Source organism: Rhodamnia argentea, chromosome 5 (assembly GCF_020921035.1).
Source record: "Rhodamnia argentea isolate NSW1041297 chromosome 5, ASM2092103v1, whole genome shotgun sequence".
Taxonomy (NCBI): domain Eukaryota; kingdom Viridiplantae; phylum Streptophyta; class Magnoliopsida; order Myrtales; family Myrtaceae; genus Rhodamnia; species Rhodamnia argentea.
Window position 1 is genome coordinate 18566648 of NC_063154.1, and position 70603 is coordinate 18637250.

Sequence of the window (70603 nt, forward strand, 5' to 3'; positions counted from 1 at the left end):
CGAATCGGTTTGCGATACAAAGGCGAGGAGGTGTTCGTGGAATCAAATGCATGAACACTCGTTTATAAAACTAGTTGACGTGTCCAAGTGAGTTCAAAAATGTTACATTTTCTTAATTCATGGAATTTGAATGGGCAATCAAAACTTATGTATGATGCTCATTTAAATACCAAAGCTTTTCGCTGGCTTACATAAGCGACAAATCGGACAAATTTCGGGTAAATTGATTTCGTGGCATTTATAATGTAATTTTAATATGGCGTGATATCTTTTTAAAAAATAGCCAATCCTTGTGGATTTTAAAATTTTAAATACTTCTAAAAAAGCTAAAACTAAATTTTTTAAAATACTAACTTAACACAATTTTTTAAATTAAATTTTAAAATAAGCTAAAAATAGAGAGAGAGAGAGAGAGAGAGAGAGAGAGAGAGAGAGAGAGAGAGAGAGAGAGAGTGCCCTCACTGGCGTGGTGGAGCGGCGGCGGTGGCGGCAAGTCCTATTCGCCTAGTTCTCCACCCTTCTCTTTTTTAAAAGAAGTTTTTTAGCTTATTTGTATATTTAATTCAAAAATTTTTTGAATTTTTTTCTTTTTAATCTAATTAAATTTGTATTTTAATATTTTTTTTGAACTTTTAGCTTTTTTTATTGCTAACCGTAGATTTGAGCATAACAAATCGACCGAACTAAGAAACGCTAGAACTAACAGATTTGGTGCGGTTCCCAGCGGCTTCGGTCCAGTTCACGATCCCATAAAATTAGAACCGATTATAGTCGGTTTGGTTCTCGGTTCTAGGGAGAACTATATCGACAAGACCGTCCGGACCGAACCAAATAATATTTTTTGTAAAAAAATAATTTCCTAAATATAAACTTAAACCTAAATCTAAGGTGCTTGGTATAACTTTTATTTTAAGGACAACATGATGCAATTAATGAGAAGTAATACGGTGAATATGTCCTTAACAAAAAAAAATTTAACGACAAATCATAAAATAAAATAAAAATGCGATTGATCCAATGACTGGATCGCCTCGAAAACAGACCGGACCGGTCAATGCGGTCCAATCCAGCCCCAAGACTATCTGATTCGATTCCTAATCTTTGAAACAGGGAATCGATCGGACGGGAGTAGGAACCGATTAACCCTTGGTATTTGGATGTCTGACGACCCACGTCGGTTTTAGATATTAATAATAACAAAAAAAATCCACATCGAATTTCCTACCAAGGAGATCGGAGTTGCACTTAAGTGTTGTTGTTTAAAAATGTTGACACTTAAGTGATCTGAAAAAAGTTTGAAACTAAAGTAAGCGTCGTATACAAGTTTTTGCATTTCTTATGGCCTTTTGCCAATTTGAATGATATCTTAGATTTTAGTGAGAAGCTCCATTGTTTTTTTTTTTTTCCTTTTGTTGTTTATAAGTCTAATAAAACATGGGGAGAAAGCTATCGCTAATCCGGTATTATTATATGAAATGCATCAAGAGTTATAAAACATAGTCGAAAGTGCATTCGAATCCTAATCATCTTGATGTTCGCGCCATTTCGACCTTCATCTTATTGAGAGCAGTGGTGATCATTGAATCGGAGAAAGCGGATGCTACCCCAAATTAAGTACTGTTTAAATCATAATTACATCAAGAAACATATGGAAATCTTGTTGTTAAATGATTGTATGCATGATTTGAATTAGGAGGATCCATTCAAAAACAAAAGCACTATTTATAGAGTCACTTTAAAATCGCAGAGTCAATTCTAGATTTTTTCTTAAACTCATTTTAACTTTCAATTTGAGTTTTTATTTTCAAGTTATGCTCTTAATCAAGCCGCTGTCTCGGTAAATCCACAAAACTCAAATTAGATCATATGGATACAAATGGTGCCCAATTTTGTAGAAATCCAAACTATATAAACTTATCCGCGCCACCCGCTGCACTGCTAGGAAATGATTGCATAAATTCGAAAAGCTTTACGATTTAATCCCACTTCTGAAAATATTTAGGCCTTGATCACGTTTATGTCGTTCGGCACATTCAATGCTAATCTTTTTCTGCGCGATTTTTTTTCGTTTTGGGGAAATGAACTTAAAAAAATAAAAATCAGTAAGAAGTTAAAAGTGTCATAATACTTCTCAATCTCTTTTTAACCCTCAATCCATGGAACGTGTGAGTCGTGACAATGAGGTGGAGGCAGCTTCTAATGAAATTTCATAAAATTTTTCAAATATAAAAACCTGCAAAATAGGTACGTATAGACCGGTTAACTTACAGATTCTCCTTAAAAATGTGTTTCAAGTCTCCATTTACATTGTTCTTAACAAGTTCATAAGACATACTTTAACTAATTAATAACAGCTAGACAAGGAACTAGATATCTAAATTAAAAAAAAAAAAATTGGGTCTTATTTATCTAATTTAATCGAACAAAGAATATGTAAAACCAATCTCAAGAGGTATTGAGACGTATCATCCCTACATGAATTCTCTTGTCGAACTCAATTTAGCTTCAAACAGGACATATAAACTGATTAGTCAGGACCGTATTATCACAGTGTGAATTCTCTTGGGGAGCTCAAACTAGTCCCCAACCGAAAAACATATCATCTGTTTGATTCCAAAACTTGTCGGTAGTGATGAAGATTGACCCGGTCGACGGTGAACGGCGACAACATGACCAGTGGTTGCCTGGCCAGGTTCAGAATTACATTCTGGAACTCTTGATCTCGTTCCTCATTTTCATGGCAAAAGATTGAACTTGTAACTTGCAAGACGTCACACGCGTAATTTCTCGATAAATTCCTTAATACTTAAGTGGAAGGATAGAGAAACTATAATAGGGTCACCATGAATTAGACCGTAGATTTATGTCAGGATTGAAATCTTCAAAGAGTCAAAGATTCTATGATGGTCACATTTTTTGTATAATGTCCCCAACCTGCCGGAACAGGTTAATGAGGGACTTAATTATTATTAATTTTATTCCGTAGTACATAAATTAAACTAGGCAAAGAAAATTATTATTTTTTCTCTCTAACAACCTTACGTGTTGGACTTAATCGATGCTGGATTCGATGTCCGAAGAATAATTCCGAGAATAAATGGAGCGACAACGACTTCTCTACCTATTCAATCCAATTGAAAGCAGACTGCCCACACTGGGACTGAGGAATTCTCGAGAATTTATTACCTTATGTTCAGGAGATTACATGGGATTGATAAAACATTTAAGCAGATAGTACAAACGTATCGCAAGTCAAAAGAGAAAAATCCATTGCTTTGAACACATCATAGGATCATGAAAAATGGACTAAGCCCAGCCAATCTAGTTATGTGTAAGAATTCATTGAAGAAAAATGGCGCTTTTCAACATTTAATATTCTTTGACTAATGTCAGCAAATAAATCAGCCGAAAAACCAAAGGAAGAGAATAATCGATGATAAATGGACTGAATATTTCTATGCGTGTAAAGAAATTCATATATTGGACATACAAAATAGGTTTATAAGTTTAAATGAGAATTCAAATACGAAGATGAATACACAAATATTTTGCTAAGCTTGGAGTCATCCTCCATAATTTCAAGGGAAGTTACAATTGGCAGTATTACAAAATTACTTCTGCAAAAATTGCACTTTACTCGAGATCGAGACACTCACGTTTTAAGGGGGGAAATTATACAGAAGTCCCAAACACATTGTAAGGAAGTCAATTAAGTCCTAAACCTATTAATGATTTACAAATTTAATCCTAAATTTTTCAATTGTGTCAATTTAGTCCTAAATCTTTTGATAATTTTGCAATTTAGTCATAAATTATATTTTATGATTTACCAATATAATCTTTTCGGCTAAATATCCAAATACTAGGTTTAGGATTATAATGGCAAATCTTCAAAAGGTTTAGAACTAAATTGACAAATCGTCAAAAGGTTTAGGGCTAAATTTATTAGCGCAATTGAAAGGTTTGACTGAATTGATTATCGTATAATCAGTTTATGACTTTTTGGATAATTATCATCACTCTTAGGTTGTGCTCAATTGCTTAGAACAATATCAATATAGTATACATACACGGTGTGTTGTAAAAATGCTATCTCTTCCTCGAAGACTGCCAATACATGAAAGACAATGTCGGTCGGGAAATGGCATCGGGTTTGTTCCCGTGTCGGTCCATGTTATGTGAGTGTCGGGTATGTTGTACATAATATCGTAAGATATATCAGGAAAGCCGACTCTGCTTGGAATAAAACATTAGGGCACTCTCCAAGAGTATCACCATGTCAGGATCGATCTTGAATAGAAAGAAGTGCATGAATGGAGAAATACATTTCTCTCCACGTCAAGAAACTCGATTCAGTTGTGTCTTTCTTTTCCTCATGAAAAAAGAAAGGCCTAATCAAATTCAGAAAGGCCCGTGCTTTATGCTTTTTGCTCAACTTCAAAAACTCAATTCACTCTTTACTTTATTAAAATCTTTCTTTGCACGCAATTTAATTTTATTAATAAAAAAGACTTGAAACTTTTAGAATTGTGCAAATATTAACACGTACATTCGCATATTATTTCTTCACACATTTTTAGGTTTTGAAAGAAAAGAAAAAATTTACCTTTTATTTTTGCTTTATCCCAAGCAAACGAGTCCTTGATGTATTGATATAAGTTATCTCATCCCCATTCCAGCTGATGCTCGGAAAGCCAAAACAAAGACGGTAAGTATACCTTCTAGGGTGAGTTTGGGAAAACCTTAGGGTTTTAAAAGCTCATTTAGAGAAAACGTTTTGAGTCAAAGCGTAGTTGGTAAAAGCAATTGAGTGTTTAGTAAATTATAATAGAAAAGCAAATTTGATATAATTACCGCTTTGAAAAGACAGTATTTCAAAAGTCTTTTGGTGTTTTTATGTGAACAGTTTAAACTTTTAACTTTTTTAATTGTTAAAAAATTGGAAAAAGCAATGACGCAATTTCTACAACATGTAAATGAAATGTTAACAATTTTATGAGCATAAATTCATATTTCTTCTATGGTTAAAAGATCAAATTCAATAGATATAACAATGTACTATAACACTTAAAAATGCTTAAAAAAGTCACATGTGCACTCTTTCTCAATTGAAAAAGAGTAATTTCAGCACAATAAACATGGTCACATACGGCCATGGAAGGAAAGATGACATCCTTCAAAAAAATTACAACTATTCTTAATTATTCGCTGAACATATAGCTATTCGATCACATAAATGTACTGTCAAAAGATGCATTATCATTTGAATTATCATCCCCTTATTTACATCATCAGTCAACTATTTATCCATAATTGGGAACCAAATCTGCTCTTGGGCAACAGCATCATTCAAGGCATTTCTTCGTATACAATCATGTCAAGTCATTGTCGCTAATACAATTTTCACTTGCTTTTTATAGTGATAACTTGGCATATCCTTTATAATCTTCCACTTCTTCTTCAATACGCTAAAGGCTTCCTCAATATCTAACCATGATGAAGAATGGTCATGGTTGAACACTTCTTGATAACATGTAGGTCTAGGGTCTCATTGAAGCTCAAGCAAATGATATCTAATTTCCTTGTATGGCCCCAAATAACCTATTGGATTTGGATATCACCATCTACTAAATAATATTTACTAACACTGGTGTAAGTTTAATTCACACACATATTGTATCTCATGTCTCCAAAGAGCTTTATAGAAGATACGAGTATCATGAGCAATGCCCCCAACAAACCCCATTATAATTATATTCCGAGTCAATGTTCATTTCGACTAACAAAATGAATTTAATCAAGTGTAGCTGTCACCGCCGAGAAAAGTGTATCATCCATCACTCTAATGCAATCCTGAAACAAAAAGGCAAATATTAGTTTCTTTATTTTAATCGTACATTACCATAAAATATGGATTATCTTTGATATTCTTGGTCTATCTGGAACTTCCCAAATTTGTGTTGGATCAATCCCTTTTCCAATGTCATATACTTTCGTCGAAACTAAATCAAAGTATTTGTTTTGATTACACAGAATGTTGAAAGTGCTCTTGTACTATCCCGTTGCCTTTACCAAATCATTGAAGGTGAAGAAACATTCCAAGCAATTCTGTAACACCAACACTCCTAGATCGTTGGACCATAATGTGCTACTAAGTAAAAAATTTTACATATAATCCTATCCATTATAAACATTTAATAGCACCAGTAAGATACCAATAAGTTAGGTGCTATCAAATGTTTGGAATTAGGAGCTCATTATGTTCTCGAAGGATTTAGAAGTATTGGTGTTGCAGAAATGTTTGGATTGTTTCTTCACATTTTAGGATATGGTATAAGCAACAAGTTAGTACATGAATGCTTTTAACATCGAAAAGGAAACCACGAGCAAGTACTTTGGTTTAGTTTTGAAGAAAATATGTGACATGGAAAAAGATTTGACCTAATCATTAGATTGACAATTTAAGGAGAAGATAAAAAGGAATAGTTTATCCATATTTTAAGAATTCACATGATTATACAATAGAAAGTACAAAATTTATATAAAGCAACTAATAACTGCCTTTTTTATTTTCATATTGCTTTGAAGCAATGAATGTCATGCAGATCCTAGCGATGGTACTTATACACGATCAAATCCATTTTAGTCGAAAGAAACACAAAAATCAACATATGTCAATTGTATCTAATTTTAACACGAAATTTATTTATGTTTGGTTCGGTTGGAAGGGTACGACTTATGATAATCGTATTTTCTAGGAGGTCCTCGGTATACATTATGTACAATTTACTCATTATCCTCCGATTTCTTTAATTAGAGGTGTATATACATACATGAATTCATACCAAACTCAAAATGTATTGGCTGCATGTAATTTATTTAAATTTTGGGCTAGTCGAGAGGGAGCAGTTCATGATAAACATCTCATAGCGGATTCCATGTCCTTGTGCATAAGTCCATAGTACTTCTTCCTAGAATGCACTAGGGGAAATCTTCTTGAGAACAATCTGATTTTTATACCCTTCGAATTTTTCCATATTCAGAGTCAATACTGTAACACTGCATCCATATGACCTAAACACCTTTACAAATGAGAAAGAGATATTAACATGCTCAAGTTTAAAAGTGTGAGGTGCATGGAATCTACCAAATGGTGAAAAACATCCCCATGATATGTAGAAGAGCAAAATTGATTTTTGCCCTTTGGAAAGGGGTATTGTCATTCAAGAACTTTAGGGCACACATCATAATTATTATGTTTCTCTATTTTTCTATTTCCAAGAATATATTTGAAACAAAAATCCGTTTAACAACGCAATTTCATTTTTCTATTACCAAAACAAATTTTTAGTCCACAAATAAGTTTAGAACAGAAATGAGAAGTGAAAATCTCTGGACCAAAATTAGAAATAAGAGTTCTTCTCATCGCTTACTCCATCTCTCTCGCGTGCGGTCTCTCTCTCACGTCTATGTCGCTAGTCGGCGGTCGCCGTATGAGGCCTGGTGGCCATAGACGAAAACAAATAATTTGTGTCATTGTCAAACACTTTTCTTTGCTCATAAACTTGTCCAAAAAATAAAAATAGAAAATGTCATTTCTCCATAAATAACTTTCGGGAACATAATGATTATCATTTGCGCCCTTCGTTCCATTTCAAAGAGTATCCTCTAGTAACATGTCAAGTGAAACCATTTGAGAACTATTGCAAATTGTTTTGAGATAATGACCCTCATAACCATCATATGCACATTCACAATACATTCAAAACACATTTTGGCCAAAGCGAGCATGCTTATTTTCAATATCACCATAATTCACTCGAAAAAAATCATTATTAGATGAGGAGACATCGTGAGGATTGGGTTTGAAACATTTACATCGCTTTAGCTCTAAAAGAGCTCTAGCTTTTCTAGTTCCGGAAATGTTCCCTCATTGCTTCTACTTCTATTGGCATTGGATTCTCAGCAAGGAATTCATGATCATTTGCCTCAAGGGTGCAAATGATAACCATTTTGTTCCTAGCAACAATTTCTAAACAAATAAATTTTTTTTATTTTTATTCCTAGAGGAGTTTCTGAATAGAAAAACGCGTTTAATAACGACACAATTTCTATTTTCGAAACAAATTTTTTTTTGAGAATGGCGTAAATTTTCTATTTATATACTTGGACGAGTTTCATGCGGCGACCAACGGGCGACGGGCGGTGGCTACCTACGGGGATGCAAGAGAGAGGAAGTGATAGCAATAAAAAATTTATACTTCTCATTTTTGTTCCAAACCTATTTCTGAACTAAAAATTTGTTCTAGAATAAAAAAAAAAAATTGCTTTGCCAAAAGGATATGTGATCCTAATCTGTTCTAGAAATAGGTTTGGAAGAAAAAAAGAGAAACAGAATGATTATCGTGATCACCTAAAACTTGAGTATCATAATACTTATTTCTCATTTGTAAAGGTAGACGGGTCATAAGTATGCAATATGGTAAATACTGGCTATGAATTATGAATACATAGAAATCTAGAGGATACTGTGCAAGAAAAAATCATCTTGTTCCCAAGGAGATTAGTCCTAGCGCATTCTAGCAAAAAAGTCCCATATGATTACAAACAAGCAAATGAACCCAACTGAAACGCTATCCAACAAACTTGAGTAGCATTTCAAGTTAATAATCTTCATCAACCTCTCGGTAATCTCAAAATCATCCACAGTCATATCAAAACCCTTAGGTTGAACACTTTCTCACGATCCCTAGGATTATGGCCCCCATCCTTCTCATCAAAATTTAGACAGCTAGCCACAACCATCAATTGCTCGCAGAGAATCTCATGCCGGTACCAGCAATAAGAGAGCATCTCATGCCAATACCAGCTATAGAAGAGCTGGAGCTCTCTTGACCACGTCCCCAACTAACAATGACCTTTAACAGTGAATTATTGTACAATTGAAAATAAGCATGACGGCTTTGGTCAAAGTGTGCATTTAGTGTGCTTTTGTAAAAGCATCTTATAAAAGTGCATATGAATTCTTGTACTATCTTGATCTATTATTGTCCTATGATTGTATTGTTAAAAGTTAGTAATGCCTTTGGCATTGCCTATATAAGGGTGCTAGTCTTTAGTAGTCAAATAAGACTAAGTTTCGGTAATCTTTATAGCATAGGCTTCTCTATGTCTATCTAACATTTCCCTTCTCTACCTCAAGGTCCGAAGTCGTTAGATGTATGCAGTTGCGTTGTTAGCTTGATAAGATGAATTGATTGTGACTATGCTCTTCACTTGCCACTCTACGGATAAAAAACAATTATGATATCTAAGAGTTTAATGGTATAGATTCATGGTCTAGAAACTAAAACGTAGTTCCTTAGGATAGCATATCGCATAAACATATATATAAGAGTATACTCACAACCATTACATCGTTTCACGCTAAGAATGCAATTCTAATCTTATTATATCAATCATTCGAGGGAGAAGAAGTAAGAAACTTAGAAAGACATAGAGTAAATTTATTTATTGTGGAAGGTTAGTCTATCCATAATGAAGAATACTGAATGCTTTATATAGGCATTTGGAAAGAAAAAGACAACTAAAATAAAACAACATTTGCCGACAATTGTATGTGGCTGCTATAGTGCCGCTTTAGTGAATCGTGTACACCGACAAACAGTGAATAGTGACAGAACAATAACTAGTCTACCATTTGTGAAAAAGATCTTCACCACTAGTACTAATGTAATTGTTGGGTTTATTACTTTATAGTATTAGCAAGTCGAGATTATATCTATAATTGTACTAAGCTTAACCCTAAGCCTATAAATACTCCTTTTTTTTGTCTCAGAAATAAAGTAATCTTTTCTTTTATCAATAACATGGTATCGAAGCTGAATTAAAAAAAAAAAACTATACCCTAGATTTAACACCGGCGACCACCAACCTCCACGAAACTCCTACTCCGACGTCAACCGGACCCCCGGGCCGATTCGCCCGGACCAAGCGACCAAGGGAAGGTGTCACCTAGATCAAGCGACCCGGGCTAGGCGACTCTAGGGCCGAGTCGCCCGCACCAGGCGGCCCAAGAAAGGCGTCACCTAGACCGGGAAACCCTAGAGCAAACATCACCCGGGTCAGCAACCCCAAGGTAGACGTCGCCTAAACCAGCAACCTCGTTCGAGGTGGAATTCTCTTACGACCTCCTCATTCTAGTGTCGTCGTAAGTCAAATACTCTTGTGAATGGGTTAATGTGTTGATTGTGCTACTGGGATGATCCGTGAATTGGTATGCTAATTGTGCTGCTATGATGGGTTTATCGATACACGATGTGGCTACTGTGAATGGGTTCTTCGTTGATAGGTGGTTTATTGTTGATTTTTTTCTTATTTCATTGATCCAAGGTCAAAATTTGGTCTTGTTTCTTTGACCGGTTTGGTGTTGGAAGTGGTGAATTTGGTGCTGGTTGAGGTGTCGGAAGTGGCATCGAATTTGGTGATGCTATTTTTTGGCTAAATTTGATGTTCTGAAGTGTCAATTTTTTGAATGTTTTGTTTAGAAGTTGGAGTGACGTGTGGATACTGAGATTTGTGGATATTCGAAGAAGTCATATAGTAAGTGGTGTGTCATTTGATTACATACGGGTCAAGTTCCCAATTATTAGTGGTTTGTGAAGATGTGTCTTGGTTCATGAAGTTCTCCATCTATTGTTTCGAGGTTAGATCACTCTAGTGCTTCTTCGAGCTTAGTATCTTTTGGTCCATATCATAATATGATAGGTTTATACAATATCTTGGACAAGTTGGATGGTACCAATTATTTTTCTTGGTCAATGACCCTTTCGACCTTTCTTTATTTCAATCGCTAGTCCAAATGGCTTGAAGAAGAACCACATTAAGATTCAACTTGTTTAGAAGACTAGAAGTTTGTTGATGCTGCTTTGCGTACACTTTCATGAGGAAGTATGGCTGAATCTATTCGCTATCTTTTCATGGATTGTGTGACAGCCCGTGAGGTATGGACAAACTATTCTTTCTCGTATTCTAGACATAATGATATAAGTCAAGTTTCTGATATGTGGAAGGCTTTATTTGAAGCCAAAATTGGTGATGCGTTGGTTGGCCGAATATTATGCTCGGTTTACGTCTTTGTATTAGCATCTCAAATCTTATTTTCCACCGGCTACCACGCTTACTCAAATGCAACAACGAGAAGCGAACATAATGACCGTGCTTTTTCTCTGCGGTCTTGGTTCAAATCACAATGCTCTTCGACAACAGATTACCTCTCAGAGCACTCTCCCGTCCATTGAAGAAGTGTATTTCGATTTGCCAGTTACACTTCCAATCCCAAAACTTCAAGAATGTCATACAGTAGTGCTCGTGGAGGTCAAGGGATTCGTGGTCATATTAGTGGTCGTGGACATTGGAGTTCTAACGGTTCTTACCGTGGTCGCGGTTTTCAAGGCCAAGTTGTCATTCGTGATGGTGGCAATAATGCTTCTAAAGGAGCTTGTCATGGTGGTCGAGCGAACCGTTTTTGTACTCATTGCCAACTTTATGGGCATACTATTTATTATTATTATGATCTCCATCCCGAGTTTCGAGGTCTACATGCCTCTATTGATACTCAACCTTAGACTCCTCCACCTGGATCCTCTACTAGACAAGGTATGGTAAACTTGACTCGTGTAGAATATGATGAGTTGGTCAGAGCACAACAGAGTACGAGTCATGTTATCTTTGGTCCTCTCGCTACTTTAGCACAGCAGAATGATCCTACCTATCCATTGTCCAAGACACCTGTTCCTCATTCTTGGGTTATTGATTCGGGTGCCACTCATCATATGACCGGCAACTTTCGTCTTCTTACATCCACATCGCCTGTTCCTTCTACATCGGTCACCTTAGCAGATGGTTCTCGGTCTAAAGTAATTGATATAGGTTATCATTGAGTTCTTCTATCTCCTTACCTCTTGTTTACCATATTCCACGCTTCCCTTACAATCTTTTGTCCGTCGGTTCTATTACTCGTGATCTTGACTACAATATTATCTTTTCTTCATCTTCTTGTGTTATTCAAGATCGGAAGGCGGGACGCCGAATAGGTGGTGGGCGTGAGGCTAGTAGATTGTATATCCTAGACCCCGACATTATTGCTACCGCCACAACAATTCAGAATAAAGCTGTGGATGATCCTTATCAATTACATTGTCACCTTAGTCACCTATCAACAAACGTACTCCGACGTTTTCCTTTTGTGTCTAGTTTAGATCTTTCGGTTTAATTGTGAAACGTGAGTTGGGCAAATACCATTGTGTCTTTTTCCCCTCGTGTTTCGAGTCGTGCTTCCCAACCATTCCAGTTAGTCCACTCCGATGTGTGGGGTCCTAGTTGAGTCTTCATTCGGTCTTAGATATTTTGTCACATTTATTGATGATTATACTCGTACAACTTGGTTGTGTTTAATCAAAGATCGTACTAAAGTTTTTCATTCTTTTCGCCAATTTTATAATGAAGTTCGTACTAAGTATGATTATTCTATTAAATGTCTGCGTATAGACAATGCTCGTAAATATTTTTCTTTTTCTACCTTCATTCCATTTCTTGAACTCATGATATTTTACATTAGATTTCTTGTGCTCACACTCCGCAACAAAATGGAGTTGCTGAACGTAAGAACTGTCATTTGTTGGATGTTGCGTGATGTCTACTTCTTCACACTCATACCTAAATCCTTCTGGAGCTATGCTCTTCTTACAACATGTCATCTTATTAATCATATTCCGTGTTGAAAGGAGCTATTAGTTGTGCTCTTCTTCATCCCGATCGTCCTTTATGATCTATTCGTCCTCGCATTTTTGGATGTGTTTGCTTTATTCATTCTTTGTCTCCTGGGTTGGACAAATTTTCACCTCATGCTGAAAAATGTATATTCGTGGGTCACTTCCATACCCAAAAAAGGTATGTCTACTCTAGTCCCACTTGTTGGGAATATATTTTCGCCGACGTGACTTTCTCTGAGGATCAAGCATGTTTTGACAATGTTCATCCTCGGGCACCTTTAACCATGGATCTTACGCCACCCTCGGTACATATGTCTCAACCGGAGCCACCGTCTATTAATTCTAATGATGCTCCACCGATCCAAGATCATCGGCATGGACTCCTCTTCGATTCTCTACATGTGGTCCTCGCTCTACTTGGGGCCGTACATCTCCATCGCCGAGCGTTCCACCACCACCACCTCCGGTCCAGGCTTTCGATCCTCTTCCACCGTCTCTTGACTATTCTCCCAGTGCTCACCGTGCTCTGTCTCGATATCCTCTTTCTAATTTTGTGTCCGATCATAACCTAAGCCCTCGGATGTCAGCTTTTGTGTCATCTCTTGCATCCGTTTTCGTGCCGAGTAGTGTGTAGGAGGCTTGAGCCCATCCAGGTTGGGCTCGTGCCATAGAGGAGGAGATGGCCGCTTTGCATCATAATGAGACTTGGGAGCCGATTCCATTGCCGGCTAATAAACAATTGGTGGGTTGTCACTAAGTCTTTGTTGTCAAACACCATCCGGATGATTCGGTTGAACGCTTAAAAGCACGTCTTGTGACAAAGGGCAATACTCAAACTTATGGTATCGACTATGATGAAACTTTTCTCGTGGTAATCAAAATTCCTTCCGCTCGTATCGTTATTTACTTGACTGCTCGGTCTCAATGGACGTTTCATCGCCTTGATGTCAAAAATGCATTCCTTCATGGTGATCTTCACGATGAAGTATATACGGAGCAACCATCCGGGTTAGTTGCTAGGAGAAGGTGTACCGGTTGCAAAAGGATCTTTATAGACTCAAGCAATCTCCTCATGTTTGGTTTGGCTACTTCAATGATGTGGATATCACTTTTGGCATGCATTGGTGCAGTGTGGATTACTAAGTATTTAGGATGTCATATTCAAAAGGGTGTGTTATTTTTGTTGTCTATGTTGATGATATCATTGTCACCGGAAGTGATGTTGAAAGTATACAAAGACTTAAGCAATTTCTACAAAAGGAGTTTAATACTAAAGACCTAGGTCACCTTCGATATTTTCTCGGCATCGAAGTTGCCAATGCTAAGGGCAATATTGCTCTCTCCCAACGAAAATATACTCTTGACATTCTTAAGGAGGTTGGCCTACATTAGACATGGCCAAAATAAACCGGGGCCAAGAACCAACCCGTTGACCGACCCGGAATCGGCCCATTGACCGGGTCCACGGTTCCAACCTGGAACCGAAACCGGCTCTCAAGGGCCGGTTCTAGTTCCATAAGTGTCGGAACCGCCGTTTCCGAGCTAGTTTCGACCCGATTTTTTTTTTTTTTAAAAAAAAAGGGAGGCCCGGGGAAAAATAGCCGTTGGGCCTAGGAACCGGCGGTTCCGAATTAGAACCGGAACCGGAACCGAAACCGGCCCGGAACCGGCGGTTCCACCTTTTTTAGGAACCGGAACCGGCCACGTCTAGCTTACATGATGCTAAGCCTGGTGACACACCTATGGACCCTGGAGTAAGGCTTCGTAATGAACACGGAGAACTTCTTCATGATCCAAAGAAGTATCACCGGTTAGTAGGCAAGTTAAATTATCTTACCGTTACTTGTTTGAATATTTTGTTTCTTGCTAGTGTAGTGAGTCAATTTACGAACTCTCCTCGTACTACTTTTTGGCAAGCCGCTCTACAAATTGTTCGGTATTTGAAGGGAGCTCCAGGTCAAGAACTTGTGTTCCATAATCAAGGTCATCTTTGTATAGCAAGTTATTCTAACTCTGGAGTCTTTGGAGGTGACATGATATTTTGATGCAGATTGGGTTGGTTGTCCTATGGATCGCCGGTCTATTTCGAGATACTGTGTCTTTCTTGGTGGTAATCCTATGTCGTGAAAAAGTAAGAAACAATCTATTATTTCCCGATCTAGTGTAGAGGTTGAGTATCGTGCTATGGCTAATGTTACAAGTGAACTTCAATGGATTTGTATGTTGAGATTAGATTGTCCATGACCGGATCATCTACTCTCTATTGTGATAATCAGTCTACTATTCATATTGCTAACAATCCAGTGTTTCACGAAACAAGCAAAGCATATAGAGGTGGATTGTCATTTTGTTCGAGAAAAGGTGAATTGTGGAGACATATGGTTGGTGCACACACGTTCGAAGAACTAACGAGATATTTTCACAAAGCCCCTTCAACGTGGATGAGACATATATTTGTCGAAAGTTAGGATTTTTCGATATGTACGCTCCAGCTTAAGGGGGAGTGTTGGGTTTATTATTTTAGAGTATTAGCAAGTTGGGATTATATATGTAATTGTACCGAGCTTAACCCCAAACCTATAGGTACTCCTTTTTTTGGTCTCGGAAATAATCTCTCTTTTATCAATAACAGTACTAATAATCACAACACTCTTAGCTTGAATGGGAAACATTCGGACTTTCTCCAGAAATGTCCAAACCCATTGCGGAAAAATGAGGAATTCTTCATCCGACTACCTTTCAAGAAAAATGAAGACATTAATCCAACAAAAGCAAGTCACTGCGGGATGAATCCAGAGGACCTCTAGCTTGCCCAAAAGGAGTGCTAAATTATTCCAGTAAGGATTGTAGCAATACTATAGCAAAGAGTGAAAATACTGTAGTAAATAATGGCATACAAGTTATTGTTGTCATTATTCACTATTTGTCAATGTACACTGTTCACTAAAGTGCAACATACAATTGTCGACAAGTGTTCTTTGCTTGTGTAGTCTTTTTCTTTCCAAGTGCCTATATTAGGCATTTAGTGCAGCTCGTTATGGGCAGACTAGCCTTCCACAATAGAATTGTGTGTTGTGTTTTTACTCTATATCTTTCTATGTTTCCTTCTTCTCCCTAGAATGATGATGTTATACGACATAGGATGTTATTGTTAGCTTGACACAATGCAATGGTAGTATGTTCTCCACTTGCCATAATGGATCCTATGGATCAGAAAACTTCTGGCCTTTGAAAGTTTCATGGAGTAATATCATGGCGCTTGGAAGGTAACAAGCTGCCCCTATTTTGAGGCTAAGGAGCCACATTTGTGTGGGCTATCATACTTGCTCCAGGCATTCATGATTTTGCTCCATAGCCCCTTCATAGTATCCATAACATTCACACACACATACACAATATATAAAATGCAGAACTTATAGGCTTAGGGTTAAGCCTAGTACAATTAAATATATAATCTCAACTTGCTAATATTCTAAAGTCATACATATATGTACACACACACACACACACATATATATATATATATATATATTGTGTGTTGATCAAATTTGCATTATATTTGTGTAAGTAAATATTATTTAGTAAATGCTGGCTATTTGAACCTCACAAGATATATGGGTAGTTTGCTAACACAAGCTTCAGGTGTATCCATCCTCTCAGTTGAGCAATATATAATTGAAGCCTAAATTACACTATTTACCTAGTCCGTCTTGTACCTGACTTCAGGTTCTCCAAATAACCGTGCAAATGGGAAGTTGAGACAAGCATTAGAGCAGGCTATATGAACTTTGTAAAGACAGGAGTGTAAGTACCTTATTGTCCGAGGGGAATAGCTGCTTAGGAAATCTGATTGTTCACCATCGACCATGCTGTTGCTTGAATGAATGGTGACGATCAACGTTTCAACGACAAAGTTACACTAGAGAAGTTTTGAGACCAGGAGTTTCCGAAAGTGAGTTGTCACGAGATGAAGGCCAAAGAGTTTGCTTGCAAGGAGCAGGGGCTTGTCCTTCGATTTGCTTCCTCTGCTTCTTTCTAAGACTGTAAAAAGATTAGAATGCAAATAAATCATCCATGCTACAAGATTCTATTATTTCTGTTGAACAGAAAGAGGATAAAACATCTGCTCAAGTAGTTTATGTTCTATAGAGGCAGCGTGCGACAGGAAAACCCCCCTCCCTCGCTCTCTGTCCTTCCACCCACCCACCACCCCCCACCCCCCAAACCCCAAAAAAAAAAAAAAAAAAAAACCCCTCCCCCACCTCTCTCTCTCTCTCCCCTTTTCTTGCCACCAGGGGTAGGCGTGGGAGTATTTTGATTGCATTACAGGGAAACTTTTCATACAGAAAATGTACTTAAGCTTACTAAGCAGCTTCGGAGTCATCTCAGCAAGTCTGAAGAGTAGAAGACATCAATGTTCGAGCAGTGTAATACCTCTCTTGCAATGAACCAATCAAAGAGGTTGCCTGAATTACCACCTTTTTTTTTTTTTTGTTCAGAGCCTGAATTCCTACTCAAAGGTTGTAATTTTGTTATAAAACTGCAGGTGGCAACAAAAGCGGATAGTTTCATGAGGATAGCAACAAATAAAAATGGTCAAGAAAAGCTTTAATTGGAGGATACACAGAGAATCTACAAAAAAATGACAGTAAGTTTTGTTCTGCTGGAAAAAAAAAATACTTATTTAATGACCAAAAGGAATTTCTGGACATCCAAATTCAAGAATCTGGTAGCTGGAAATCTGTTAATTATTTTCACAAGGAACTTCCATGTAACATTCGATGTGCTCCCAGACAAAAAGCCATCTAATCCATTAGTATTGATGACAGCATTAAGATGTATCCTTTCTTTATATTGGATAAGCAACAGATACATAAGGTGCATCATCGAACAAGGAAAAGAGGAGAAAACTAGGCAAAAGCCCCACGTGAAAAATCTCACCTCTACGTTGCAAGCTTTCCAAACAAAATTCCTCCAAATACAAGGGCCCCAAACCACTTGTTGGACACAAATCTGCACCACATAAATGCATGAGAGATTCCTAAAGTATGAATTTTGAATAGCTATGACTTGTTTGATACATTTTAACTGGACATCAGCAACCTAAAACATCACAAAATCAAAGAGGACAGGAGATATTTGGCAAATTCTGAAAGAGATTTTACATGTTAAATGAATGGAACAATATACAAAGAGGTTCCTGTCAACATGTAATGAAATGTCCACCACACGTAATTAACTATGTTCTGGTAGCCTAGAGTTACTGTCATCTAAGAACCACATGCAATCAACAAGCAATCCCATATTCAGTGATGAAGCCAATAAGCCAAGGTTTCCACTCTTGATCACCATAAACATCACCAACTAGAGACAATATCCCGTTACCATCAACAAAAGATAGTTAAATATGTGATCCCTGAGAAAAATTATATTGATTTCACACTTAGACTGAGTTATGTCCCTCACTAAAAGGCCATTCCAAACGTCAATCGCCTTAATCACTAGAAAGAAACAAACAATTTATTTACAGAGAAAGAAACAAATAATTTATTTACAGAGAAAGAAACAAAACACTTCATTATTATGAAAAATAGTTATGAAAGACCTTTGAAAGGGAAAAAATCATCACAACTGAATGGCCGTCTAGGCATTCATAACACTTGGAAAGCTCTCATACACTTACTTGGCTAGATTATTTGAGTTGCAGATTATGACTGTGTCCTCCTTCTGCACTCTTACTATTAATTCTATCCAACTGGTTGGCTTGACAAAATGAGGTTAACAAACTAAAGATTTTGACGTAAATTTAAGAAAGAAGTATAAGCACAACTTATGCAAAAGAATGGTAAAGCAAAGGGTTTAATTGCTTGGCTCGACCCAAATACATACTTTCGGTTACAATCGGCACGGCAGGATAGATCAACTGTTGATATCTGCCACGCTATATGTCCAGAAGCAGCAATAAGGAATGCATAGTATGGCCATCCTGCTCCACATGCATCATTAGAAAAAGATAATGAGCTTGCCACTAATTTTGGAAGTCAGAATCCTTAGACGGGAGAAAATTAATACCAATATCAGCATTATATCCAGAGAGTGCAAGACTGCTAATGCAAGCGATTCCAAAGCCAGAAATCCATTCCTTCGACAAATCTCCGAATCTCAATGCCGTTGATCTTACACCCACTTTAACATCGTCTTCTTTATCCTGTAACAAGGAGGAAACAAATCTCAAGAGCCTTGATGTGGTGCCCAATTACAACTAAATGAATATTGCTATTAGCTAAAACATTGTATCAGTGGTGCTGGAGTGGGCTTTTCTGGGAGTGGGGATCGAGGAGGGAGGGAGGGGAGAGATTCTAACGGAGGAAGAAGATTAAGGCCTAGGAAAAAAAGGCAATGGCAAAAAAGAGAGCCAAAAAAGGATTGTTCATGCATGAACTGTATAATCTTGCATATTACCAGTCTATTGGAAGTACCAAAGAATACAATGCAAGCTAATTCCTACATTCACGGACACATAACACGGCATATAAATCTTTATGCTCACATAACCACAATTTGAAACTTCGATAGTTATTCCAGTAATTGCATATTCATTTGAGACATGGAATAATAAGCAGCCATGCATTTCATGTTCATTTGAGGAATAGCAGTAAGACCGATATATTGTCCCCACTTCGCAGTTTTCATCCAACAAATTCGAGATGAACATAAAAACATGCACGTCTTCCAAAAATCTCTCAGAATTAAGATAACACTGGGCAACACCTCCATTTGTCGAAAATGAATATGTTCTCCATTTTTATTCTACCATGTTGCTTTTGATAGTCCAACTCGTGAGCTTCCACTGTAAGATTTCATCTGATAATCCCCTTTTCTGATGCTCTACCTAGAACCATCAGTGATTATTGTCCTTTTGCCTTACACTTTATTGCCTTTTTCTCCTACGATTGAGTGATAATATCAAGGTGGCATGAAACAGATCTCACTTCACAGAAGTTATCAAACTCCGCCACACTCCCTAACCATATATAACAGTCCAAAAAAGTCCAACCACAGAGAAAAGGTACCAAACTAAGTATAATTTGCATAAAACTCGAACAGTAAAGGGCACGATATAAACTAATCAATAAGTTTCACAAGATACGGTAAGATACCTGGTGTGCATATATAGTGTCATACACAAGAGTCCAAAAAACTCCAGAAAAATATAGAGGAAGCACGATGTAAGGATCCAAACTTCCTTTAACAGCAGCCCATCCGAGTAAAGCTCCCCAATTGAAAGTCAAACCTAGATAGGCCTGCGGCTGCATTGGCATTGAAAATTTCCTAGAAGTCAGTCAACGGATAATGTCAATGAAAAGCACAATAGAAAGATTATGCCTGCTGCGACAAACAGAAATCCAGTGTTATTACCCAAAATGTGAACCTTTTCATCAAGGGATAGGAAAAGACAAGCAACAAAGAAGAAGCTCCCAGAATACGGCTGTCAAAAGATAATGAAGCTTTAATCATTGTGAAAAGAAGAAAACAAACCATGCATATTTTATGACCACTTCTGCATGCTTTTAAATTAACTGTTTCTGAATATCGAAGAATCAGATATCAGAAAATTACATAGATTAAAAAGGCCAAGATCTTTTATCACGTTGATCATCCTTTTAGAAAAGGATGGAACAGCATAAGTTTCTCAATGTTGAACCTAACTCTGGTATATTACTCAGTTGAAAGTCAACAACAGGGAGCTGATTACAATACTATGGAAGAAACAAAAGGTGAATATTTTTACACTGCAAATAAAGTAGCCACTAAAGCTTATGCATCCAACAGTAGTAGAACATAGTGAAAGCAGTGCTCACAATCACCGACTTCATACTAAAATCATTTAGGCTTTCAAGGCTCAATCACCTTTCTACTGTTTATCGCTTTGCATCCTGTCTTTTGAGGTAAATCGTAGTTGCTATGAAAATAACAGGCAGAACATTTCAACCAGTAACAAAACATTACTATGATGTATTAGACTTTCCTACTCAGAAAATTGTGGGACCAATGAAAAGGTTGGCACTTTGGTAGTAAGAAACCAATGGAAACCCACCTAAATGAAATTCACCAAGTAACACAGTTTCGTGCTTACATGTGCATTTGACAATTTAACAATGATTGCTTAAGAAGCTAAAAGAGTGAGCTTATTTGTTTATAAAGGAAACTATTAGCCAAGGACATACAACCCAGGCCTTCCAATTTTCCATAAACTATCAACTTGAATATCCGAAGAGCTTGCAAAACTAGCAAAAGCTTATCATGCAATGCCTGAATAGGACATAAATGTGAGAGTACCTGTAATTATTCAACTGGAGAAGAATTCCAAGACCTAAAAGCAATTGAAACCCAAGGAAACAAAGCCCTTGAAATGGCGTCAAAAGACCACTTGCGATTGGTCGGGATTTTGTTCGTTCCACCTAACAGAAAAAGAGTGAATCATAAAGTAAATGCCAAAGAAACTTAACAAATTGATCTAATCAAGAGAAATCCCAAGAAATTTGGCTCTTGCAATCCATTATCTATTTCTGGGGAAATATAAAAAAAAACATTCGGCAGCAAAACATAAAAGAACCTTAAAGCAACCGGAAAAGTTAGGGAAAATAAGGAAAGGTGATCAGAAAAATACAAATCGACTGTGTCATTCATTAGACTTTTAAGATGAAAAGGGCTTTCTAAGCACATTAAAAAGCGATACCTTTAAATTGATAGGTGAATGGTGAAATGATTTACTTTATGTATCAATGTCATAAAAAGGTTAATTTTAGCCCTAGACTTTAGCAGCAGCTACTAGGAAACTATCACGGTCAAACCAGAGAACTCTAAGAAGAATGATTCAGGCATGCAGAAATAGCAGGGCCACATTTAAACAGACTACAACTTAAGGGAATCCAACTAAAATTGAGAACAAAACTGTTATTGAGTTCCCAATCAACCCAATAGTGCCAAGCTGACAACCGAAAATAGATATAAGAGGTTAACTTCAAAATAGATTTACCTAGATAGGGAAAGAGCAGAACGACCATTTGAAAATAGATGGTAAAGACAAAATAGAGGAAAAGAATATTCATAGAATAAACACACTAGATGTATAACAGTTTCAACACTTAGAGGGCTACAACTTTTCATCAAAATGCAAATAATTGCCATGAAGCAACAAGTGTGCCAAGGAAACAATTCGTCTAAAAGACCTTGATTTGATAGGAGAAGATAAAAATGCTATTCATTTCAACATTAGGGTTCAACAAAATTATTCAACCATTCCATGTGCACGTTCAAGTTATTCAACCAAACTAAAAGACAAAGAAAAACACATACACAGGAATATGCTTACCATCACATCAATGTCCCTATCGAGGAGGTCATTGATAGTGCATCCAGCACCTCTCAACAGCAAAGCTCCAGAACCAAAAAGCATCAACATCTTAAGATCAGGAAGGCTTCCTGGGTTTGTTGCCAGCGTGATTGACCTAGAATTGGTTAAGCAACAATAAAACTCCATAAGCATATCCATATAATGTTAAAACAGCATGATGAAAATCTTTCTTCTTTGGTTTACAGCCCAATTCCACAGGAAAAAGAAATATGAGAGGCATAGTTCATACTAGGTACATGAAATCACATTATACTGACATGAGGAGGAAGCAAGTACAATTGAATATTAAAGATTGGGTTCAAAACAGTGATATATGAGGCGGCCTGCAGCAATAGCTGTTAAACATACTATGCATGCTTACACTGGTTCTAGGTGGATAGCTCCAAAGAGTACATTCGAAGCTTTTTGGCAGAATTCATTAGACCACTCATTGGCATGCACACACGCCAAACACCATAAGTTTTTGGCATCATCCTGCAACTACTATGGACCAACGCTCTCTTTGTTCATCCACCTTAATGTCTTGTGTAGCATGGTAATTAGCCTTACGGACCATTTAAAATCACAGCAATATTGCAACTGAAAGGAGCTTATCATTAACATTTGAGACATTTTCTCCCTTAGTTTCACATGGCAGTGTGAAAAGATCACCCTAAGTGTTCTACACTAAGATATATTTTATTTTTATTGAGTAGTAAAGAACTTCATTAAATAAGAAAATCTGGTACATCAGAAATGTACAAGCACAGAAGGAAAGTTTATAAACAAATGAAAGTAGAACATCACTAGACAAGACAAAATCATACAGAGTGCAAAATAAAAGCAATGGAAGCTTGAGATTCCTCAAACACTCTATTGTTAGGTCCTTCCCAAGTGCATAACACAAGACAAAACAATGTAGTGCAGTGCTTCGAGATTTCTCATAGAACGAGTATCCTACGTAGGCATTCCAACAGCTAAATAACTGGAGGAATTTCTCGGCATGACCTAGACCACCTTAGACGAACTGAAGATATGATTCCATAGGTTGCAGTCGAAGTTACAATGAAGAAAAAGATGAATCAGAAGAAGATGATCAACATAATCATCCGAATTTTTGCACATTTAATGCCAGTTCATGAGAGTAAAATTTTGTTTTCTAAGATATTCAATAGAAATTCTCCAAGCTACAGTCTTACAAAAATAAGAAATCCTACAGGGAACATGAAGTAGCCAAATTGCTGTTGAGAGAGAGTGAGGAGAGCAATTCCTCAAAATAAAGTAAAAATAATTAACACAAGAGGTCATATTTTCTATATAGTGCACCATCTTGTCCTCCAGAAAGTAGAAACCACAAACCTTGGCACAATAGAGAAGAGCTAGGACAGAATCAATCTGAGATAGCTCCCAATCTGAAATTCCTTTTTTTTTTTAAATAAAACTGGGTTCCACGGACAGTAATTACCCTCCAAAAACACATATAGTCTGAAAACATCGAGGAATTGTTTCGTACAGAGGATTATCCTTTAGCCCCACAAAACGGTGTGTTTGCCTTGGAAAAGAATGCCATTGCCAGAACCCACATTAATTTCCAGATTTGTCTGTTGGCTAAACCCCAGTCCTCAGAGTGTTGTCAAAGATAAGTCAGTTCACATATAAGCAGCATCACATAATATATTCCTTTAAAAACAAAGAGACAGCTGGGGAATTTATCTTCCTTTTGAAACAAAGAGAGACAGCTGCGGAATTTTAAATTACCATGGTCTCCCCACTTGCAGTACAAGTCATTGATGTATAAGATCCACAGCTAATCCTACCACTGATAATCCTTGTGTAAGCGACCTACCGATGCCTATGTCAACCCCCAAACAACAAAACCCTGTATATAAATAATGCACCAGACACAGGCAGTACAAGTCGGGAGAGAATAGAAACGAATTTAGTTGCTCCTCTTTGAGTCATTCTATCAAACACATCACAATATATATCACACATACAAGCATATTGAAATGAACTGTCCCAGAAGAGAATTGTAAATCCGTAAAAGAACAGGAATACAACGCATTTCTACATCAGCGATCCATTTCCCCGAAACTGCTCAGGCGGTGTCGCAAAAAGAGAAACCAAAACGGCCACCTCAAAACCGTAAAGCCTCTTACCACATACAAGGCCAAGCAAGCAGCCAAGTCCCAATAGGCTTATCCAAGCGAGCAAGGTGAGCATAAGGCCTCGCCTTTCTAGGCAAATACAAGTCGATCCAAGACGCCCTGAGATTGGACACTTTCTCGTGACCTCCACATGAACCCTTATCTTTGCCATTCTCATCATTCTTGGCACTCTTCGCCACGCTCGAAAAGCCCACGCCAGACGCACCATTCGGACATCTAAAAGACCTAAAATTTCGCCGGGAGAAATCCAAATTGGCACTGTGGGACGACAAATAAAGCTGCTCGGAACTACTTGAGCTGAACGGGCATTTCCCAACCAGAGCAGAGAGCGAAGGAGCGAATTCACTCTCCGAAGCTTCCGGGGTCAATACATAGCTGCGGAAAAGATCATCTTGGCGTCGAACACCAACCTCATTATTGCAGCGATGATAGAAAACCAACCCCCATCTCTGAAGTCTAGTCTTTAACCTCCTCGCGTACATTGCAGCAATATCATCAATACGCCCACAAGAATCCTCTCAGCAGGAAAGGCGAATGCCCAATACGCTTCCAAGAATCTCGCGCTGTTTCTTGGAGGATTTCCGTGAGTAAGGAGACCCGCAGATCATAGATCGCCGCCAACGAAATGAGTTGCGATGCAGTAGAGAGAGAGAAAGAGAGACAGCTAAATGAGTTATAAGGCCAAAGCACACAACCCTATTGCTCGTTTTCTAGTAATCATAGCTTACGTTAGAGTTGGTTTATGTCGGCATTCCTGCCTTTTTTGTTCTTGTTTATGAACAAGAAGAGCGGTAAAGTCATGGAGAGTCTATTATCATTTATTCATTTTTCAATTGTTTGCTTAAGCAAATGTGATGCTCAATGATGTAAATAAATATTTGTAAGTCATCCAAATGGGGTATCCAAATGGTGTAAGTGCACCGAAAATCCTGAAATTATCGTGAAAGTACAATTAAATTTTAAAACTTGCAAATATGCAATTAAGTTCTTAAAACTTTTCAAATTTGTGCATCGAGTCTTCCGTTAATTTCATCCAATTTGACTAACAAAAAATGCTTACATGGCTCTTTTTATTAATTTTTATCCTACAAGGCACAGACGTGGATGAAACATCGCCTTTTTTGTCCAAATCTAATTTTTTTAATACATTATTTATTTAAGTTATATTAAAAAGGGTAAAATATAAAAACAAACTACAGAAAAAAGGAGGAAAATGCGGGATCGCCTACAAGCACTCATTGCTGCCGCCGCCCAACTATCGCCGAGAAGGGCCAGCAACAATGGGAGAATGGTTGGTTGGGGTCGTCATACCCCGATGAGGATTGCAGGCCCTCGCCCAGGTCCGGTAAAGGGCGACCATTGTTGGCCAACACTCGCCACTACAAGCCCTCGCCCGTGGTTAGCAAGGATCCCTAATCCTTCTCGACGACGGTGAGGCGGCGGCAATCAGCCCTCGCCTACATCTTTTTTCTTTTTCTTTTTTTTGTCATTTTTTGTATTTTTAAATTTTGCTTGTTACTAATATAACTTAAATAAATTTTGTATTACAAAGTCAATTTTGGACCAAAAGGACATCATTTTAGCATTATGGTTCATGTTTTATCCACATCATTGCCACATGGGAGAAAGAAAATAATTAGAAAAACGCAACGTCAGTACTTTCCGTTAGCCAAATTGAATGTAATTAATGAAAATGATTTAATTGTACCAATTTGGCAATTTTTATAACTTAATTACACTTTTTGTAAGTTTACTTACATGATAAGTTTTAGTACTTCAAGTGCATTTGTCACTTAATATTTTTGACAAATGTTTATTGCATTTTTTATGCTAAACAAAGTTAGGTAAATAGTGATTGCTAAAGCTATGTTAATTTAATGGAATTTATGTACCAAGACATGGATAAAAAGAAAAAAAAAACGAGCCTAATATCACAAAAAAAACTTTAAACCGATACGTTCGTATCACAATTATGAAAAATTAATTTTTGTATTGTAAAAAATATCAAACTAGCATATTTATGACAATTTATGCATGTGGCGAATAACTCAAATGGTCAACATGTTAAATTAGATTCGACGTGGAAATTTACCATAAAAGGGTCTCCTAAACGACAGCATTTTGGGAAGTCACGTATGAGAAAATATTTAACTACAATTGGGAAATCAAATTTTACCCTAAGAGCTCTTATATTTCAAAAATTTGCTAAAACCCCTAATTTCATAATAAGATTTTGGTAGATTTGTCACATTGCATCAACTTGGAAATTTTTGTGGTACAAAAATTAGTTCGAGGATAAATGGACTGCGGTATCTTGCAGGTTTGAGATTTTCAGCTACGAGTGTATTGATTTGGGAGTTTTTTTTTTTTTTTGTAGTAGTAAAACAAAAAACAAAGAGAAGACCATGACTGACTCATTACACTGTACATAAGGTCGTGGAAGAACTATTTAATTTGGAGATTAAAATGCGTCTAGATAATTTGGGCCTTTAATTTAGCACAAAAGGAGCGACTTGCCGTATTTGCTAATGCCGAAACGACGCAGCGTTTTACAAACAGGGATGATACGACGACGCACGCACCTTCTCTCTCTCTCGCTCTCTCATCTAAAACCCTGAAGAAGAAAAACGCTCTCTCTGCGATTTCTCGGTGCAAGCTCGAGCTCTCCTCCCTCGACAATGGAAGGCGCGTCGTACCAGCGGTCCCCGAAGGTGAAGATCCGGGAAGTGAAGGACGATTACCTCAAGTTCGAGCTCCGCGACACCGACGCCAGCGTCGCCAACGCCCTCCGCCGCGTCATGATCGCCGAGGTCCCCACCATCGCCATCGACCTCGTCGAGATCGAGGTCAACTCCTCCGTCCTCAACGACGAGTTCATAGCCCACCGCCTCGGCCTCATCCCCCTCACCTCCGAGCGCGCCATGTCCATGCGCTTCTCCCGAGACTGCGACGCCTGCGACGGCGACGGCCAGTGCGAGTTCTGCTCCGTCGAGTTCCACCTCCGCGCCAAGTGCATGACGGACCAGACCCTCGACGTCACCAGCAAGGACCTCATCAGCTCCGACCACACCGTCGTCCCCGTCGACTTCTCCGACGCCCTCGGCGACGATTCCTCCGAGCATAAGTATGTTATAGGCTCGTTTATGCTTTGCTTGGTGCTACTACTATGTCATTTTTCTCTCGCCTAGGTAAATGCTTCAGGGGTTTTTTTATTTCTTTTCGTTTTAGTTTTTGCGCTTCTGCTCGGAAATGTCATCTTTCTGTAGTTTTTGGGAGAATATGATATTCACACGCTTTCATGGTTTAACATTTTACCCTGATTTTGGCTAAATATTACATGGCATTCTCACGGATGTAATTTGGAAGCTCTATAGAAATGGGTTGCACATTTGGAAATTGCATAAGATTGATTTGCAGAGCTTAACCTGCCGCTTCTTTAGAGGTTTTGTGCAAAAAAAAAAAAAAAAAAAGAGGGCTTTTGGTTCCTTGAGTTTTGTTGAACTGCTGACACAGTGTCCTCAGTTTTGTGGAGATGTGCCAGTAAGTACGTGTTATTGCACGAGCGCGCGTGTTTATTTTTATTTTTTTGTGGTTAGTGGTAAGATTAATGGTGAGAGAAGTTTAGATGAAGGGCTTATTGTTGGTTTCTAGACACTTATATGCAGCAATACTTGTCTCTACACGGGAGTATACATTAAAACCACCTCGAGATTTCTTCTTGGATTAAAGGGGATACTAGAGAATGTGACCGACATTTATCGATATCATTGTGATGGTGGATTCCTGGATATGGATAGGAATGAACAGTCAGCATAATTGTCATTACTGTTTGGGATGCATTGAGATAATGGTGCAATAGTTGCTTTTCTCACTGTATTTTCCTATGTGTTCTTTCATTTGCACAGGGGAATTACTATTGTGAAGCTTCGCCGAGGGCAAGAGCTAAGGCTGCGAGCAATAGCAAGAAAAGGAATTGGCAAAGATCATGCAAAGTGGTCACCCGCAGCCACAGTGACATTCATGTATGAACCTGAAATTCACATCAATGAAGATTTAGTGGAGACCTTGTCCCTCGAGGAAAAACAAAGTTGGGTGGACAGCAGTCCTACCAAAGTGTTTGACATCGATCCAAATACTGAGCAGGTTGGTTTTCCTTTAATCATTGAATATGTGTGTGGCCTGCGTGATGCGTGAATTTCCAATGTATGTGGTAAGTCGATTTATCATATACATAGAATCCAATTAAGTAAAGGTAAAATAGAAAATTTGTCTGACTAAAAGAAATGATGCAACATATTTGCCAGAATGGTAGAATCTGATATTCCAATGGATTGCTCTGAAATGAGATGAAGGGGGAGAAACTTGATGTGATGGCTTGTATTCTTTCTTTGCAAATAAGTTTTACTTCAACTCCATTATAGAAATATTGTACTTGAATCTCAGTGATAACATTCTGATTGGATTTTATCAGTTTGATTCTGTGTTAGAAGGAAAAAAAAATTGCAAATTCTGACGCCTTAACAGCTACTCGAAATGTCTGTCAACATGTAACTCTTGGATTAAAACTATAACACTTGACTATAATCTTCACAGTTGAGTCAATACATGTGAAACTGTGAAAGAGGTAGGGTTTCAATGTGAATTTTAAGATCATCTTGTCTATTTTATTTTCTCAATATGCGAAAATAAGAATATTCAGCTACCCTTTTGATTTCAAGAATCCACGGACACTTATGTGGAAAGCAAAATCTGAGCAATATCTGTGTTCTTCTTGTAATAAGATTACTTAGCAACAAGATTACTTAGCAAGGACATATAAGGCATATACATGTGAAGCTGTGTGTACCTGAATTGGCCATAATAGTGTGTGCAGGCGAGGAGCAACAATATGATGCTAGTGCAAATGTTGTAGTAGTGAACAACAGACGAAGGTACCCTGAAAGAAGAGTGACTGCAATCTTACAGACTTATATAAGGAAAACTGAATGCAATTACAAATGTTGTAACCGTTAAAAGGGTAACTTATAATGGGAATGATAGGGAAAGAAAATGAATGAGTCGAACTTCTTAGTGAGTTCAATTTAATTAGTAGGCGTCTGGAGGTGAGTCCCTGCCTTTGCCGACTTCCATTTAGCTTCCTGTAGCGTAGCTGAGACAGTGACTGGTATTCTGTCACTGAAGGATAATGAAACACTCAAAATGCAAGATATGCTTGCAGCAGCGAGCCTGCTTGTGCAAACATTCTTTTGGTAGGAGTGGTTGGCGCTGTGAAAACTGATAGCCATGTTATACATTAGCCATTCATTTTGCTTTTGATAAGAGTAAACCCATTAGAAAAGTGATGATTTAGTCTCATTATTCGGCGCTGGCAAAACTGTTTGATAATATATATCCGGATAAATGTAAAGAATGAGATCATTAGATGCAAGATATAGATGTAGATGACAACATATTGAGAAGAGTCTAATTTAGCAAAAGTTATAAAAATAAGATCATTGTGAAATCGTTGCTTCCATATAACGACATAAACATTCTCTCTCTCTCTCTCATGTAGCAGTCAAAGTTGGTAAGGATTCTATGAGTCTCATCTTAGCACGTTGGTTTTTAATGGAGATAAATGGGTGAAACAATGGGAATGGAGAATTGAAGCGATGTCGCTGGTAGTTTACCCTGAAGATATTAAAATGAGAAAAAATTGGGAAGGAAGTGTGTGGGTAAGAAAGGATGTGGGCTCTTTATCTTATTCGCTCAGGATAATTATTGGTGAGTAAAGTCACTTAGCCATGCTTTGTGATTGGAAAATGAGTGCGTAATTTGGAGATGGTAACTTTTTAGAGGAACTGTGTCTCATATATGTTGGAATTACCATTTCTAAGTACAGCACATGGGTACATTGATCATGTCTTAACTAGTTAAGCGGGTGAAAGTAAAATTCTCCACTTGAGTAAGTGGTGCTCAATCCCAAGGCGTCACTCCCATCTATACTTTATCTGGTGTAGAATGTATTCAATGGATAGAAATTGCATAGGTGGCTCGATATGTGGGAGAGTTGATGGAGATTAATTCTGCACTGAGTTTGAATCCAAAGGCAGTGATATACCTCGAAATTCTTTTGCTCTGCTCTTAATGAAAGTATTAGTATCTTTTTTGTGTTTTCAACCTTCCATGTTATCGTTCCTGATAATTAGTTAGCAAAAGAAACCTTTCAAATAGTTTTGTTCCATCTTTATTTGCTTTCTATCATCTCATATCAAATTGTTTAATGCTTTTCTCATTTTCCTTGTCGGGTCATTGGTTATTTCCAAGAAAATAGTTCTTTAATTGCTGGCATTGTTATTGTTTGCTTTGGTGATTCTTTATGGCAAACTTACATTATATCTCGATGCAATACTAGCTATAGTTTGAATTACCCCTACAAAACAGAAACTTACTTTTTACCGAAATTAAGAGGATGAGAAATAAGAGAAATCATTCAAAAATAAATAGCATGCTTATTGCTATTTTAGAAATAATCACTGGCTTTAACTGGGCATATGCTTTATGGTGTTAGCTCCCATGATATTGTCAAATACTGTGCTATTAGTAGATTTGGTTAAATGCACATCAGAAATGCCTGCAAGAAGGCTTTTGTTTTCATGCGTTGCTAAGAACAGGCTCAATCACTACTAAAACTTTTATTTCTATGTCAATATTTCTTCACACCACACGTTTTCATTGTGGCAATCAAGTAATCGGACTAGTCTTTTGTATTTTCTCTTGGACAAACATACTTAATTGCCAAATTGGGTGGCTTCTAAACCCTTTCATTTTTTGGAGTTCTTTTCTAATCATAGTCCGGTTGGCCATTTATTCAGCTAATAGTCTGAAAGAGTTATCTGACCCATTAATTTAGTCTGATATGGCTCTCATATGCTTAGCTGATAGAACATTATAAAAATGAGAATGATGTTTGACAAAGTTAGAGATTTTCCTTTTCTTTTTTCTTGATCATCCTGTGCCCGTAATATATATTCGTTGGGATAGTTCTGGAGGAGACGCTTGTTTTACAAATATTGTATAATGATGATTAGAATTGTATCACACGAGTGTGCTGAACCTTTCTTCTTAGGAGAGAGAATACTCAACTCACCGTAGGAATTGACACTAACCAGGAACGGTTCCTAGATTTGTTAGATTGCGGGAATAGCAGATTCTCTACATAAAGGAATAAATTTTACTTTGGCCTGAATCAAGGCATGGTTGGTACTGTGTCATTCTTGGCATGTTGAATTGGATGCCATATTTGCTTCTCTTGATGTTGCATCTTGTCTAATTTGTTTGTTTAATATAAAGATGGAGTTTCATTTTATGTCAAAATAATGTTATTCTAAACTAACGATGATTATGGACTTTCTGCTTGACGCTGTGCTTTTAATTTGTTCCTTTGAGCAAATATGCATGGATGGCTGAGCTTAGGCCCTCTATTTATTATTTTCTATTCTCTTTTAGGTGGTAGTGGTTGATCCTGAGGCTTACACTTATGATGACGAAGTAATAAAAAAGGCTGAAGCCATGGGGAAGCCAGGACTTGTCGAGATATATGCAAAGGAGGACAGTTTTGTTTTCACCGTCGAATCCACTGGAGCAATTAAAGCTACACAGTTGGTACTCAATGCCATAGAAGTGTTGAAGCAAAAACTGGATGCAGTTCGCTTATCAGAAGATACAGTAGAAGCTGATGATCAGTTTGGTGAGCTAGGTGCTCATATGCGTGGAGGATGATTGGATTGTACAAATGCGTACTTCTAAACCTGATTTTAAATGTTTCTAGTGGATCTTCATGGGACCCTCTTAATCAGTTTTGGCGGCACCAAAACCTGATTTTAAATGTTGCTAGTGGATCTTCGTGGAACCCTCTTAATCTGTTTTGACGGCACCAAATTATCAGCCAGGGATTTCAATCTTTCTTATGTTCTGTTTGTCTTAGTTTCTGAGAGATGAGTACTTTGGAGATCATATACACTCCCCTTCTGCAGATTCATCCCTAACGAGCTTCTGTGCGCGCTCAGTTATCTGACTCTGAACGAGTATTGACATTTTAATGAGGTTGCCAAAATTCTCTCTATTTGGATACCCTCAATCTGCAGCATTACTCTTGCTCTAACAAACCGGGCCTGTAACGTTGATTAGAAGATTGTACATCCCATCTCGTGAACAGCTTGGCAACCAGCAAGTGGCACGCTTCCTCATGCTCCTCAAACATTCTCTCGGGCAGAGCTTGATTATTTTAATGTAACTGTTCTCTGAGAATCTAAAGGGTAAGATCAGGGGCTGCATGTTCATGACTTGCCCAGAGCTATTTCCTTGAGGAAACATCGTTAATCCTTAGTTTGTGGGTGGGGCATGTCCATTTGATTTTGGCAGTGGCTGTAATTCATTTGCCTCTTGGCATACTGTGTAGCACAAAAGGCTCTTATCTCAATTCCAACTTTGACCACTGATGCAGCAACCATATCCACAGTCCCGAGTCCCTTTGTTATGAAAATTTATTAGCCTGGCAAATATCCATTACTTTGTATGGTTCTCTTTAACCTGGGATAAGGGAATGCCAGGGCCCGTCTCATTTTTGCATATCAGTAGCCAATGGGATCGGACTTGTGCTTCGCACCCTTCACATTTTTCCATGTGTGGTTGTTTTGACGTCTTACCAGGGGGAAACTGGACTTTGCCTGGTGAAGCTGATGAACAAACTCTACATCTTTCCTTCGCTGCTCAATTTATTTTGCAAAGTGCTTATACCCTACCAACTTTTTTTTGGTACCTCAGTTATGTCTTTTGCCAATCTTGTGCTGTGTTTTCACTTCTAGTCTAGGATCTGTCAGACTCATCAGATGTTGCAATGTGTTCCTCATAGTGATTTTGTGATGATGCAGTGAACCCTTAAGTTTGGGTCTGTCTCATGTGTCCTGGGCATTTGCTTCAGGTTGCTCTGTACGTAGACCAGCAGGTAACCATTCATGTTCCTGGGCTTGGTCTCTACAAGCAGCCCCATGGACCAATAGCCAGTGTACAAGAGGTGTCAATGCTGCATTAGTTGTCCGTCCAGTGCACATTTTGTGTTACAGATTCACGTTCATATGGATGCCATTGGTCGGTGAATTATGAAATGGTAAAAGAATTAGTCTTACCAGATTACATGGTAGCATCATCTATCAATCATTGGTTTGCTGGTGCTGCCACTGTTTCTTGATTAACGGCAGAACAGAGATTACAGATTCTTTTTCTTCTTCTTTTTCCCGGGATTTGATTGATAGTCAGATTGAATCAAGCTGCTGGTACGAATCATAATTACTTGTCTGGTGTCTCCTATTGGAAAAATCAAGCCATCACGGGTGTGGTTCCTGTTGCTGTAGAGAGAACAGCCAAATCTGTCCATCAGTGATATGTGTTCCCATTTCCTTTTGAGTGGTGGAAAAATGTCAATTTGTTTAGCTTCTTCGCTAACGTTCTGTAAAGCTTCCTATCAAACAAGGTTCTTAGTCCGGTACTCCCTCGCGTGTACATATTGAGAGATCAGAGGAAGCATATGCGCGAAAAAATGAATTCCAGAACAATATCGCAAATCAGACCAATGTATTTTGCGTTCACAGATATTGATGTGTAGCGGCTTCGGGTTTGGAAATCGAACATATCGACATTGACGTTCAATCATGTTAGTGTGACGTATGTCGTATGGAACTACCTTCACGGTAAACCTTTTCTCGAATATTTGTCTCGCTGTTTATTTAAGCTTTAGACGATTAGTTAAGCAATTAATAAGGAAAAGAAGAGTTAGTTTAATTAAATACATGATACATAACTCGAACTGTTTTTTAATGGCTTCAAACTTCTGATAAAGTCATATTGTTTCTCGACTCATCATATGCACTCCCACTCATTCACAGGTTCTGCTTCTTTATACTATATGGTCTACATGTCTATAGATTAATATTTGCCATTGTAGGTTAATTACTGGACATACCAATCATTTTACTGGCATGATCTAACGGTCAATAATATCACTATAACTGCAATTGCACATTTCCTCTATAATAAACTCTAGCAGTCTACGGCGCACATTTCGACCAAAAAAAAAAAAATCTCTAGCAGCCTGAGGCGTGCATGGCAACACTTCTACTCTAGAAATTAACTTATGATTAGAAGTTGATTTTTCTAATTATATTTCTGAGTAGAAGTTGGTTTTTCTACTTTTAGAGAGAAGTAAATTTTTTTTTTACTTCTTCATGCGACTCCAAAACTACATGTGGAGTAAAAAATACTCTGGAAGTAGAAAAATGAAGTCATGTAACGAGACGAATTTAGATATTGTAAATGTAGTGAATTAGCCAAGATTGTTCTTCAAACATCAGTTGATAGGGTACGGCCGCCCCAATCTGCCTAAAAGACACCTAAATCTCTGTCTTCATAAGCAGACACATTTCCAGAATTGCAGCCATGTTTTTTCACAGAGTCAGGACACGCCTGAGCCAGAAAACATGTAGAGAACACCTATTTGTCCTCATCCTCTTGTTTTATAGAAGGTCTCTAATTTAAGCCTACAAATTAACCAAACCCTATTATTCAGCATAGAAAAGGTTTGTGTCAACTCATTTGGTATTATCAAGGTACATTACCCTCTCCTCACACAACTATCAGATTGAGCACGTCTAATCGCGGCAATCAATTCGTCTAACCGAGGAACACGACATTCTAAGACGAGTGAAAACCTTCATAACTTCCGGCACACGTTGCATTAGCTTAAGTTGAAGATCATCGTCCCGTCGAACTCACGTAAACACGAGGAGCACGAACTGGTAACCCCGTTGTTCATTTAACCCGCCCTAGGACCACCTACCCACAACAACGGACTTACCATGATTTCCAATTGAATGCCTTGTCTATGTCTGAAATCTTCGACATTGTCCTTGCTATTTTGTTGATACAAATGTTATGGTATGGTAGGGAAGGCATATCACATCTGGAGCAATTAATACAAGGACCCACTGAAAAAAGATACTGGAGGATAGGAATTTGGCGGGCTTTATGATTTCTCAAGAGTCAGGACATGGCTATGTCAAGGTTTGAAGAGAGCACATGTAAAATGGCCTGTAACAACTTGAGCTCAGTTCCACTGAAAGTAGTTTTGTTGGGTGAGTTCATTTAGTGTTGCTTGTTGAGCCTGGCTCATTGATCATTTAAGGCATGGCAAAGCCTAAACCCTAGTCTTGGTCTCCTCCAACCAGAACCTTTTAGCAGATTCTGGCATGGGGCATGTAATTGCCATGGGCAGGTTAGGTGCTCAGGACAGCATCTTGTCCCATGGGTTTATACAGAGGGCTTGCGCGGAGGGAAAATTGTGCAAAAAGTTTGAAACTTCTTGCAATTTTATCAATTAAACCATACACTTTTTAATTTTATCAATTGAATCCTCAACATTTTTATGTTTTGCCAATTGAGTTCATCCGGCTAATTTTGACCGGAGATGGCTAACGTGGACATCACCCGTCTTACGTGGCACGGTCAAGACCGACGTGAATAACTTGTACTAATATTTTAATATTTTTTTCGATTTTCTAATTTTTTTCCTATATTCAATTTTTTTTAAAACTCGCCGGCCACAGTTGTAAAAAACAACAAAGATAAGAGAAAAAATAAAAAATTATCCACATCAATGCTAGCAGTGCTACTACCACATCAGCGATTTTCGGCCATAAATGGCCGAATAAACTCAATTGACAAAACATGAAAAAGTTTAGGGCTCAATTGACAAAATTAAAAGGTTTCGGACTTAATTGGAAAAAGTGCAATATGTTTACAACTATTTGGACAGTTTTTCCCTTGCCCAAAGCTTGATCCATTGGGCTTGATTCATCTCAATCATTGATCATACGGTTCCCTCGCATGGGATCCACAGGAAACCCACCTAACTAAAGCCTGTGACGAACCTGTTCCAATGAATTTGGATCGAGGTAAGAAATCCCTTTATATTGTTCTCAATCGATATACGCTAATCACTAAGTCACATGCATTGTAGAGTTTCCTCCGCTTCCTTTCGCGGGGGCAACGTTTTTGCCGGTCCTAAAGAGGTGCAATCTAATCGAAAGATCGATGGTCGATACAATTGTATGGAAATGGTAGAACTACATGCTGGCCTAAGGGAACTCGATTTCAATGAATAACCATTATGTTTGGATTAGTTTCAATTCTGGCTCCAAATTTTTTGGGAATAGTAAGGGACAAGAACTTCATGCAGATACTCTCTCTCTCTCTCTCTCTCTCTCTCTCTCCTGGATGGGTCGGAATGTGATCGATTCAAGGTTTGAAATTTGTTGGCATCACATGTGGATGGTGACAACATAGGATGATTTGAGGTATCTGCATTGGATGCCGATTGGGTTGTGTACAAAGACTGTACGTATAGATCGACCAAAAGGAAGAGGTTAATTGGAGGACGTGGGTCAATCATGCGAGTCGTGCAATGGATGTGCAAGGAAAAAAGAAAAATGCAAAGTGTTGCAGGACGCAATGTAATTTGGCAGAAGCTTTTGGGCCTCCCCTTGGCTGTGTTCTGATCCCTTTTGGGGGCCATTCTGTTCCCCTCTTGGAGTATCTGCCTGAAGGGTCTTGGCAAACAGTCTTGCACTTTTCTCAGGCCAAAAAGAAAAAGAACAAGAAAGGAAAAGAAAATGAAAGAGAAAAAGAAAAACAATCTTGAGAGTTTTTCTCTTTTTTTTTTCTTCCCTTCCATGTTTTGAATTTTCGGACAATAAATAGATTATTCGAGAATATTTGATTACATGCTCAAATATTCTCTTCCGCCGCGACTGTCTTTCTGACCCGTTAGACACTAGGTAATGTTGCATCCCATGTCGATGCTTGGTTGTGCAACCGAGAGCGAGGTGAAGTGCGATTGCCGCTTTTGAAACCAAAATATTGAGCGGGGAAAGACGCATGCCCATCACTTTGAGCAATTCATCGAGGTTCCTTGGCGGATATTTGAAGTTGTAAGTTCGTTTGTACCATGATGTGAATTCTTTTGGAAAAATTACCAAACAAGTCTTAAAACTATTATGCAGATGCTATTTCAGCCCTGAATATTTTAATTTGGCAAGTTTACTCCTAAATATTTTGAAAATTTATCAATTTAGTCATTCCGGATAATTTTAGCTGAAAATTGCTGACGTGTAATCGGTTGTGCCACGTAAAACTACCGATGCCAACGTGGATAAATTTTGAAATTTTTTTATAAAAATTTTGAAATTTTTTTCTTTGTGGCCAGTGAGGCTAGGGCTTGGAAGCCTTCAACGCTCTCCAGTGAGGGTTGCGGCCCTCACCCAGTCCCTCGCTAGATGTGGGTGGGGCACTCGCCGGCCTAGCAAGGGACTTCACGTTATCGCCTGTGGTTGGTGAGACCACGATGGCCTTGCCGAGGGCCACCTCACCCTGGCCCGGCAAGGCCGTGAAGGCCTTGTTTGAGGCCATCGCGGCCTTGTCGACTGGCTCACCAAGTTATGGCGAGGGCCTTTTGTACCCTTGCTCACAGTCCATAAGGGCCTCGGCAAGGGCATTGACCCTCCCTAGAAGTCGGCGAGAGCTTGTAGACCCTCCAGCCACAATGAAAAAAAAACAAGAGAGAAAGGAATAATAAGAACATAAATAATAAATACTCAAAAAAATAATTACTGCACAAATTGTCCATGTCAACATCACCGTGCCACATAGGATGACCGATGTCTACGGCTTCGATTTTAGGTTAAAATTGGCTGGAACGACTAAATTGATAAATTGTTAAAAGGTCTAGATCTAAATCGGTCAAATTAAAAAGTTTAAAACTGAATTAACATCATACTATACATTTAAATCTTTTTTTTTTAATAATAATCCCACCAAACTTTAAACACCCTTTTAGCAAATGGTGATATTGAAATTGTTTTCTATAGTTTTCTTTATCATATGCAAGTGTTGATTTGGACTCACTCATGATCAATAAACTCGAACTCCTTAGGCAATGTACTTAACCTAGGTTTAGACATGAACTCCCCTAGCAAAATCTCTATGCTTGTGATTTTAACCGAACTCAAAACCCATTAGCTTCTTGAGGCATGGAGAGGGAAGCCCATTTTATCCCTAGGACAAGTTGAGGAGTGTGAAATAACACATGTCGAGATTACCAATGACTTGCATTCGCACGAGCATGGTAGCTCATGGAAATTCTCTTTGTTTTCATCGCTTAAGCTTTACAGCTGTGAGGGAGAAGGGGAGCTCACATGGGTTGGTGTTTTGGTCAAAATCTGAGATCAAACAACACCCTTTTGATTCTCAGTGACCAAAACTGAACTAGAAAAGAGGGAATGATATGGAGGGTGAGACCAAGTCAAAAGGACACATTTTCACCTCTCTCTCTCTCTAAGCCATCATATTATTCTACAATTATTGGTGTGGGGACAAACTGAGCTCATGATCTTTTGTCCTTGGGAGCAAGCTGTTTCCCTTGAAAACACAAGACAATCTCTCTCTCTCTCTCTCTCTCTCTCTCTCTCTCTCTCTCTCTCATGAATCACGAGCACTAATGGCACGCATCTACTCGGGCTACCCTCTGTCCATCACAGACACACACACACACTCCCAACCTTAAAGTGGGAAGGAGGGAGAGAGAGCAAAAGAAGGGGACAAGACATCCTTCCACACAATCAAAGATTTTGTCTCCCATTTCCAAAATCTCCCCACCTCTGACTTTTTACCTCCTCCTTTATAATATGTTGAGCAAAAGACCACGATCTCTCTCTCTCCGCGACTGAGGACTTCTTATTCTTATGTGAAACAAGTCCCTCTCATACATGCAAAGCTTTCACCACCGAATGCATTTCTTGATTAATCATGAGTAACCCTACCTTGATATGTAAAGATAATTTGAGGTGAATGCGAAATTTGTTAGGGGTGTGGTTCATACTTCCTATCGACAAGAAGGCGCGGGATATGAAAGAGGCAATGCCCCTGGACGCAAGATAAGTTTTATAGTAGTACAAAGTTTTTGAATTATTTTGATACTTGTTGACATAGATATTGCAATACAAGCAAGTACTACAAGAAGCTATCTCTTTTTATAAAATTGAGATCCTCCAAATGTAGGAGATAAATTTAAATTTGACAATTATTCTTTTCAAGATCAACATGTCAATGTTCTCTTAATACACGAGATATGCCCGATGGAGACCGCAAGGGTCAACAGCCTCAAATCAAGGGAGGAGAGAGATAGAGAGTGACTTCCAAGAGAGTTGCGTAAATGAAGCGCATAGAGGCCGATTTACAGAGATTGTAGAGTAGGAGATGTGGCATGGCAGCGACAAATTGCTGGAAGCGGCTTGGTTGAGCTAGATTGACGGAGGCAGAGGGCGGTGGTGGTCGTGGGCATTGGTTGCGGAGGTTTGTGCAAAGAAGTTATGTTTTTGTCGGTTCTTTCCCCAAAATACTGAGTATCTTTGTCTTTCTTTCCAACATAATCAAACAATGTGATCTCTAAAAACTAGCAAACCATCTTCTTGATATAGCAACTACAAGTTGTAAGAGTTCTTCTGAAATGGGTTGCATTAAGTGAGATTGAAATTTAACATTTTACGAGATTGGTCTAATAAAGTAAGGTATAATTTTTTTTAATTATTCTAATATGGGGTTGGCTGGTTTGGGCAAAGTAGAGCCCGGCTTGTGATAAGAGGGTACGTAGCTTATTTATAAATAGTGCTCAAATCTCCCCTCAAACCCTAATACACAAATAACCTCACAGAATGAACAGATTCTGAACACGATTTGTGAGGGGTAGTCTCATTGAGTCGGTGATACGAGAGGGCAATAAAGCGAAGCACTTGAGCTCTAGATCGTCAATATTTCGCGACAAAAAGGACTGATGCCAAAATCAAGAGCGCAAATCCCATTTTCTGTTTTCGCGGCTTACACAAGTTACCTCCGCATGATTAGTTCATAAATTGGGAAAGTAACTTCTTCAAATGAACCTCACTCGTAAAAGAGAACTTGAAGGAAGCTTGACCATGAGAGAGAGAGAGAGAGAGAGAGAGAGAGAGAGAGAGAGAGAGAGAGAGAGAGAGCTCTAAAGTCACGACACACATTTTGAAGGCACAAGGATGGAAAAAGAACTTGAAATGCGGTTCGGGCACAATGCCTGTGTGGGAATTGTTTAAGTGGGCAACAATGGCTGGCATGCATGAAACACTGCATAGATTCACTGGCTTTATAAAAGATCACATGTTTTGTGTAACACGTGGAACAAAGTAAATCAAAAGAATAAATCAAGCTCATCCTCTATGTACATTCCACGTTGAAAGGAGCAAACAAAGGATCTACTTAAGGGATTTTCATATTTATTAGTTGATACGGTTATCCTAACTTTACTGAACAACATGTCTAAAAATAAACTGATCAAGCTAGTTAATTTAATTGTGTACCGTGACTAAAAATGTCATGGTGAACCTATCTAGAAAGGGTACATGTTATTAATATGTAAGTGATATGACTTATGGGGTTTTTCTATAGTTATGTGTGTATCTGTATACCATATGTAATTAGTCACTCTTATGTATATCGCGCAACCCTGCAAAAAAGAAGACAGCTCTCTAGGTCCCTACCAACACTGGTGTGCGAAAGCATGGGGAGCGAACGATATTAGAGTCCTTCTTGTAGGACTCGTGAAGAATTCGATAGAGCTTTGGTTGGTTGTTGACCAATGAAAAGCCACCACAAACACCTGCTTTCTTCGGCTCTAAAGATCAACATGGTATTGGAATAGGAAAACATATAAAATTCTTCAGCATCTCTATCTCAAATCAACACTTCCTTTACTCCTATTTCTATCTCAACAATGCCTGATGCATCTCTAGTTCTTTCTTCTTCTTCTCCTTCTTCTTCTTCTTATGTTTTTATTTGTACCCGCACTATAATTAATCACTCTTATAAATACATATTACACGAGCTTGATTAGGGTTAAACCCCCAAAACTATTATGTCGTCATTCTTTCTCCGACTCTAAAGATGAACACATATATTGCAAAGCTTAGCCTTTCTTACACATTCAAAGGCACATTATTCTAAGTGACATAAAGCACTTGAAGTTAAAGTCTCCCCACCAATTTCAAAAGTCAATTCGATGGTGTGGTGGGAATGATGGAGTAAATAGGTAAGCATGCAAAATTTTGACGTGGGATGGCAAAGCGCGAGTGCGCGCCATGGAGAGTTAAAAAGCATGGAATTATTACCACCAACATGTAAAGACGAGCAAGTGCGTGCTCATAATGCGTTTCATTGCCCATTATTATCAGTCAATTTTTAAACATTTTTTTTTTGGGTATTTTTCGTGTCATGCTCGATTTAATAATCATGGGATCCAGCTAAAGCAAAGATGAATGATGAGATCTATGAGTGGTTTCTGGCCAAAATTGTAGATATATATATAAACAAGATCTTGGGGTCATTTTCTTTCCTTCTTTCGGCTTATAGTACAATTTTTTTTTAAAAAATTTGATAATATTTTTATAAAATTTAATAATTGAAAAATAGGTAGTGTGTTCTTTTCCAATAATTTTGCATGATTGTGGTCTCAAATCCAATAAGAAAAGACAAAGACAAAAATAAAAGGCAGACAGATGTTTATCTGCAAAATCTGAACCTCCATTGACAAATCGACATCGGTTGGCTAGACATGCATGCACGTATGCTTTGCATCAAATATTGTAGGAACAATATCGTGCGATGAGATACAGAGAAATGACTACAAAATTGCAAAAGCACATAAGTAAAAGAGAGTGACAAAACTAATACAGAAGGTCCTTAAATTTCACATCGCGGTTGATATTCACGTCGCCACTTATATCGTCTCTTAATTAATCATAATTGTTAGAATGTCCAGCCCAAAAATCTAAAATAGTTTTAAAAGCTTAAACTTCTATGTTGGATATATTAAATATGGTATTAGAGCAATAGATTTTGAGTTCAAATATTTTCAGTTTCTTATTTGCCTTCTTTATTATATGTCTGCACGCTTAGCCTAGATCAAAATCCAACCTACACACGAGGACTGAGTGTTGGAATGCCTAAATATTAAATCACATATTTATCCACTAATTTAAACTTTTGAGTAGGATATTTTTGTCATTAATCATAACATGATAAAATCTGCACGAAGTCGTTTCTTAGTCTTTAAATGTCATGCTAATGAGTCACTAGGGTTTCTCAGCATATAGAGTCAGCAGCTTTCTTTTGCTAGTTTTATTTTGTTGTAGTGTATCTCGTAATCCAATCAGAGAGTAACTGGCGTGACTCCTGAGATTATTCTAAATAATGAAAGCTGTTATGTGAATAGCGGATCTGTTGCATCCAAAAACTGACCTTAAATCACTTAGCCAACTCTTTGAGGGTTAAATTTTGTGTTTAAGGAGGCCTTGTTGGGATATGTGGTGGACGAATGGGAAAATGGAAATCAGACTTTGAGGCATGAATTCACTTTCTTTAAAGAATTATTTATCCCACAACGTCGTTAATAATTATTAGAAAAAATCCTCCGGTATACAATTATCGAACGGAATCCTTGAATTCATAGTAGCGAAAACCTTTGTGAATAGGCATGTTATTTCCAAGAGATTAGGATCTAGCCCACTTAATCCATTGCTTTCATTTGAAAGATTAGAAACTTCTTTCCTATATAAAGTGTCTCACGCTCTCCCATTTCTTCTATGTGGGACAAAGGAAAAAAAAAAAAAAACACCGTTTTGTCTTTTTATAAACAAACTCTCAACAAGCCTTATCATAAAGACGTTTATTTTGTCCTTAATAAATCATAAAATGGATTATATGAGTCAATTGGGATCGGACTATTCATAACTTGACATAAATCGGACTCAATCCACCCGTCCGTTTGATACGTCTAGCAAGAACACACAATGAGACAAGAAGAAGAAAAGAAAATGCAAAAAGAAAAAAAAATAAAGAAAGACTTGCTTTAAACGAGGTCAAAGCTCTATCCAATGTCTCACACCCGCAAATCTGAACCCCCATTTCCGCACTGGCCGACAGTGCCTTTCTTTTCTTCACTTCACATGCATAATACATTAACTCTCTCTCTCTCTCTCTCTCTCTCTCCATGGAAATGTTCATGGAGAAGATCACATTTGACTGCAATCTGCCTTTTCAATGGATAACGGTTCTAAGGTTACCACCTTTTTATTCATATCTTCTCAGAGCTTAGAGGAGTCTAGAAAACCTCCTCTTCTTCTTCTTGTTTTTTTTTTTTCCCGGAAAATGTTTGTATTAATCTTCGCCAAATCTTTATCGATGATGTAATAAAAGTACGAGTCTCGAAAAAAATTTCCTGCACATGAAATGATGATTCGAATTTCTCGAGATAACATGAACATCCCGTGTAAAATAGAAGGTTTTCATTCGGCGATTTCAAAATCATCTAGAACGCCACATATGTATTCATATATACTTTCGAGTATAAATCATATTCGAGATCTAATTTTTCCGACATAAACTATCGAACTGGAACAAGCTATATATTGCTCATGATGGGTTTATTGAGAAAGTCAAGAGGCATGAATTCGTTTGTATTGACTCCGCATGGAGAAAAAAGGGGGATTTTCTTAGCTATGTTAAGTTTGAAATTAAATACTTAATAGTCGATATGCAAAAATGTTTGATTATATTTGTAAATTAAATTGGATATATAGCATTGTGCCATTTTGAGCAGTGTATCCTCATCAAAGCCATAAAAAAAAAAAAAGAATTACTGATATAATATCAAGAGGATATGGATATTTCACATAGCTTTTTAAGTCAAGAAAATCCCTGACACACGACTTGAATTGACTTTAGACATCAGTGCATCATACTTTTAAGCTGGACCTAAGTAAGCCTTTAAACTACTTCGTTTGAAACTGCGATCGGATTGTGGGATTCTTCAACATAAAGCAAATAGAGGGTATTCTCCATTATCAGGGAAGAAAAAAGATACCATTGACAATTGGGGAGTGCAAGGCGTGCAGGAACCGACACGTTAAAATAAAAAACGCATCCAAATTTTTGAGATAAGATGTTCCGCATCAAATAAAAGTCAAACCCTAATTTCGAAAAATGCAAAATAAAACGCCGTAAAATACCTCAAACACATGTAGGCAGTTGTCCACACAATCTAATAATGTCATAGTAAATTCAAGACATCCATCCAAAAATCAAATACGATCTAAACAGACAAAAATATTCCAAATAATCGTATTTTTTTTATTTATTGTAATGAGGACATAATATATCCTGTTCCATACATGAAGCTATTGTGAAGTGAAAGGGACACTTCAAGATCATTGAAGAGACTGAGAGCGAGCGCCCCAAAAACGCATGCATAACGTAAGCGCAGAGCCCTCGAACTTTCACTTCACATTTCTTCACTTTGATTCAAATTTAAAAGGAAATGCAAATTCTAGAGAGAGAGAGAGAGAGAGAGAGAGAGAGAGAGAGAGAGAGAAGAGAGAGGGAGAGATTATTAGATAGGACGGCCATTGACGATGCCCACGAAGAGCCTCCTGCTCATGAAGGGCAAGTCCAGCATCTTCTCTTGCACCGCCGACGATGGCGGCGACGGCAGCAGCAGCAACGGCAACGACCGGGTCCTCTTCTGTAGAGGATTGAGATTGCTGCCGCCGCCGTCCTCCAGGTCGAACGGCGGGCCAATGGCCACCCACGAGTCGTTCGAGTCGTCCTCGCAGCTGAACGACGCGTCGACAACTCCGCTCGGGCTCCTCGGGTTTGGTCGATCAAAGCGGCACTGCTTGCGCTTCAAAGAGTTGCCGATGGACGAGTTCACCGCATCGTTCCCGGTCTCCGATATCTCCAGAATGAATCTGCAGCAGTCTCCCACCACCTCCTGTTAAACGAAGCATCACGAGCAGAAAATAATGAGCTTGGCATTAGTTCAAGGATAGATGTTGTCAAGACAGACATCATGTGTCCGTTTATTTTTCACAATCAGAAAATATTCTTTTAAAAATAATCATGTATATTTCGAAGGATTAGTTGATAAAGAACATTTTTTTATTGACACTAATCTATCCAAACACCTTTGTGAATAATGAAGAAATTTTCGTTCATTCATTATAATTATGTTTAGACAAATATTTTCTAAGTTATTCATCTCTTTTGAAATAAATGAAGCCTAATATTAGGGTTCCAAAGTCCATTTATTGACTTGATACTTTCGTCATGAGTGGACTTATTCACACATTTACGTGTCTACACGTGCGAATTATGTTAAAAAGTTTCGCATGCCGCTCTCGTTAAGCAGCCGAATAAGGCCAAAAAAAAAAAAAAATCGCGCTATGTACGCGTAAAATGCAGGCGAATTTCTTCGCATCTGCGGAATAGTTTCGTTACATTTTACATAAAAGAACCCCTTTTTTCGTCGAAATGTATAAAATGAAAAACCAATTTATCTTCAAAAAAATAATTTTTTTTAAGGGTAAAGTAGTGGACAACAAATCAAATCAACCCCAGAATAAATATAAAAAAAAAGACAAAGTTTGTATACACTGTCGAAACATGCGTCCTCCTTCAGTGTAAGGTCAAAGTCAAATCATGAATCCCACTTAGTAAAAGAAGGGAAGAGAGAGAGAGAGAGAGAGAGAGAGAGAGAGGCAGACCTGGCTCGTGCGGAGGGAGCTCAAAAGCCGGGCCTTGTGCTCCGAGGAACGTAACGGGTCGACCTCCTCGATGACGTGCGCCATCGCCGCCGCGGCCAGGACGGACGGAAGGTAGCTCAGCGATCTCGAATCTGCTTCCCGAGGAGGTCAAGGAGAGGAACATGGTCAAAGCTACTTCGTGATGGGTGGGTGCGTCGCATTCTTCGGAAAGAAGGGGTTAAAAAAAAGGATGAAAGGAGGAAGACAGAGAGCGATGTTTTGCTCCGGTTTGTTTGTTCTTACCGGAGACGGCGGCGACGAGGAGCCGCTCGCAGCGGCGGAGGAACTCCCGCCGCCTGGCCCCGAGCCTCGCCGCGGCGACGTGGTGGACGAACGACAGCGGCGTCACCGGGTGCATCCCCCACCCGAGCGTGGACAGGACGAGGAGCTCCATCCGCTGCACCGTCTTCGCCTCGAACAAGAACCTCGCGTCCCCCACCTGAACAGTCACCATCATCATCATCCCCACACACACACTGAATATCAGTTGAAGTATGAGAGAGATTCATATAAAAAATGTCTTTCTCTCGCAAGTCGTTTAAGCGAGTGGCGGCGGAGTGCCTCTTACTTGGAGATCTAAGAGGAGAGGGACGCGGGTCTCCTCCACTTTGGCGGCGAGGGAGAGGCACGCGACGGCCACGAGCTGCGTCATCCACGGCCTGCTGTCCCGCTGCGGGCTGAAGCCGGAGAGGAACCTGTCGAGGTAATCCACGGCCAGCACCGCCGTGAGCGCGGAGAACCCGTAGACGCCCCGCACCCGCAGCATCCACTCCACGGCCTCGCGCCGCGCCGCGAGCGCGCACCCGTCGTCCCCGAGGTCCGGCCTCGTCCTGCGCTCCTTGGACAAGAGCGAGAGCAGCTCGGCCTCCTCCTCCTCGTCCTCCTCCGCCTCCCCCTCTTCCTCGCCGCCGTCGTCGTCTTCTTCCCACGAGGAGTCTGGTTGTCCATCCACTGACTGCGAGGGAAAGACTGAATAGCTTCCAGCGGCGGTCGTCTGAAGTCCGTCGACTTCTTCCTCGTCTTCTTCTTCTTCGAATCTGTCTTCTTCACAGTAGAGAGCATCGTCGAGCAAGATGGAAGAATGACCGTCTTCTGGTTCTCGGGGCGGCGATGATGGGTCGTGACCTTGCCGCTGTGCCATTGCCATCTTCTTCTTCTTGTGGGGGGCAGAAGAAGTGGTCCTTGGAGCCCTCCTCAGCTCCTCATTGTGCACAAAGGAAGAACCTTTAAGCCAATCCCTCTCTCTCTCTCTCTCTCTCTCTCTATAGGGTGTTGCAGAGACGAAAAGGAGGAAGGGGGGTTGATTTTTTAAGAAGGGAGGGAGTGGGTTTTTGCTTTGCTCTTTTTTCTTCACGCTTGTCCTTTTCTTTTCTATGCAATTAATTATTATAAATCTTTTGGGTTTTTTTTAAAAAAAATTATTTATTTATTTTTCAGAAAAAGGGAAATATTTTGTGGGTTCTTGGGAAAATTGCGTGTGCTTTCGGTGTGTGCTGGTGGTGTTTGAACTGCTGTTGTGTTGGGGGAGGGCAAAAGAGTGGGAAAAGGAGGCACACACACCAAGCCGGGACCCATGAAAGTAGCCCCTCTTTTATAGAAGCAAGATAATGGGTCACTCTGTGCAAGATCTCATGTCTTACTTTATAGAGAGAGAATTAGGGTTTTGTCCTTGTCCCAAGAAATGAAAATCTAAAAGAAGAAAAGGAAGGAGGCACTTTTGGTCAACTCTTCTTCTACTTCTTCTTGGTCTTTGGGGCGTTTGTTATCTGATAAGCTGTCTTCAGAAAGAGTAGTCAATTTTATCAGGTTGAAAGAAGGAGAAACGCATTTGATTATGTGGGGGGAAGTTGGCTCTCCCCTTGCCTGAATTTTTCCCCACTGGCCAAATTGGTCATAAGCTGGACCTAAATGCCTGCAGTTAATGCCTATCCATCCAGAAGCCCTTCTAACTACTTTGAGTTTAGGTGTGGGGGAGAAAATGGACACAAGTTGACAGAGAAAAAGTTCATGGAGGGAAAACCCAAAAGTGATTCAGATTCAGAAAATGACTGGCTCATCATCTCATCTATAAGTCAGTCTTGATGATGATCGAGCCTAAGTAAGTTTCAACATTGAATTTGAAACTTATCCTCTCAGGCACATAACGCCGGTAATCCACTTCAGTTGCTCGAGAGATTTGCATCGTGCAAGATGGCCATTGCGTCGGTTGTGCACCAAGAATGATGACCGGTACAAGAAAGCAAAAGGAAAAATGAAATAAAAGTGCCTTACTCATCAACTCATGACTTCTTAAGTTATATATAAGTCTTTTCCATTACCCTAGACATTTCCAAGAATAGACTAGAAGCAAGGATTAAATGAGATTGTGGATTGGTCATGAAGAGCCCCTGCGAAACCAGCTCAACATGCAGTGAAGGGCCGAATCCACTGATGACAGCGCGACGATGAGCAATGCCACAAGAATCAGCGTGAGAGTTGCCGTTCTCAGCTGCAGCACATCCATGGAAAGACTCAGCTCTTAGCCAGCTCAAGAGTAGTTAAATTAAAGCAAGAAAATATGAGTTGCATGATCTGTGACTGCAAAAGTTCAGTTCAATCACGAGGATGCAATCTTTTTTGGATGTGGTGTCGAAGTTTTCACTATGAAAATCAGCTTGTCATGCTAAAGAGCTGTTCTGAATCTATCTAGGCCAAAAGAATGACCAGATTTTGGAATTACCGTGCTCTGAAAGCTCGGCCATTCTATGTATTTCAGCTGGCTAGGTTGCTCGCACAAAAATGTGAATAATGACTTTGAAGACCTACAACGAAAATTATAAAATTAGTAATGAAAAGATCAAGCATTATGTGCCATGCAAACATCTAAAATGACGCAATAACCTAGTACAGAATCGACTTGGAACATCATTGTCCTGGGGAATGGCAACAGAAGAATCTGAATGGGAATATAATTCTGAGAATAAGTCAGTACCACACTACTTCTTTGATCAGACTAGACCAAAATGGTTCAGGACGCAAGTCATCGTCATAGCTTAACGCAATGTTATTTCTTCTGGCAGACACCACATGATTGTTCCTGAAATGCCCAACATCCAAACAACCAGCATTTGTTCTTGAAATCTGCAAAGAGGTCCAATTGTTGCAAAACAAGGAATTACAACTTCACTGATGGGAAATTGAAGACAGAGGATCAAGAAAGCATTATTACTTTACCACAGGCAAGCCCAATAGCTTTGCATTCATTACTTCTCGTCTGCTTACTCTTGCTCCGGAGAGGAAATTTATTACACATGGGATGAACCACAACTACAAATGCACAGGAGAGTATTTAGGCCAGAGAGGAGAATGGAAGGTCATGGACCAGCTCGAGATAGAAAAAGGGACCTAGATGGTTTCCACTTAAGCCACTGATTGTCACCATCTTCAGTTTTTGTAACCCGAAATCCTACAATTGCAATGCTGTCACCATGCCTTCACTGGATGTTTGAAAAAAAGGAAAAATACAAACTTATTAAGTTTTCACACCTACCATAACATAACCTCAAAGTCAAGAAATAAAGCAAACTGAGAAAGAGGAAATTGTATAAGTTTTAAGCAGAGATAGAGAGATGGTAGAAAAGAGGCAAACAAATAACTTAAAGTCAACCGATGCAATAGCATAACTTGGCCAAGAAAAGATACCATAGGGCATCAGGTCAAATGATCAACACTGAAAATTTCAGTCCCTGCCATCCACTTCTAAAAGAACTAACAGAATATGAATGGCAAGATGAGATTTGCCCCAAAATTTGTGCACAAATTGGACAGCTTGGACATTTCTAAGCATTTCTGAACAAGTTAAATGATTGAATAAAATGAAATTATTCAGAGGCCAGGAACTCTTAACATATTTCATCATCCTGATTGGAATATCTTTGCTTCCAAGACACAACCATTTTTTTGCAGCAAGCATTGAGAATGACATCTTTTGCACTTGATTGGTAAACTTGTGTAACATCTAAGAGACTGAATTTCCGACCCTAGTTTCTTCAATTCCGACCCAGTCGCACTTCCTGTAACGACACAAGCAAAAGATAACTAAACCTACAGAACATCTTCCTCTGCCGTAGACATCCAACCCCCTGCATAATAAGGTACTAATGTAACAAAACACTACTACAGCCTTATTGATATTTCATTTTTCTCTCCACTCGGACTAATCCGCCCACTCGGCTTCTTAAACAAATGTAGTGATTAATACTGGCCCTTCTTATTCTGAATGCATATACAAGTGTTTGCAGTTGATCAATCTTGCTGCTGGCGACAAACTCATATATCATGTCGTCTACCAGAATCAAAAGGGTGAGCATGACTGAAGTTTAGATTTCAATAAAAGGGGGACATGAGAAGAAAATTTGCAAGACCAGGGAAAATTAAAGAAATGAACAAACATCAATTTCACAAAAATAAACTGCGAAAGAACATGCTTGCAGTTTCCAAAAGCAATTCAACCTCCGCATGCTTGATCAGTTATTAACAGTGATAAAATACCACAATTCTAAATACATAAAGTACGGATTTTCTTCTGTTTTGAGGTGATTGTACGATCATAGTAGCTTCAAATCGACATAGTACCAGAATGCAAATCTACATGGTTCTCAACTGCTGTTTTATCTATATCACGGAATGGCTTCTGTAATTAATTTCTCCCGAGTCAACCATTTGACACATCCGAACATAGGAGAATTGCAATACATCAAAATTACTTCTAAGACAATAGATTTAAATAGGAGAATCACTGTACTTTCCACCTTCTCCATCTGTTGTTAGCAGATGACATGCGAACCTCATTTCCGCTAGAAATTTGTAGACCGTGTAATGTCCAAAAATACAAGTTTGATGCCATATAAAACTTTTATCTTCTGCGTTGCTCATTTCTCATCCAAAATCGAACATTTTTCATGGAGTGCCCGACTTCAATTTCCACAATACACAACCAATTCAACAACCAGATGGTGCCAGTGATGCTCCCCGGCAGTACAGACGAAGGAAATACGTCAATCACTTGGTGTGTACACAAAGAAAATCTTTAAGAACTCATCAAAGCAGACGGGACAAACACCACACCCAAGCAATGTGAGTACCGGAGTACGAATTCATACAGTCATGCGAGAGAAGAAGAAGAAGAAGAAGAAGAAGAAGAAGAAGAAGAAGGGAATTCGTAAACTTAGCCTCTGGAAAGATTTAAACGACCGGCAAGAGAGGTGAAGAGGATAGCAAAGAAGCGAAGCAGAGAGATGGGCATCTGAGAAATACCTCCTTTCTGAAGAGGTGAAGGGTTTGTGGAGGGAGGAGGCTACGATGTATCAACGTTGGCCGGTGTTCACCGCAAGAACATCCTTCGGGCAAAAGAGAGAATTTTGAGGGGCTCGACAGGATGGAGAAGACAAGAACAAGCGTAGTAGTCAACCAGTCAGTCGGGTCTGAACCCAGTTCGGTCGCAGGCGATCAAGGCGCTTGGGCTACATGGGCTGTCGGCAGAGAGATGGGCATCTGAGAAATACCTCCTTTCTGAAGAGGTGAAGGGTTTGTGGAGGGAGGAGGCTACGATGTATCAACGCTGGCCGGTGTTCACCGCAAGAACATCCTTCGTGCAAAAGAGAGAATTTTGAGGGGCTCGACAGGATGGAGAAGACAAGAACAAGCGTAGTAGTCAACCAGTCAGTCGGGTCTGAACCCAGTTCGGTCGCAGGCGATCAAGGCGCTTGGGCTACATGGGCTGTCGGGGAAGCGAAAGGCCTTTCTTTTGGCGTATCGAGGGCGAGGATTAGTTCCACGACAATACACAAATTTGAAGAGAGAGTAATCCAAGCTAGAAAAGGTGCAGCAAGTTTACTAATCAAAGATTGCCAAAGACCAAATTGAACAAAATTAAAAATCAAAAGCCAAGTCGAAAATTTGCCAAAAGTACATGGATTATGTTTTTGTACAGACCATATTCTCTTCCTGTCTTGATTCGAGCAAACTTTCTCCAACCACGTCTCTGATCGATTCGTCGCGGATATAAACATTGGCCACTTTTGATTGAAGTTAAGTTTGCATATCAGTGATATCAATAAATCATGATGCACCGATCGAGGAAATTTCCTCTAATTAGGGATAAAGAAAAAAAAAACAGCCACATTTCTATTGCCCCCTTTATTTGCTAAAAGTGGAGTTGCTCATTCTTCAAGTGAAAATATTAGTTCATACAAAAAAAAAAAAAAACAAAAATAGCGAAAATATTAGTGTCATTATGATCTTGGAAGAATGCTGCATGCACTAGAAGAGTGCAGTATATTTAATTCACTAAACATGGTGGGAAGTGATTATTGGTCAATGAAATGAATCCAAAACTCAATTTTAAGCAACTCATCCAAAACGGTGTGCAGGTGATGGCACTTCCATTTCGTAAAACCAAGTGGAAATTTAGTGCCCTATTAGGGCTAGTGTAACTATGTGGTCATGTTCACAAACATCTAAATCATGTGACAAAAATTTCCAATTTAAAATGATAGTATGAGCATAAATCATGTAATCTTGTGCAGGTAGTTTGATACTTTTGAAAGTAAGGCAACGTTTTGATTTGCTCTTTCTACAGGTAGATGATCCCTATGACTTAATCGTTCCCCCCTAAAGACTAATGAACTGCATTTAAAACAAATTTTCTATGAATAGAACTTTTTGTATATCTTAAAATAACTAATTACTGAAAAATATTTTCGTTACCAACAACGATTTATGTCTATATACTATAGGTGATGAAAATATTTTTCGTTTTTCATTTTTGAAGGCGACACAAGCGATCTTTCTATGAATTTTTTTGAGATACTAATATAAGTAGTCCATGAACTTTGACGTAACATGCAATGTAGTCCATAAACTTTTAATTTAGTCAATATGGTTTCTAAACAATGTACAATATGGTCCTTGAACTTTTAATTCGACCAATACAATTCATAAACTTTTGAAACATGTTCAACTTAGTCTCTTAACTATAGAAAGTTATTGAATGTAATCTTTCTATTGATTCAAATTTAGAGACTAAATTGAATATGTTCGAAAAGTTCACGAACTATATTAGTCAAATTAAAAATTCAGAAACCACATTACACATTGCGTTGAAGATCGGGGACCATATTGATTAAATTAAAAACTCAAGAACTACGTTACATATTGAATCAAAATTCAGGAACCAAATGTCATTTTGTCAATTTTTTTTTTTCAAATCATTCATTTTTCGCTAAATAAGAGCACAATCATTGTTAATCTCGCCCATTGCCATCAAAGAGTAAACTTCCTGAGAACAACAATTCTCGATTAAGTGGATATAGTCACAATCATTATCCAGGGATTTTGCAGAATCTTATATTGCGTTCAAGATGAGCCGTAACCCTAGGACACAAATTATCACTAGCCACTGGCTTATACCACCTCTTTCCCTCTTTCTAGTACATCGCAAAATGGCCAAAATATGTCAACCTTTTAATCTGCTACAGCAAGATGAATACTTGTTGGCCCAACTGTTCTCATTAGTTCCGTCTCAGTGTTACCCTTTTGCACATGAATCCCATGACATAAGATGGATACATTCAAACTAACAGAAGCAAAATACCTGAAATTGTACAGTTCTTTTTGATTTACAGAAACACAATGACCTGGATGGAAACAGGTCACGATATCAAACGGAAATGAATGTCAACTGCTATATCAAACGGAAATGAATATCAACTGCATAAAACTTGTAAACAGTGAACCTGCAGCTTAAGTTCATCAATCTATGTACATAGCCGCAGAGAGGTCTCATTACCAGGATGACCAAACCCTTGCTCAGTCGCTCTCATAGTCCTCCTCATCCCCGAACGTGAACACAGAAGCATCAGCTGCCATTGCCTTGAACTCACTCTCTGAAGTGGAGAACTCGGCACTGGAGATGGCTTCACTTTTCGGCGGGGTGGGACCCGAGTTTCCAAGAGAGACCTGCTCGGTCGCACGGGTCACATTCGCTACTTGATCCGCATTACTCTTAGTCTCCGTAGTGGGGGTAGTAGATGTGACAGTTTCTCCAGTTGAAGATGCCGGTTGACTTCGCTTGCTCTTAGAAGAACCGCCTTCCTCTGCTTCACTGTCTGAAAACACATCGTCTTTATCATTCCCTCCTGGGTCTTTGCTTTCACGGGGATCAGAAGTGGCTGGAGTGCCGACAACTGATGGAGCGGTCGTGTCCGAGGCGGCACTGGAAGTCTTGGTCCCACTTTGAGCGGAGGGCTGGGTTGAAGGTGCACCATCATAATCCACCAGCACAATCTCTACCTGGAACCCAGGAGAAGGTAATTTCCTCTGCAAACGTTCACACCAAACAACCTTGTGTGAAAACTGAATAGGTAATTCTTCGCTAGTCTAAAGTGATGAGCAAAAAAGCCCAGCAGAATGCACGCAGCATGCCAGATCTCACTCTCCCTTTTTGTTTTTGAAAAAGAAAATGGGAACTCTCAATGTTAACAACAATGAATTGATTACCTTATCGAATCCGTCAAGATCATTGGTGCTGAGAATCTTTCTGTTCTCCATAAATGTTGTGTTTAACCAACTGAACAAAGTAAGTTCGATTAGAGAAATCCAAACACAGAAAAGCACAAAAGTGTATTTCACAGGGAAGATGGAAGGTAACCAGTAGAAATCTCCTTGGCGGTCATGGAAATGAACTTTAAAATCCCCAGCCAACTCTGTCAGACCAGGCTCGCCTGGCAAAGCAAACACCATAATTCCTTTCTTTGGTGCGCTGAACCAATAATCTTCAGGCTGTACAAAACAAGCATTTACGATCAATAACACCTCTATTTTGGTGATAGTAAGATGACCAATAACAGGAGATATTTTAAAACCAGAGATATTATGACCTACCGACAGTTCCTTTGTCCTTGGATGCTTCTTAGTGGTAAAAAGAATGCCTGGAGAGCAGGAGATACAATAGTAAACATTTAAGCAATTCGCTAACGCACTAGATTGCTGAAGAGATTATAATGCCATTCGAGTAACATAATTCCATTCATTTCAACAATAGACATAAATGACACTTCATTCCAAGAAAAGCCTATCTTCCAAAGTCAGCCACATATCAATAGCTAAAAGAAAGTAGTTGATAATGAAATTACTTGATTATGTCCTGACAGAAAGTGACAAAGTTGTGATGTTGTGCCACACATGAGGAACAGACAGAAGTATATGTGTTTTGCTGCAGACAGCTTACTTATGAAACATGAAATCCAGTTATCTTTAACAGAAAAACATCCAAATGTACCAAGACTCTAAAGATCAGGTATTTCCAACTTTATCATCATTTTCCATCTTTTATAACATTAATTGATCGTGTAGGAGTAAAGACAGCACACAAGCCAGCAGAGACCATTATGATCAGAGACTGTTATGGAGGGTCTGATCCAATAAGGACACCTGTGGAGACGAAATCCCCTAAGCATGCACCTGCAGAAAAGCTGATCTTCAGAGTCTGCAGGAAAACCATAAGAGCAGTATCCAGGATCAGCAACATACCTTCGCCCAGGCTGGTTTTCTCCATTGAAGTATGTCAAAACACGTTCAAAGTACTTGACATATCTCTGGAAAGAAAATTCAATGATGTTATCAAACAGAATGAAAAAGGTTGAGGACATTGACCAAAGTGTATCACTAATTGTTATTCAGAAAGGAACTCACAATCTGACTTGGCAAGACAAGCCCTTTTCCATCCACACATCTTTTCTGGTTGTAGTAGTCAATAGACTCCTCGGCAGTTGGGAAGAACTGCAGAGAACGGCCAAGAAATGAACAATGAAAAATATGCACCAGTGCATTCTATGCTAGAGATAACACTGGCTGTATGTCATCATCGTGACTACTTTTGGAGTCATACCTTCAAATATAGGAGAAGGCTAGAAATCATTAGCCCTGTTCTAGCCATCCCTGCCTTACAGTGCACAACCACTACATTCTCGATATCCTCCTTCAACCATCCATAAGCACTTTTACAGAAGTATATTATAAGCTGAATGGGTGGACAATTGTGGTCATCAAATGGGAAACTTGCAACCTGCAAAGTTCACCACAAAATAACTAACTGAGTGCACCAACAGATCTCAGTTCATTCATATGATCCAGCCACATTATTTTACACCATAAACAGAAGAAACCAGCTGTAACACACCTTTCCTTCAAACAATGATGCATCATATAGCCTTTCAGAACAAAGATTGTATACTTTGTACTTGTCCTGGAAAAGAAGAAGACAAAAGTATGTCGGACATGACCTATTAGTCTTAGAAACAGTTATAGCTTTGACTAGCATGGCCAACATATAACAACTGACCAGAGAAAAGGGAAAAATTTACCAGAACTTGAGCTTTAGTCACACTGAAAAGACGAAAATATATATATTTCTCAGTATACGCTACTTCATAGATTTGTGATATTGCTGATTGATTTGACCATGTTACCTTCCCGAAGATCTTGGCAAATCAGTAATGCCCTCTAAATAACCTCTTTATTATGCTGAAGCATACTTTGCATCCTTTCTTAATGACAAGGAAGCCCGGACAAGGAGTCCCTTAAGCCTATAAATTGCTCTATCAACCTCATAGACAAGGTCAGACGCTACCCTAAGCCAAAGTTGCTAGCCCAAAGAGGCATACTATACTTCATCTAGACATGCAATGAGAATCTTCATGCAGCAGCCAGTAATCAAAACACAGGAAGTACCTGAGTACTATTTGGATATTAATGCATATTTGGTGCATACAGAGGAGTAATGGTAGCAATTGCTTATGGCCAAAGAGTAAAAAGTATACATAATATACATTTATGTCTCTCAGCACTAGTATAGGTCTGAAATAATAAGAGGAAGCCAACTAATAACCTGCCAAGCCCATCATCAGCACTGCAGAGCTGCAAATCTAGTATGCACACTCACATCAAGATTAAGGCTAGCTAGAATGCTTTTGGCATGGCAAGTGGAACAAAAAAAGGAAAATGACACATTCCTTGCTAATAATGTGCTAAAACAAAGGCACACTTCTTTCAATCATGTAGTTACTTCAGGACATTCTACTATGTCTATGTGCAACTAAAAGACCAATACATGATTAAATCAGACATGTTTAGTCTTGACCTAGAACATCAGTAGACAACATATGCATCAAAATTCAATGATTATTCACTGCTATCATATAAGTAATTCACTTTCAAAATCACAACTACTGGGGACCAGTGTATTTGGCTATCTGTAATTGTGATCGCAACACATAGCTTAGCAGCTTCTCCTCTAACTGGTCTTACAATGAGCTTCTTTGAGATGAATGATAAGTGAAGAAATATCTAATGTTTAAACAACATCTAGAGAAATAATAATTCTCCACAAGACATAATAGATGGCTAATAACTCTCCATTCCCGATTTGGTAGTCTACTAGCATTCTCCAATACGATAAATGCACACCATCTCCGCAAAAAGTTAAGAAGTCCAACTCCTCCAAATTAGAGACAATAATGCATATTTTACACCATGACTGAAAAAAATGCCCGATATAATTGAAAACTGAAATAACATAAACCTCAGAACATGATTTCCCTTTGATACGACCGTCAGATAAATTTTTGATAAATTACCTACCTTGTGATGGGTTTCAAAAAATTTAATCACTTCTTCCATATGATTACGATAGAACCCCTGCACACACGTGTAACAACTTAAAAAATAACCAACTTGATATAAGAGTACTCATTTATTCTACTGGAAATAGTTCAATTACCTCTACATATCCAAAGAAACCAGAGCTCATATCCCCAGCAGGGAAACCCATAGCAATGATGTTCTCAGTGATATATGTCATATCCAAATCAAATCCTCCTTCCTAAAGATAAAAAACATTGTCAAGCTCGTTCACATTTTATTTCTATTAAAAGAACCGAACACTCAACCACACAGCTACAATCAAGGCTGGTAATGCTTAATCAAGACAAAACTTCATGTGAAAGCAAAGCTTCATAAGCTTCACGAAGCATTACTGATGTTGCTCACTTTCCCTGCTTTTCCATTATCTTTTCATTTCATTTATTTTGACACAAGTAAAAGCTTAACCTGAAAAGAATTAAAAAGAATACAAGGTCAATAAATTAACTCTTGGATTAACATTCATATGAGATAGTATATTGATGGACACGGTCTTTCTAAAGCTTTGATGAAATTTATTTCTTAAATATTAAAAGCTTCACTAATTTCATTGAAAAGGAGAACTGTGAAAAAAAAAAAACATAATCAAATTTTCAAAATTTTCGCACCAACTGAAACTTAAATGATCGTGAACCAAACATATTTTCATGACCATTGAAAACTCAATAAACTGAAAACATTTTCATGTCCCCTAGCTTTAAAGTGTGATGGCCGACTGGTGCACTGATATAGCAGTGGCACTCTAATACTGTGATGACAGAAGGGACTATCCACATGTTATGAAATGCAATTTTAACTTTCAACATGCATGTACTAAGTTGCTGATCCAAGGATATAATTTTCAACTTAAAGCCTTTTAAAGGGGAAATAAAGAAGTTAAGATCTTACATCAGTTCTCTGACTCCCCAAACAAAGGTGATACGTGTTTTCATTCAAGAAATATGTTTTAAATATGTGCATATGCGTTGCCATAGAAAGAAACATTTTTAAAAATCCTGTTAGAAGTATAAAAGTTTTGATTTCACAATACCTACAATATCAAGAGCTGAAAGTGTATGTTATGCCATACTTGCTCATTTTCCCAAAAAGAGGACCAGACACTTGTCACTGTACAATTCTAAAGCTAGCGAGCGAGGATAAATTCTTTTCCATCTTGGCATGGGTTCCCCCATTTTAAGTACAACCTCTGAATTAACGGATCCACGTAACGTGATAAACTAGCTTGTTAGTGGATATCAGAACAAAAAGGATAGCTTGAGCTGACAGAAGAATAGTCAGACCACACAAGCAAGGTCCAAGGGTCCAACCACTAACAGATGTAGCCAATTCGCTTGAATAGAAAAGTCTAAACCAAATTAGGATAAAAAAGTGAAAGAAAAACTATGACACCTGGTATCTACGTTTATTCTGAGAGACAGCATGACGAGCCTTGACTTGTACTGCTTTCACCGCACTTTTGGAGGAATCAACCAAACCTTTAGTGATAGTTCCAATGAAACCAGGCTGTGCTGCTGAAGGACTACCTATGGTGTCATCTGCAGGAGGAGATCTTGGAGACAATCGCAACCCCAAACCACTAGTGAATCGTGCAAAAGTGGATTTACCACCATTGCTACTGGCAGAGTCATCTTGTGCAGTTGATAGAGACTGAGGAATCCTCAAATTTTTAGCCCAAGAAGAAATGCCAGCAGCAGAAAGCCGAGGTGACCCATCTCTGGTAGAACTATCTAGTGCGGGATCAGTGGCAGGAGGAGGTTCCACATGATTTGCTGCTGCGGGAATGGATGCATCAGCTGACTCCTTGTCCATTTCACCAGTCTTAGAGCTTTCCATGGAAACTTGGAAGAATATGAGAGTGCAGCATAGAATATGTCACTGTCGCACGCAGCAAGCAACGCTGCACAACTGGGAGTCAGAAGACAGAAGAAAATACTTATGGATAACATTTTTACAATGCTTCATATCACATAACATCAAAGAAGAAAACCACCAAGCTAATTATGCCAGAGCCAAACTACTTATTTGTCTTTAATATATAAGAGCATTGAGAACCATTGAGGGTACAATCAACGACAAACCCTTTGATGTTCTTCAGATTACCCATGACTGCAATTAGGATTTCCCATTAATTAGGGGGGGAAAAAGCAACCCAAGAAGGTTTTACTGGTTCCAAAGAGCAACAACCACCAATGCAGACCCCTAAAACCAAACCCAATAGGTAATTTGGAGAAGATAAAACAGAATAGTTTAAAAGGCTAATCAAGCCACTAAAACTGAACAGACAGAAGCAATTAGCCAACTCTTATCCCAACTCAACAAAAGCTAAGAAAAACCAAGCCTGGCCAATCGTCCCAAACTACACAGTGGACATAATTTTCCATTCCGTCCCACCACGATTTCAGCTATAAATCGAATCACTGATACCACTCATTCACCGGAATCTGCGAGGCGTGACTCAAGAGCGCGAACAAACGGAGATCCCGAAACAAGATACAAAGATCCAAACGATGCACCGAAAAAAATCCAAAGTATTTGAGCTTACCGTTACAAGCTTGACAATTTGGGCAAAGATCGCCAGCAGCGACAAAGACCCACTTAGGGTTTCTGGCAAACGAAGGAGAAATTGCAGGAATTTCGATTCGGGGTTGTGGGAAATGAAGGAAGCGTGGAGGTCAACCAAAACAAGGAACCAAACCAGGTGCAGTATTCAGCCGCGGAGTGTTCTGTGTGCGAGAGAGAGAGAAGGGGGGGAAGGGTCGATTTCACGTTGAGGAGAAAAGATGGACGGCTCTGGGCAAGGGTAGCGTGTGATCGGACGGCTCGTGGCAAGCGGCAGCCAGAAATTCCAGGGCCTTCAACTTGGGTTCCTCCAACGAAAATCTTTTCCATCTGTGGGGGCAATTTCGCAGAGTCTTGTCTCTTTGATATTCAATTTAGTCAACAAAATAAGTGTAATAAAAATTCTTAAAAATTTTAAGAAAACATAACCAAATTCTTAAAATTATCGAATTGGTGCAATCAAATTTTTATGTCAATTTCTTTCAATTTGACTAATGAAAAATGCTAACGTGGCTTTATTTATTTTTTCTTTATCGTTTTCTCTCTTTTACGTGACGTTAAATTTAACAAAGGCACTAAAATAAGGTCGTTTTGATTCTAGTCCTAATTTTTGCACCAACTTTTAATTAAATTAGATTAAAAACTCTATAAGAGTTAAAAAAACTAAAAAGGCTCAAGTTAAAAAAAACACAAAAAGGATAAATAAACCACCGACGAAGGAGGGCCTTCCGTGGCGGTTGTCATGTCACCAGTGAAGCGTCATCGAGGCCGACAAGGTTGTCGGCGCATCGGCGAGGGTTGCTGACCCTCACTAAAATTGAGAGAGGGTCGCAACCCTCCCTCGGGGGGGAGGCCTCCCCCGGATCAAGCTAAGGGCCACGGCCCTCCCCTAAACCTAGGCGAGGGTCACTCTCCCGGTTCTAGCATGAATCATCGGCCCTCGTTGTTGACGGCTGCCACATGCCCTCCCGCTTGTATTTTTTTTTTTCCTTTCCTTTAACATTTTAACTTCTTCTTCGATAAAAAAAACTTCTAGCTCTTTTTATTTACTAATCTAATTTAACTAAAAATTAGGTGAAATTTGAGATTTTTATCAAAATGACTTCATCTTAATGCTTCAGTTAACCTTAATGCAACATAGAGAGTTAACCTTAATGCAACATAGAAAATAGAACATAATAAGAAAATGCCACATCAGTATTTTATGTTAGTAAAATTGAGCGGAGCTAACGGAAGGACTCGAGTGAATCAAATTGACAAGTTTAAGGGTTTGTTGACATATTTTGAAAGTTTTAGGACTCAATCGCACTTTCGCAACCAGTTTTAAAATTTTCACCGCACTTATTATAACTTCAATCTTGAATAATTTGGTCAATACACTCTTTGAATCAACCATATCCAATTCATTAAATCTATTCGGTCCGGTTAGTATCTGACATGACAATCTTAGTAAGGCATCGGGCAAGAGCCATATCAACAATTTGAGTAACCCACAAGAAGAAGAAGAGATAGAGCGGAACAAGAGAAGAGAAAGAGAAAAGGCTGAGTTTAGTCGTCCGGATAAAGATCGAGAAGGGGATGGGATAGACTCGGATAGGATTTCTTATATCCAACTATTTTTCAAAAAACCCTACATTCTCCTTTTCCTTCGCTTGTGTTCACAACTCCAATGTCGCCTCTGTAACCAAAGTAGTGATAGTCGAAGGTATTCTTCTCCACAACTCTCTGGTCCACATCGAAGCTTCACGGAAGCAGCGAGGAAGTTGAAGGCTTTATGAACATGGAGTTGCAGAGCAAAAGGAATGTGGGTGGACAAAACAGAAAATTGGCAAAAGAATGTGAAGTGGAACTTTTGTGGGCGAGATGAGAGATGCTTTGTTTTCTGTTGTGTGACACTATCTTGGGTGATCCCGAATAGGTAATTACGTTATGCTTTGTGAAGTAGAACCTTTACCAAGGTAGTATATGTTTGACAGTGAGGCATTGAGTAGAACATTGTGTTTTCTTATTCATATTGCCGAGGAGATACATAACTCTCTCTCAATTTTGTTCCTTAACCTATCAACTTTAGTTCGATTCCTTTGCGTTTTTGTGTTTCTGTTAATAATCATGGTTGATTCGATGAGATTATGTGAAATTCTATTGGTTTGAAAAAGATATTATTTTGAATAATTTAGGTTTATCTAACCCGCCAATTTGTAGTTGCCAAATGTTTTTTCTGTTTATTTTCCTCATTGCATGGATCATGATGATAGTGACGAAATTTTTAGTATTATGATATTAGAGGAAATGAACCTACATATGTTGCTTTTGTGCATGATGTATATGATTGTGCTGTCCACTACTGTTGAAAGGCACTACCGTAAGCATATACTGAAGGGTCGCACATTTGTTAGAAGTCAAACTCGTTTAGTTTAACTTAACCGTCTCATTAACAATAGTGACTTGAATTGTGTGGAACAACTTAGAATTGTAAGTCCAATTAATTGTGCATGTTTTCAAGTATACTTGTGCATGAGAATGATATTTGTATGATAATTAGATTGATATTATTTCCTGGGAGCTACGGAGGGACATATATGCCATTTATATTGATATACCGCTTTTATCAAACATTGAATAGGATAGGACATGAGAATATTTGCCTTTAAATTCGTAGTTTACCAAACAGTAGATAGGATATGATAAAAATCCATGAATTTCTTATCATATTCTACCCAGTTCTATCATAACTAGAAATATAAACGATCAAACGTAGCCAAAGGGGAGGGAGACCATTGCATGATGGTAGCGCTGTCCCTCTATACCACCGAGCGAGGGTCCAAGGAAACCACCGTTGCTCAAGAGGTACCCCTCCTCTCTCACCTAATAGATTATTTTTTTATTCTTTAAAAATATTATGATATGGTTGCTAAAATGTTAAGTATATTAGAAGTCTTAAAATTTATTGTGACATTCAAAAATTGTAAAAAGTACAATCAAGTCCTAAAATTGGTCAAAAGAGTGCAATCAAATTTTTTCGTTGACACCGTCAATTTATCAAAAGGAAAATGTTATGGTATTTTAAATTAGTTTATCTTTCCTATGTGGCATTTTTTTATTTTTTTTCTTATGCAAAATTCTACATAAATTAGATTAACAATTAAAAAAACTAAACTTTTATTTTAAAAACATTGGGAAAAAGAAAAAAAGATTGCAAGCCTTATCGATGGGGAGCTACCACAACCCATCGCCAGTGGGGCCGGCGAAGGTTATTGGCCCTAGGTGAATTTGGCCGACCCTTGCCACGTCGGGTGAGGGCTAACAAGGCATCGAACAAATCTAGGCAAGCCTCGCTAGCCCCAGGAGAGGGCGAGAGATTATTGCCGACCCCAAGTGAGGACCGGCGTCACCCGGATCTAGGCATCCTCAACCTAGACCTAGGCGAGCCTTGCTAGTACTACGGGGCAAGCCACCATCACTTATGCCCGCGACCTTTCCATGCCCTCGTGCGATAGGCAGTGGCACCCCACCAAGGGACCCCGCCATTCTTTTTAAAAATAAAACTTTAGCTTATTTTTATATTTTTAATCTACTCTAAATAAGATTTAAAGAGAAAAATAATTAAAAAAAAGCCAAGTAGAAGAGAGAAATTAATTTAAAAATGCCACATTAGAAATTTTCATTAGATAAATTGACGATGTTAACGGAAAGACTTGATTGCACAAAATTGACAATTTTTATGAATTAATTGCACGTTTTAAAAATGCTACTACTTAATTGCATTTTCATGACAAGTTTTAAAGCTTCTAAGGTACTTATCCCTCATGATTATCATATGACATAGGGGGTGCTTTTGCGATTTATGGGGATAATTATTAAATCAATCCTAAATTCAATGTGTGAATACCGGTTCAATCATAAACTTTTCAATACTACAAAATTTGTCCTAAACTTTTGTGGGAATACTAACATGGCGCGGCATCCAGTTATTGCTGCTCGTTTTATGTGGCATGCTAACATGGACAATTTTACTCGAAATGACATCCTATGTGGACCCTTACGTTAGCGATTTTCGGCTACAATTGACCGGAAAGACTACAAAATAATTTTTTCGTGCAAACATTGGCAAAATTTGAATGTTTATAATTGAATTGATATAAATATAACACATTTATAATCGAATTAGTAAATTTTCGGCAGTTTGTGTTTGTTGTGCATTAATGTTGCGGAAGGTTTAGCGATTCGTGTTTGTCGTTAAAGCATTACTATTATCATCATCATCAGCCAATTATATTGGGTTTTGAGCAATTATATTACTATGAGCAATTAGGACTATTAGAATTCTGCAATCTTTAGTTGCTTTGTCTTTTTTTTGGCCAACCTTTTGGTTTTCTATTGATTATCACATCAGACTCTAGAGATTTGGCGCAAACGAAGAAACCATACAAGGTCGGTTATGCCGAGATTAAACTGATAATCCCTAGATCTTCTTAGGAAACTACTCCTCCATCATGCAAAAGCCAAACGTTCATGTTGGAGAAATCTGAAGTGATTGATGAAGTCTCATGTATTTTCCATCAATATTTCTCTTTTGTTTTCTATAATTATCTCATATTATTTTCTCCAGCTTTATTCTTTCTTTTATTCTTTCTTCCTCCTATGAGGATTGGAGAACATGTGAATTTATAAAGTTAGTTTCTTTCTCATGAAAAATTTGAGTGTCGCTCAGCGTAGTTTCAGGCGAAGCTTAGCCAAAAGAACTCGATTGCATTTTCACTAAAAAATTTTGAATTGCATTGGTTTAATTGAAAGGATTATGATTGCATAATTTTGGGGAAGGAAACTCATGTGCTGATTAGTTAGCAAATTAGGTCATCACTCATGTGATGCGAATGACGCATTACATTTAAATAGGCCATCGAATGATTTGATTCCTTTATTGATATGAGATCAAGTTGAATCAAGTTTGGTTAGACGAGTTCTAGTGCAACATTTAGGTTTTGCACCTTTCATTTTTAGGATTACGTTGGTTCTATTGAAACATTTAAGATTGTATTTAAATCCGTATAATAAATTTAGGATTGACAATGCTTAAAAAAATCATTCCGCATCTACATCGACAATGGTTGCACATAGACATGCGATCCTATACACATATCCCCCATTTCCATCCATTGCCAACAGCGGACGCCGCCTCCGCCATCACCATGGCTAGCATCACAGCCAAGGTTGATGCCATTTATTTGATTTTGTTTGGAATATCCCATAGTTGAGTGATTGTGTCTAATTTAATTGTTATTGTTTGGTTTTATGATTTGTCAAGGCAAATACATGTGAGTATCTCTTAATTCTTCTCTTAATGAGAATTTTCGGTACAATCCCATCTCGATTTTCTTGTTACCTTCTTTATTGTTAAGTTCAGGTTTCTCATATCCCATAAAAAGCCGGAGACCAACTGTCCTGTATTAACATGACATAGTGACTAACTTACAAAAAGAAAAGTCATTTCTCAGCACCAACATTTTTATACTTTCAATAGTACCAAATATGTTTAATAATCTACTTATTTTTCTTTTATGATAATACTTGTAACGACCTTATTCGACGTGAGTGATCACTAGGCTAGAGGGCTCGAACAAGAAGCGGCTCTTAGCGTGCTTATAGGATGGAAAATTGATCATGAATGAACCGAATTGCACATTGAAGAAGGGGAGAACATGCTTGGGATATATATGTGAAAACTGAAATTAACTCACGTAGTCGCCTTACGACATGACGACAATGCTTAGCTTTGTTGAGTGTGCTCGGGTGGGATCGAGTGAGTTAAATCCACGGTGTCGTAATACCACAAAAAATCGCAAACCTATACATTTGTGTCACATTTATCCCAAAATAATTTTCGTATTGTAAAAATCCTAAACTAGTATATTCACCACATTTACCCCAAACAAATTTTGGTGTAGTAAAAAATCACAAACTGGTATATTCGTGCTACATTTATGGGGTTCATTTGGAAACTCGCCAATTTTGTGGATAAATTCTTATAGCTTCCAACATTTATCAAATAATCCATAAATGTCTAACATATTTCGGAAACAATATTCCATATGGAAAGCACACCTTTTTATCCTCTCTATCTAAACCCTTGTAACAAAATTTTAGAAATTCGAGCACTTCACGGGCCTTGGATTTTTACACATGCCCATCTCTACAAGGTCCTCAATACATCTCTCCAGAAAGCGAATGTTGTCCTTCTTAAAATTTCTCGCCGGATCTCTCGCCAGATCTAGCGAGGGCAATCCTCCCCAGATCTGGATCTGCCAGAGTCCAGTGATCTCCACCAACCATCGACGATGGTCTACAGAGGGAAGAGGGAAAAAGAAAAAAAATTCAAAAAATTAAAGGACGAAAATGCCCTTCGGCTGGTGAGATAAGACGCTTTTTTGAGACCGATATGATTACTTTAGATCCTTATTTGAAATAAGGTCTACTTCAAGTCTTTATTTTATTTAAAATGAGGTCCACTATAGACCTTTATTGAGAAAATGAGGATACATCAGATCTTTATTTGAAATTTTTTTTCTTAAATTTTGGAACTGATACGCATCTTGGACCTTCTCAATGTTCCAGGCCATTGGCACTGATACTCAAATGACAATAACAACCATTTTCTTAGCCTCTTCATTAATATTCAAATTTTGCATCACTTAAATTATTTTGCAACTACAAATCATATCTTGATTAATTTTATCAACATTCCTCACATGAGATTAGCAACTAATTTTAGTCATTTACCAATTTTTATTCACCTTGTTTTAAGAAATACAAAGATTTATTTTTACTTAGAAAATTCTAACTATTTTAGTAATCTACCAACATTGTTCCTTACCAAAGTATTTGTTGTTAATATTTATTAGACAACCGATTTTTGCCTATATTTCTCATATTAAGTTACCAAACACTATTCCTTACTGACTAATTGCTTTTTCTGTTTTCAAAAGTAGAAATGTTTATTTATACTTTCATAATGACCGACTAGTTTTAATAATTTATCAACATCTTTTATGGTGTATGGACGTGTTGAAGTGACTAAATTATAAGTAATTTTATTCAGTTGCTAGGGTGAACATGACCACACTTTTGAAGAAGAAATTCATTTAATTACGTAACTTCATTTATTTATTTTTTTACTTTGGAAGCAAAAAAAATTGCTCTAGATGTAATTTTGGAGCCACTTGAAAAAGTAAAATTTAGAAGTTAAAATCAGAAGTAGAAGTATAAAAATCAACTTCTACTCAGAAGAAAAAGTAAAAAAAATCTTGTTCTAATCAGAAGTTGATTTCTAAAGCAAAATTGTTGCCATGGGCGCCCTCTCTTTCTATTGAAAAATTCCTACATCAATTCATACCACCAAAAGTACTGACTATTTCCCGACCGACAAAAAAAAAAAAAAAAGTACTGACTATTTTCAATAATCTGCCAGCACTGCTTTGGGACTACCAACATGTTAAGGTACAAACTTATATATGAAATTACCAAGTAACATTTGCCACCTCCCAACTTCTTATCTTGCTTGATTTTGAAAGGTATCAATATTTAGTTTTATTTTCAAAATTACTACTACTGTAATCATCAACGAATCATTTGTTTTTGTGGCCTATTAACGTGTTAAAGTTATTCATTTTTATACGAAATTACCAGCCTTTATTTTGATTGTTGCCGTCACCTTAAGTTAACATAACGCTTTTAGTAACTTACCAACTTTCTTTTTATCAGCATTTATTTTGTGAATTGCTGACATGTTGAAGTTACTAGATTTTATACATACTTACTAACTTTGATGTAACTGATTTCTTCACAACAAGTCACCAAATAATTTCACTTACTTACCAACACGGAACGCTAGCAATCTGCGGTAGGTTACGGACTCATGTTTTTTTACGAACAATGCCATTTAGGGTTAAAACATATGCTTCAATGTTTCTAAAATGTGGAAATAATACACAAGTGTCAAATAAACGGTTGTGGGTGCAAATTTGAGGTTTACCCTTATTCATTGTACACATGCTACTTTGTATTCATTTATAATTGCAAGTTGACAGTTAGAATTTTATTTTCAATGCGTTCTGATTGATTAAATGACATACCAAAGTCAATTTGTTTCCTTAGACAACGCTATTAACTTGAAAGGCAAGGTGAACCTTGACTCCAACACAGACCAGGCCAAAAAAGACTGGTCACTCGACTTGCAAAACCCAAGGCTAGACTGCACTCGAGCTTCATTGAGCTTTTGCATTTTTAAGCCAAAGATTGACTCCAAGTTCAACTCCAAGATAAATGATAATATTTCATTAAGCCCAAGTTCGGCATGAATTATCGTAGATACTGAAAATAATTTCTGTTAACTAAATTTTCTAAGTGATATAACTAATTATTATTTTGGAAAAGGTTTTCCAAATATTGAGTTTTTAGGAAAACATGTAAGTTTGTTTAGCGAAAAATGAATGATTTGGAGAATATTTTCCTAAAAATGATTGCTTATATCACTTACAAAAATCAATGAACAAAAAAAATAATATTTTCACCGTCCGTGAATATATTTAGACATAAATTGTCGCTAATGATAATTTCATTGACAAATTATTTCTAGCGATATAAGTCGTTATTTTTAGGAAAATATTTTTTAGGTCATTCATTTTTCACCGACCAAACGCATACCCTTGAACAAAAGCGTAAACGTAAGTACAGTACGTGAAAAGCTAACTAATTTGCTATGCTCACACGCCACATGAATCAAGCACAGTCAAGGTCAAGCTTGAACTTAAGCTCCACTTAATGAGTTTCGACACAGAAGTTTTCAACTTGACCAAATTCGAAGCCCCATCATATTTGGTTAAAACAGAGGATTAGTGTAGAATCAGGGCTTAATCTTTTCCGCCATTGGTCGATGTTTTAAAAGGGTGCAATCAACCCTAATTAAGCTCACCGGTACCGCGGTAATAGACTTTCCATGCTGGAAATTACACATGGCTCTCATGTTTGTGGCCATGTGGGCCTTAAAAAAACTGGGTTAGGTAGGAGCCGTAGGATTTCCGGCATCGAAAAACCAGTTATGGCTAGTCTAGGACTTGACCGCAATAAGATGTTAAGGACACAATTGACTAATGGTCAAAATGAGAAGTTCTGGTTCGGCACGTTCAAATAGCCTATGACCAAAATACTCCTCTGCTTTTATAGCCTAGTTAGCTAAAAATAATCCCACTTTAGGTATAGTCCCATTTTGCCCAATTTTTTTTATTAAGTTAACAAAAAAAACTTAAACATTCGGTCTCGCCCAAATCTACTCCGAACTTTTCTCTTTCTAAAAAAAAAAACCAAAATTTAAGTCCTATTTCAAATCTAATCCATACTTTTTTGTCTAAGAGAAAAATATATTTCTACTCTAATTCCAAATCCGCCCTCATGAGCACTTTGTTCAAGCATCACCATTGGTTGTCTCTAATTTTCATATCATAGAATGATTTCATTTTGAAGATAATTTTCCATGTCATCGTGTCAATATAGATTTCTTATCGACGTGAAAATGTTTTGTCAAAGTTGGGGCTTGACCGTGGGGTAAGGTTCCTTAAATGAAAAGGAGAATAAATAAAGCGGATCCAAATATAATAGATTGAAAGTTGAAATTATTTTCAGACAACAAAATTCGAGGAAGATTTGGAACCGAACCTAGAGTTCGGGGTTTTTCGTAAGAAAACAATAGTTCGGGATAGATTTGAGATTTGACCTAAAATTTAGGCTTTTTATGACACAAAAAGAAGTTTGTGGTAGAATTAATCCGAACTAATACTAAACATAAATTTTGTAGTTTTTAAGGGAATTAGGCCCTACTACTCTAATTTAACTCCTGTAAACCTCACCAAAAGTCAAAAGGACTCCCAATCCAAGAAAAATCAATCATTCTACATGTGGATTGTGAATCATGGAAGAGAGACTACACTGTAATTCTTCATCCCAGTGTAGATACTTAAACTGTCTACTTGCGAGGTGTCTAGGTGGAAAATAAATCGCAAATCATCACCATTCCCTATAGAAAGGCGTATGAGAATCACTTACATGGAAATTTTGTCTCGACCTGGGATGCATGAATTGAATCAATCATAACTATTGAATAAAACTACATCTCATGAGCCCCACAAAATCCAAGCTCCCCACACAACATGAGTCCCAGGAAAT

General features: G+C 38.2%; 5 protein-coding genes, 1 long non-coding RNA gene and 1 other non-coding gene across 12 annotated transcripts; 1 reads left to right on the forward strand and 6 right to left on the reverse strand.

Annotated features, from left to right (window-relative positions):
- Positions 1-5609: 5609 nt before the first annotated feature.
- Positions 5610-25005, reverse strand: LOC115750655 (4-hydroxybenzoate polyprenyltransferase, mitochondrial). 3 transcript variants are annotated; one of them, XR_007198451.1, is made up of 10 exons: positions 24330-25005; positions 22150-22285; positions 21114-21235; positions 20193-20262; positions 19934-20083; positions 18846-18981; positions 18663-18759; positions 17715-17786; positions 16586-16814; positions 5610-5853 (listed from the first exon to the last, which is right to left on the reverse strand). XR_007198451.1 is itself a non-coding variant. In XM_030688154.2 (9 exons), exons 1-8 carry the CDS (start codon positions 24818-24820, stop codon positions 17717-17719), a joined length of 1272 nt encoding a protein of 423 aa, XP_030544014.1. In that variant the 5' UTR covers positions 24821-25005; the 3' UTR covers positions 16611-16814; positions 17701-17716. The 3 variants fall into 3 exon arrangements, 2 of the variants coding, with proteins under 2 accessions (XP_030544014.1, XP_048134995.1); XM_030688154.2 differs by lacking the exon at positions 5610-5853 and having other exon boundaries at positions 16611-16814; positions 17701-17786; XM_048279038.1 differs by lacking the exons at positions 5610-5853; positions 16586-16814 and adding an exon at positions 17292-17324 and having other exon boundaries at positions 17702-17786.
- LOC115750675 lies at positions 17122-17241 on the reverse strand. Its single transcript, XR_004016513.1, has one exon. It is a non-coding gene; the product is annotated as a small nucleolar RNA snoR77 (small nucleolar RNA).
- A 1932-nt stretch (positions 25006-26937) lies between the features above and the next one.
- On the forward strand, positions 26938-32450 carry LOC115750629 (DNA-directed RNA polymerases II, IV and V subunit 3-like). 3 transcript variants are annotated; one of them, XM_048279240.1, is made up of 4 exons: positions 26938-27462; positions 28244-28481; positions 31827-32181; positions 32266-32450. In XM_048279240.1, exons 1-3 carry the CDS (start codon positions 27017-27019, stop codon positions 32097-32099), a joined length of 957 nt encoding a protein of 318 aa, XP_048135197.1. In that variant the 5' UTR covers positions 26938-27016; the 3' UTR covers positions 32100-32181; positions 32266-32450. The 3 variants fall into 3 exon arrangements, with proteins under 3 accessions (XP_048135197.1, XP_048135195.1, XP_048135196.1); XM_048279238.1 differs by having other exon boundaries at positions 31827-32174; positions 32231-32450; XM_048279239.1 differs by having other exon boundaries at positions 31827-32162; positions 32229-32450.
- Positions 32451-44854: 12404 nt separating this feature from the next.
- On the reverse strand, positions 44855-47399 carry LOC115750628 (cyclin-D3-1-like). The gene is made up of 4 exons (XM_030688116.2): positions 46659-47399; positions 46334-46529; positions 46052-46182; positions 44855-45279 (listed from the first exon to the last, which is right to left on the reverse strand). Exons 1-4 carry the CDS (start codon positions 47235-47237, stop codon positions 44899-44901), a joined length of 1287 nt encoding a protein of 428 aa, XP_030543976.1. The 5' UTR covers positions 47238-47399; the 3' UTR covers positions 44855-44898.
- Positions 47400-48323: 924 nt separating this feature from the next.
- On the reverse strand, positions 48324-51576 carry LOC115750630. Its single transcript, XM_030688119.2, has 6 exons — positions 51386-51576; positions 49475-49535; positions 49299-49396; positions 49062-49210; positions 48810-48891; positions 48324-48578 (listed from the first exon to the last, which is right to left on the reverse strand). Exons 2-6 carry the CDS (start codon positions 49509-49511, stop codon positions 48465-48467), a joined length of 480 nt encoding a protein of 159 aa, XP_030543979.1. The 5' UTR covers positions 49512-49535; positions 51386-51576; the 3' UTR covers positions 48324-48464.
- Positions 51577-53619: 2043 nt separating this feature from the next.
- LOC125314960 lies at positions 53620-64173 on the reverse strand. The gene is made up of 3 exons (XR_007198297.1): positions 64163-64173; positions 62813-62815; positions 53620-53813 (listed from the first exon to the last, which is right to left on the reverse strand). It is a non-coding gene; the product is annotated as an uncharacterized LOC125314960 (long non-coding RNA).
- Positions 53816-60680, reverse strand: LOC115750626 (phosphatidylinositol 3,4,5-trisphosphate 3-phosphatase and protein-tyrosine-phosphatase PTEN2A). 2 transcript variants are annotated; one of them, XM_030688115.2, is made up of 13 exons: positions 60372-60680; positions 59219-59726; positions 57909-58010; positions 57770-57826; positions 56310-56375; positions 56019-56195; positions 55823-55909; positions 55661-55725; positions 55515-55591; positions 55013-55059; positions 54780-54910; positions 54629-54698; positions 53816-54448 (listed from the first exon to the last, which is right to left on the reverse strand). In XM_030688115.2, exons 2-13 carry the CDS (start codon positions 59660-59662, stop codon positions 53939-53941), a joined length of 1833 nt encoding a protein of 610 aa, XP_030543975.1. In that variant the 5' UTR covers positions 59663-59726; positions 60372-60680; the 3' UTR covers positions 53816-53938. The 2 variants fall into 2 exon arrangements, with proteins under 2 accessions (XP_030543975.1, XP_030543973.1); XM_030688113.2 differs by having other exon boundaries at positions 59219-59734.
- Positions 64174-70603: the final 6430 nt, after the last annotated feature.

Excerpts from the sequence above, each read along its gene's own strand:
- LOC115750655 (XM_030688154.2), bottom strand. The coding sequence starts at position 24,820 with ATGTACGCGAGGAGGTTAAAGACTAGACTTCAGAGATGGGGGTTGGTT. Across the intron at positions 22,286-24,329 it reads CTTGCTTGGCCTTGTATGTG|GTCAATCACGCTGGCAACAA; the intron begins GTAAGAGGCTTT and ends AACCAATTCTAG. Across the intron at positions 18,982-19,933 it reads ACACTATATATGCACACCAG|GATAAAGAAGACGATGTTAA; the intron begins GTATCTTACCGT and ends TCCTTGTTACAG.
- LOC115750629 (XM_048279240.1), top strand. The coding sequence starts at position 27,017 with ATGGAAGGCGCGTCGTACCAGCGGTCCCCGAAGGTGAAGATCCGGGAA. Across the intron at positions 27,463-28,243 it reads GACGATTCCTCCGAGCATAA|GGGAATTACTATTGTGAAGC; the intron begins GTATGTTATAGG and ends TCATTTGCACAG. Across the intron at positions 28,482-31,826 it reads TCGATCCAAATACTGAGCAG|GTGGTAGTGGTTGATCCTGA; the intron begins GTTGGTTTTCCT and ends ATTCTCTTTTAG.
- LOC115750628 (XM_030688116.2), bottom strand. The coding sequence starts at position 47,237 with ATGGCAATGGCACAGCGGCAAGGTCACGACCCATCATCGCCGCCCCGA. Across the intron at positions 46,183-46,333 it reads CCTCGTCGCCGCCGTCTCCG|ATTCGAGATCGCTGAGCTAC; the intron begins GTAAGAACAAAC and ends CTCGGGAAGCAG. Across the intron at positions 45,280-46,051 it reads GCTCCCTCCGCACGAGCCAG|GAGGTGGTGGGAGACTGCTG; the intron begins GTCTGCCTCTCT and ends TTCGTTTAACAG.
- LOC115750630 (XM_030688119.2), bottom strand. The coding sequence starts at position 49,511 with ATGGTGACAATCAGTGGCTTAAGTGGAAACCATCTAG. Across the intron at positions 48,892-49,061 it reads CTGATCAAAGAAGTAGTGTG|GTCTTCAAAGTCATTATTCA; the intron begins GTACTGACTTAT and ends TTTTCGTTGTAG. Across the intron at positions 48,579-48,809 it reads GGCCGAGCTTTCAGAGCACG|CTGAGAACGGCAACTCTCAC; the intron begins GTAATTCCAAAA and ends GATGTGCTGCAG.
- LOC115750626 (XM_030688115.2), bottom strand. The coding sequence starts at position 59,662 with ATGGAAAGCTCTAAGACTGGTGAAATGGACAAGGAGTCAGCTGATGCA. Across the intron at positions 55,726-55,822 it reads TTGTCTTGCCAAGTCAGATT|AGATATGTCAAGTACTTTGA; the intron begins GTGAGTTCCTTT and ends TTTTCTTTCCAG. Across the intron at positions 55,060-55,514 it reads AACAGTCTCTGATCATAATG|GCATTCTTTTTACCACTAAG; the intron begins GTCTCTGCTGGC and ends CCTGCTCTCCAG.